The sequence below is a fragment of the Mangifera indica genome, chromosome 4 (assembly GCF_011075055.1).
Source record: "Mangifera indica cultivar Alphonso chromosome 4, CATAS_Mindica_2.1, whole genome shotgun sequence".
Lineage (NCBI taxonomy): Eukaryota > Viridiplantae > Streptophyta > Magnoliopsida > Sapindales > Anacardiaceae > Mangifera > Mangifera indica.
Genome location: NC_058140.1, coordinates 10,352,736 through 10,424,824, shown reverse-complemented (window position 1 = coordinate 10,424,824; position 72,089 = coordinate 10,352,736). Strand labels below are relative to the sequence as shown.

Sequence of the window (72,089 nt, the reverse complement as noted above, 5' to 3'; positions counted from 1 at the left end):
CATGACCTCTTTTTCCTTATTGCAGTTGCACAATTGCACTGTAATTGTTTCTTTATTGCGATACTTCTCTGTTGAGGATTAGGATAATTGACTCCTTAAATTTTATTAATAATCTTAAAATGTTATATAATATAAAACAAGTTGTCTTAGCATCCCTAACTTTTTCGACATTTCTTACTCTTATCCATGAATGTAGTTATTTTATAACATTCCCTTTTATGATAACTGACTGCGTTAAACAAAGGAGGCCAACTTGTTAGTACACCTTTTCCTACTTGCAAATTTAAAAGTAATCCCTCCGACTCTAGTCTGCGCTGGGTGTGGTTTAAGCACGTGAAGACTCGTACCTTCTAAATATGTAGATTTGGGAGATAAATTTCAGAGCCATCTTATTCCTACCTCCCGAAAATGGCAATCCCCAGCGCGAAGAGGTCTTTTCTATTTCATTTCTTCGCGATCATCATCTTATTATTCGTAAAAATTAGAGTGTTGAGTGCTTTATCTTTCAACTTCTCCAGTTTCAGTTCTAATCGGGAAAACATGACATACGAGAGAGCTTACCCACAAAACCAAGCAATTCTGCTTGCCTCAGGAACTGGCATGTTTGGTCGGGCCACGTATTATAAACCTCTGCACCTTTGGGACAATTCCACTGGAAATCTCACAGACTTTACCACTCGTTTCACTTTTGTCATCGATTCTCAAAATAGGAGTTCTTATGGAGATGGGTTGGCCTTCTTTTTGGCGCCTCAGGGTTCAGTGATTCCTGTGAACGCAACGAGAGGTGGATCTTTTGGTCTTGCAAATGATGATGAGCGATTAAATTCAACATCCAATCCGTTTGTTGCAGTTGAGTTTGATATTTATGAAAATCACTATGATCCGCCCGGCGTCCCTGAACATGTAGGTATCGACATCGACTCTTTGCAATCTTTGAAAACTGTGGCATGGTGGACTGATGTCAAGGGTGGAAGAAGGAACGAGGCATGGATCAATTATAATTCTAGCACAAAGAATTTGACAGTTGAATTCACTGGTTTTAGAAATGGTACCATTGTGAAGCAGTACCTCGATTATAAAGTCGATTTGAGGCTTTATTTACCTGAGTTTGTAACTTTCGGTTTCTCAGGAGCAACTGGAAATGCAACTGCAACTCATACAATTAACTCGTGGGAGTTCAGATCAAGCTTAGAAGACCGTGATTCAACTAATACAGGAATAGCAGTAAACCCAAATCTTTCTGCCGGTAGGAAGAGAAGCAAAACAGGACTGGCAGTGGGATTGGGTATTGGTGGCGGTGTGTTAATTGCTGGGTTGATTTTGGTTGGGCTGGCTTGCTTTGGTAGGAACAAAGATGGGAAAGATGAAGAAGAAAATATGGATGATGAATTTCAGAGAGGAACTGGACCTAAGAAGTTTTCGTATAAGCAATTAGCAAGCGCTACAGATGATTTCAATGATGAAAACAAGTTAGGACAGGGAGGTTTCGGCGGGGTTTATAGAGGATTTATAGGGGACACAAACTCTTATATTGCAGTTAAGAAGGTTTCTAAAGAGTCTAAACAAGGGATAAGGGAGTATGCATCAGAAGTGAAAATCATTAGTAGATTGAGGCATAGAAATCTGGTGCAACTTCTGGGTTGGTGCCATGAGAAAAAGAATCTTCTTCTTGTTTATGAATTTATGCCTAATGGCAGCTTGGATTTCCTTCTTTTCAAAGGAGAATGCTTATTGCCATGGGAGCTGAGGTACAAAATTGTTGAAGATTTAGCTTCAGGATTACTGTATTTGCACGAAGAATGGGAACAATGTGTACTGCATAGGGATATCAAATCGAGCAACATTATGTTAGATTCAAATTTCAATGCTAAGCTTGGGGATTTCGGGTTAGCTACATTTATTGACCATGAAAAAGGGTCACATGCTACCGGTTTAGCTGGAACTCAGGGCTACATGGCTCCTGAATGCCTCAAAACAAGAAAGACCAGCAAGGAATCAGATGTTTTCAGTTTCGGTGTAGTTGCACTGGAAATTGCATGCGGAAGAAAATCAATAGAGCACCAGTATGAGGAGGATCAAGTTTCATTGGTACCTTGGGTTTGGGAGTCATATAGAACTAAAAGACTTCTGGATACAGCTGACAAGAAATTATGTATGAATTTTGACAAGAAACAGATGGAGTGTCTGATCCTTGTGGGGCTGTTGTGTGCTCACCCAGACCGTAATCAGAGACCATCCATAAGGCAAGTTATTAAATTTCTTAATTTTGAGTTAGCATTGCCGGATCTTCAACCAAATATGCCTGCTTCCACTTATGTTCATACTCTATATACGGCTGCTCTAGTCGATTCAAGCCATGCGCCTTCTCAGTCTTTGACTATTCTACGTTAATCCAATTGTACATTTTATTAGTAAGATTAATGGCATATTCTGATGATTTTACTATATGATTCTTTTTTCTACTATAATAGTTGTTTCTATTTAGTTCCGTCGGAGGATTTCTTCCTGTCTTTGGATTGACTATATCCAAGTAATTTTGTCTACTTAATATAATGTGATGCTGATTTGTATTAAAAAAGAGGTGAAAACCATATAGTAATTCCTGTCTATAATAATTAGTAATGTTATTCATGCATACTTTTAATATATAGATGATATATCATCATGTGATTGAATAAAACTTTATTTTTAATTTAAAATTATTTAATATAAACTTAAATTATATATAAAAAAACATATGCTTATAGTTTTATTGTTAGTAAAAATCACTTTTTGTTATTGTGATAATTGATAAAAGATAGTACATAATTATTGTAATTATTTTATTAGACTATCTCGCCATTTTAGTAAAATAAATTGTTGAGTCTATTTATGGTAAATTTTTCCATATTAGAATGTTTCGTAATTATATGAAGTCAGCACTAATGTTTAGCATGTGTGGCTTACTTGTCAACAATATTAGTTTTAAGTATTACTTTATTTATGTTAAGCCACCATGTATAAGCTAAGCTAGGAAGCTTAGCTTATTGTTATTGAAGAATAATAAAAAATATAATTTTAAGCAAACTTTTGATTTCTTTTACGGTATTAGACCTGAAATTCTAACAACCAGGCACTTTCTTTTCAATAAAAGATTTATCTAGTCTTATTAAGATTCAAGATGATAATCAAACCCGTACAAAATATTTATACATATTGGAGGTCACTGATGCTATGGACGAATTTTCTCGTTTGAGGCATTTTGAAAAAAATGGGGTTCATTGTGGATTTAAGATGTGCATAAATATCTCCAGTACATAAGCAAAGCTAAGAAACACAATTTATTGTTACTAAAGAATAACCACGATGGAAAATTTCTGGAAACTTTCTGTTTCCTCACGGGGGCAATTATATATTTCATTGTGTCAACATTAAAGAAAACAGAAATTACTCTCACGAGAAACAATTTACCTTGCATAGACGGCTAGCTGACGTGTTGAAATCAATATAAAAATTGCAACTTGCATTAGTGGGCAGGCCCCCATGCTGCTTGCACATGACAACAATAATTTAATAATTCATCCTTTTCGGTGTTTCCTTTTAAATTCCTTTCTTTTGACTTTTACTAACTCACGGACTCTATTTTATATAAGAGAAGAGAGCTGCCACTAAAATTGGTATGATGCCTTCATGGCCTATAAATGCTATATAATGGACTTTAGTCAAGAAAGGCTGCTGCGCCATTTGAAAATATACTTCAAGCGTTCGAAACTCAATGGAAGCCCGAACGAAAGTTTTGAAGAAGACCAACCTTATACCCAAAATGTCAATCTACAACAACAACATGGCTGGTTATAATTTTTTTGTGATAATAATTTTTTCGTCTTAAAAATACCCATTGCCAATTGGTATATCCTTTTACATTTCCAGTTTTAGTTTTTTGACAGTAACTTAAAATAAGAGACAGGTTTTCCTCGATATAAAGTTATCTAAATATCCTAGAAACTGTTAAGTCAAGTCAAGCCACATATCTATTCTAAACCGCTACACCTTTAGGATGAAGCTTTAAGAGATCTCACAAATTTTACAACTTATTTCTCTTTTGTGATAAATTCTCAAAACATAAGTCAATATGGAGATGGGTTGGCCTTCTTCCTCATACCTCAAGGTTCAAGGATTCTTTTGATCAGCACTTAATTTCTCAACATCATGACAAGACTACTTCTATGTGCCTCAAATCCTAAAATGTGACTCAATTCTCCATGATTTTTCAATGTAGATGTCATATTTAATGTAGAAGCAAGATCTTGAATGAAAGAAGAATTTGCACTTGTCAATAGTATATCATCTACATAGAATAAATCCTTTTCAAACTTGAGAAAGAATAGACTGGAGTCATCCATAAAATTTAAGAAACCTTTGGCTATAAGGGCATCTCTAAGTTTTTTATATCAAATCCTAGGTGCCTATTTAAAGACATAAAGAGCCTTTTTTAGTTCATACACATAATCAAGTTTTGAAGAATCAATAAAACCTTGTGGTTAAGACATAAAAGGCAATAATGGGTTTTAAGAGCAAATAATTGTGTTGCCTGCGAACACATGTTGATATGTTTAAGGAATAACCGTCTAAAGTTTTCACTTTCTCTAAAACTTCAGAAAGAATTTCTCATTTAGAGCTATAGTATAACATGTGGGAGGCAAATATGTTCTTCCAAAATCTTCTTGTTATGGCCATAACTCTTTTCTTATATTAATGTTTTCCAAGTCATGACGAGCATTTATGTTATCCTTTGACTTCTTCTCAATACTAAGTTTAGTATTCCTCACACTATAACAAACATTCTTCTCTATATGCATCACATCAATGTTAAATCATATTAAATTATACTTTCAGTAAGGTAATTTGAAAAAAAAAAAACTTTTTTTTCCTTTTGTTTGGTTTAACCCTTGTAACTTCCTTGTTCATCTTCCCACAGGTAAAGTTGATATCTTTTAATTAATCCAAAATTTTTAATTGAAAGGGTAGAACATAAGTATATTTCAATTCAGTAATCCCATCAAATGATCTTGCATCAAATAGAAATTTATGGCTCATATGCAAGAAACATTGATGACTACAAAGCAAAATTTTTTTACTACTTCTTAATTGCCTAGAACAAGTATCTATACTACAGGAAGCGTATGCAAAACAATTATAAATGTTTCAACCAATACGATTACCATAAGCTATAAAATCATTTATTATGCATACAATAAAACTATATGTATCTACTTTGAGTATACAAATAGATACACACTTGATATATATCATTATGTGATTGAATGATTTTGAATTAAAAATAAAGTAACATTCAATTATATAATGACACACATAAGTGTGTATAAATTCGTTTACTCAAAATAGGTACTCATAATATCTTTTATTGTCTATATAATAGCTGCATGCAACTGAAAACTTTCCTTGGATGATTGGAGCATTATAGGCATCCGCCCTTACCTCTCATAATTTATTCAACTCCTCCATAAGGGTTGCAAGTAAACATCAATATCATTTTTAGGACTAAATAGACTAAGATTTAACAATGAAAGCATAAAGAATTGTTTTATACACAATTATGGTGGTAAGTTACAAGGAATTAAGATAACCAGTCATGTGCTATATAAGTAGTTCGCATTATACAAAAAGATTGAATCCATCACCTGCTAAACACAATCTTACATTACGAAGGTCCCTAGCAAATTCAGGGCATCTAGAGTCATAACTTTTCTATGCTTTTGAGTTAGCTAGATGTCTCAAAATACCATCCTTAATGCGGTCTTTGTCATGCCATATCATCAAATTAGAAGTTTTTGAAGACATGACTAATGCTTGAAGTCTAGGATTTAAAAGAATATACCTTAACACCTTTGATGTAATTTTCTTTTTTGTCACAAAATTCAAATTTGATGCATTATTACAAGAATTATTCTCACTAATTTTCCAATTTGAAGGCCCACAAATTGAACACATATCATCAATAAACTTTTCTTTCCAAAATAAGCATACAATCATTAGGATAAACATCAATTTTATCATATTTAAGACTTAACACATCAATAATCTTGTTTGTTTCAAGGAAAGAATTTGGAAATGTCAAACTCTCAAGGAAAGCATATTCTATAAGCTTAATCAATGCATCAAGTGATTCTTTGGACTAACCAAAATGACAATTTAAATTATGGAGATTGTTCTATATTTTCTTGTGGTGGAATACAACATTAGGCTTCATCCCTTCTATCAATATCTATATCAACATTTTGTCCTAAAACCCCAAAAACATTATATAACATTCTTATCATGGTAGTATCTCTAGGTATTTCTTGTTTTACTTGGACATATTTATGAGAACACTACGCATGCATCGGTTCACCATGGCAAAACCAAGTATCATACCCTAGCATAATACCATGAACCATAAGATGATCATATATTTTTACCCGATCTCTATGGTGATAAAGTAAACATTTTTTTGCAAGGACACGAAACTTTTTCATTAATTGTTTTATTTCTAAATGTTGTATTTATAAAGCTATTCACTTTCTCAAGGTATTCGTTCGTTATTTAGTGCATCAAAATTCATCCATCTCTTATGCTTGCAATTATCCATTAAAGATCACTAATAAAATAAGTATTAATTTGAATTATGCATTTATCCCTATAATAAAGAAAGTAAAATAATCACATTTTCCTATATATAAAGTAACATGTATAACTATAATCAAGTGTCATAATTTTTTGTCTAGCGCTAAATGAAAACATCCTTACTAACAAATCATCAAACATGTTATTTACAATTATAACCATAACATAGTTCATACCGTCAAAATTAAAACTATAAAACACACCTAGATTGTAGGTTCAACATAAATATATATCAAAACAACCACTCTTTTTTCTTGTTTAACGAACCGTAAAACAAGATCCCACATATAACGATTAAATGAGTTTAAGGATAAGACATAAAAGTCAATACATATAAAAAAATATTAATTTTAACAATTAAAAATTATCTAATAATCAGACACATTAGTGTTTTAACTTGCAACCATATGTAATCACTAGTTTACAAAATAAAAGTATGGGATAAGCTAACAAGAAAACTCAAATATACACATGAATCATCACTTTTATGCCCACTGAGTTGAAATTTCTTAACTTTCATGTATTATTTTATTATCACATTTATCTTGTAGTCCCACTTATTAAAATAATCAAACATCGTAATGATCATACATTGTATTAAAACTTAAAGATCAACCACATCTTTAATTAAATATACAATACTTGATCCATCAAAAGTATCCAACTGAGATGAAATTACTATTGTAATCTTAAAAAAAGAGAGCCATTAAAAGCATGGAGCACAATATGCATGTTGAAGGATGAAACTGAGTGGCAACTAATTGAAATGGAAGTACAAAAATAGAGATAATGGTTGTCAAAAAGGATTGAAATAAAATAATTAAAATTAATATGAATTTTATATATAATGTACAACAATGCTTTCAAGTGTAGATATTGTGGTCTAATGCATGTGTTGCAAAGAAGAAATTTGAAATACATGAAGCAATAAATTTATAGTTTGTTGGAGTGAGTTGTATTGTAATATGACCATAGATCAAGCCAAAAATCTTTCTTGTCAAGGAGATGAAAATCAACACATCAATCATGAGATTAATTACTCATGGCATCGGTTTATCATTTTAAGACATATATATATCTACTTGAGTGTGCAAGCTTTATATAAAAGGAAGATACAAGGTACTTTAGAAAGAAAACAAAACATATGTCATGACGAGAGCAAATCACTGAAGGTGTTTTTAAGAGAAAACGAAAGTGGTTTTGAAAGAGAAATTATATAATCAAGAATTATATCAAAAGTTGTTGATTCATTCACATGCGGAAACAAACATTGATATTATAAAAAAATCAAAATCTAATTAACTACATAAATAATTGTAAATAAGAAAACTTTATGAAATTAAGTATGTCCATTTTTTTTAATCAAAATCACCTACAATTGTTCATTACCAGTTTCCTAACACAATGCATACCAAACAAAGAATGAAAAATATAGTATAAAAGGAAGGATGATATGCACTTGAGAGAATAAAAGGAAAAAACCTTGAAAGATGAGTGAAAATTATTGAGTCCTTGATGAGTCATGAGTGTGGCAAAGGAAAACTAAAAGGGAGTTTAAAAATATTGGATAAATATAAATTGATGGTTGTATTTTTTATTAGAAAATAGAATGAATGGATGTTTACTTTTGACTGGTAATAACTATGTTGGAAAATACAACCACAGTTCATTCTAGTTGACACACAAATATTTCCTTTAACTTGTATCCACAAAAGTGATGTTTACTTTGGTTGTATCTTTCGATTGGAAAATATATCAAATCAATGATAATGTTGCCTTCTTGAATGGTAAGTTACAAGAAGTGTATATAATAAAGTCACAAGGTTTTGTTGATAATGAAAAGCCATAGTATGTTTGCAAGCTAACTAAGGCATTATATGGCTTAAAATAGGCTTTAAAGCTTGGTATGACAAGCTTTTAAAAATTAGAGGTGAAAATGATGATGGAAATGGACGTGCATGCTTGGTGAAAGCAAGAATCAATAGCATTCAAAAGATACAAGAGAAAGGTTAGAGTTTTACCTTCTTCAAGCTAATTCTTTTGGTGGGGATGATGGAGTGGAACACCTCACTTGTGATAACTCTAAAATTTACACCAAACCCAGCTCAAAATGCTCTTGGCCAAAACTTAGAGAGAGAAATTAGTGACATAATGTGTTTTATGCAAAATGAGTTCATGTATTTAAAATTAACAAATTATTCACTTTTATAATGGCAGGCTTAATTAGCAAATCCTTAATTCTTGCATGATAGCTTGCAAAGTTCTCAATTTACATAATAGATATACATTACCCACCTTAATTTTATCTCATGAACATCTTAATTCTTAAAAATGTTATTTCACACCCATACAACACTTTATATGATATTACGTTTATTACCCTTGGTAGGTGTTAGCCATCCTCAGATAATCAATTCTCTATCTCTCTGAAAACTTAGTTTATTGATGTGACTATTTAGGTTTACTGTAACATAACTATGAATCCTTTTTAGATGATCTAAAAAATATATTCGAATACTTAACAACTATGGTAAATATCTAACAATGTGTCATAATCTCTAAACCATGATGAAGACACATTCCATTAAACCTATTTTCTGATTATACATTTCGTATAGATAAGATCCTTCTGTTATCAAATTCTAATTGAGTACTAGTTCATGGTTTATTAAAACTCTAATCTTGATATTCTATTGAATCATTGATTGATACATTTGAAATGTGTCATCGCTAATGTCCTTCGTATGACTTACATTATATTTTGGTCAGAGATTTTGTTTCCAATATTTATCGACATTCGTATAAAAACTCATAACCAAATAATTACTGAGTTAGCAAATACTCTGGATCCTATAACTCCGAGTTAACTAATCCCTTTCCAATCATCATTTATCTTTGTATATGAACAAAACATGACCAAAATGGTTTATCTTACAAGACGTGACTAGCTCTGTATTTATGTACCATATGAATCATACGTATTCATATCAGATTTGATCATGATATTTTGGGTTAAAGGATTACTTTGTACACTAGTATAATCATACAATAAGTTATTGCTCACATTGCAATGTCCATATGATTTATTGGTAATTAGTCACATTCAAAAAAAAGTTCATTAACTGTTAATCCATATTATTACCATAGTAATATGACCATCATTATTATTCGTACTAATATCAACTCATAATATTCAACATAAGTATTAAATATGCCTACTGTATGATAGTATTGTCTAATCAATATCACGTCTGTAGGGAACAATTTGATAATCCTATTTTACTGATTAAATGAATTATCTAGACAGTTTATATACATACTTTATATTTAAAACTAATAAAGAAAGCAGTTTATGTATATGAACAAAATAACATATTCTTTTTTTAATAAATCATAATTACATATATACAAGATGAAATGCCTTGAAACCAACACCATAAATGGTTCTTAGGGCATACACTAACAACTTAAAAAAGCCTTGATCAATAAGGGTTTTATTAATTCAGTTGTAGACTCAAGTCTCTTCATTCTTAAAGCAAAAAAGGGTTCAAATTTTGTACTCATTTATGTGAATGATATACTACTTACTAGTCTTGATTTAATGTATATAAAAGCAATAGTTTCATATTTAAATAATCAATTTGCTCTGAAGAACTTGGGTGAATTAAGTTATTCTTTTGGCTTGGAAACCCATAGAACATTAGAAGAAATTTATGTATGCTAGCCAAAATAGTTGATTAAGACTCACATGCAAGATTCAAACCCATGTGCTATAATGTTTTTTTCGTGACAATGATTAGTATAACAATTCAACCCAATATAGGAGCATAATAGAGGCACTGCAATATTTAACACTAACTAGACTTGATATTTCTTTTGTTGTAAATAAACTGAGTCAAGTTCTTAAGGATCCTTATCAATTACAAGGGCAAGCTATGAAGAGAGCCGTGTGATATGTCGAGGGAACATTACAACATGGCATTCTATTTAAACCAACTTCTTTAGTAACTTTAGAAGCCTATTATGCAAATTAGGTTGGGAGTCTATGAGATAGAAAGTCCACTAGTGAATACTATGTTTATTTGAAATATAATTTGATCCTATGGAGTTCTAAAAGACAAAAGGTAATGATAGTCATTTTTATTAAACCAGAATATAGGACACTTAGTTAGATATCCATAAAAATTGCTTTGCTGAGAAGTTGTTTTAAAGAGATAAATGTCCTAGTATCTGATACTATTGTTATTTGGTGTTACAATATGAGTGTTGTTTTTCAACATAATATATTCATACTTAATGTGATAAGGCCAAAGGACTATTTCCCACTCAAACTATGTTAAATTCTCAAAGTTCCTCTCATTAACTATAAAAATACTATTTACCCACCCATGATCAGTTTAATTTAACAGAACCCTAACCCCTGAAAATTTAATCTCGTTTTTCCCCTTAAAAGTTTAAAAACTAACATCTTTTCCCTAAGCCAAGTTTGAAAAGATCGTATTTCCCCCCCTAGGGTTTAGTTTCAAAACCCATTCACTTTCTCCAACCCCATCGCCTGCCGTCTCTCCCTCTCGACGGTTTCTTTTCCACTGACGGTCTATCTCAACTCTACCCCAACCCATTCGACCCTAAGAGACGTCGTCTGAGAAGAGAAATCGTCTTCCCAAATGATAAAGATGAGATCGATCGATCTTGTCTTTATTGTCTGGGAAAACAATCATCTTCCCAGATGAAGATGACTCATCTTCCTAGAGGATGACGAGTCATCTTGTCTTCGTCTGAGAAGACGATTGTCTTCCCAGACGACAAAGACGAGATCAATCGATCTCATCTTCATCATCTAGGAAGATGATTTTCCTTCTTAAACGACATCTCTCGGTGTTAAATGGGTTGGGGTGGAGTTAAAGTGGGCCATCAGTGGAAGAGAAACCGTTAGGAGGGAGAGACGGTTAGCGATAGCACCGGAGAAAGTGAAAGGGTTTGGAAACTAAACCCTAGGGGGGGAAATGTGATCTTTTCAAACTTGGCTTAGAGGAGAAAAGTTAGTTTTTTAAATTTGGGGGGAAATGAAATCATATTTAAGTTTATTTTTAATATTAAATATAAAATGATGATTTTACCCTTATTACTGTTAATTTTAACCGTTCATGGGTGAATAAATGATATTTCCATAGTTAACAGGAGGAACTTTGAGAATTCAGCATAGTTTGGATGGGAAATAGTCCTTTAGCCTTGTACTAATAAGGAAAAGTATAACCTAATTTTAGGTTGTTAGATCCACCTTATATGGATTTGTATACATTGAATAGATTGAAAATTCTATTCATTTAAAAACTCTTGATGTAGAGTTTGTTTGCAAAAGCATAATCAATGTTTATCCAAATTTGACCTCTTGATAACATAGAAGTTTTCTGGACTAAATCGGCAAATGGAAGCCTAATGTTGAATCAATTTAAAGTTAATGTAGATTTTATCTGAAGTATCTTAGTAGAAATGTGAGTTCTTTACACATAAATTCTCCAATTATAGTATTTTAACACATGCATTATCTTGAGTATTACTAATGCAACGCGATAGAAGTCTTTTATCCTTTTTATCAAACTTTGTGTCACTTTCATATGATATTTGTAATGACAATAGAAGTCTTTATTGCTTGTGAATGATCAACTCTTTAGTGCCTAATTTAGGCAAAAATAAGAATGCATTTGTAAAATAGATTTGTGAATTTGAACCTTACAATATTTGTAGATTGTAGACCATTTATTGGTCATATCTAATGATGTACCCCGTTAGTCAAGATGATGAGGCATCAATAGACAACTATGATATTGTTATATGAGAAGCTAAAATGCCCTCCAAAATTAACTTTAGCCGCCTAGACGTTGAATGCCAACACCACCAATACTTAGCAGCTGCTTTTAGGGTTCTTCCTTCTATTTTTCATTCCTTTTGACTCATTCATTCTTACAAGGCCAAAGGACTTATTCCTATCCAAGGTTTGGTGTATTTCCACATTCCTACCCACAAGATATCAAAAACTCAAATACTCACTTTTCTATTAAAATTTTTCATTAAAGTTAAAGGTAAAACCATTATTTAAATAAAAATATTTTAAAAACTAAAATTTTATCTCATTTTTTCAATTTAAAAAACTAACAATTTTTCCCCATTCAAAGTTTAAAGAGTTGCATTTTCTCCCTAGGGTTTAATTTTTGCTAGTCACCACTTTCTGACGACCACTCCATTTTGATCGTTGATTCGTTTTCTCACCATCTTTGTCCCTAGTGCTTTCCTGGCGTGGAAACCACCCAAAATTCAGTTGAAATAGTAGGACAATATCGCATAAATTTGTGTAACGTTGCACAGAGTTGTGTATCGTCTAGCCATCTGTGCGTCAATAGGATGATGCACAAACAACGATGTATGTGTTTGTATGTCGTTTGGTCGATGTATAGATTACGTGATATCACACAAATCTATGCAACATTGTCCGACTATTTCGGTCAGATTTTGAGTGGTTTGCATGTTAGGAAACCACGAGGGAGACAGATGGTAAGAAGGCTAGCCGATGATCGAAATGAAGTGATTGTCTAAAAGTGGTGACTAGAAAAAATAAACCATGGGGGAAAATGTAACTTTTTAAAATTTGGTGAGAGAAATTGTTAATTTTTTAAATTAAGAGGAAAATGAAATAAAAATTTTAGTTTTTTTAAATTTTTTATTAAATAACGATTTTATGCTTGTGGGTGGGTATTTGATGTTAAATAATGATTTTAGAATTTTAACAAAAAAATGAGTATTTAGGTTTTTGATACTTTGCGGGTGGTAGTTTCGGAGTACACCAAACCTTGGGTGGGATTAAGTCTTTTGGCCGTTTTATAATTAGCTAGGTATGCTGCCGCCACCGGTTATTAGCCCTAATTATAGTTTAATAAATTGTCCAGCTCTTGTCTTAGCTTTGAAAATGATAAGAATATATTTTAATTAATGAATCCCACAAACATGAAAAAACCTAGTAATTCTACTTGCCTCAGGAACTGGCATGTTTGGTCGGGCCACGTATTATAAACCTCTGCACCTTTGGGACAATGACACCGTAAATCTCACAGACGTTACCACTCATTTCTCATTTGTCATCTATTCTCAAAATAGAAGTTCTTATGGAGATGGGTTGGCCTTTTTTTTGGCTCCTCAGGGTTCAGTAATTCTGGTGAACGCAACGAGAGGAGGATCTTTTGGTCTTGCAAATGGTGACGAGCCATTAAATTCAACATCCGATCCGTTTGTTGCAGTTGAGTTTGATATTTATGAAAATCACTGTGATCCGCCCGGCGTCCCTGAACATGTAGGTATTGACATCAACTCTTTGGAATCCGTAGAACAGTGATATGGTGGAGTGATGTCAAGGGTGGAAGAAGGAACGAGGCATGGATCAGTTATAACTCTAGTACAAAGAATTTGACAGTTGAATTTACTGGTTTTATAAAGTCGATTTGAGGCTTTATTTACCTGAGTTTGTAACTTTTGGTTTCTCTGGGGCAACTGGAAATGCAACTGCAACTCATACAATTAACTCGTGGGAGTTCAGTTCAAGCTGAGAAGACCGTGATTCAACTAACATAGGAATACCAGTGAGCCTAAATCTTTCTGCCGTCAGGAGGAGCAGCAAAACGAGACGGGCAGTGGGATTGGGTATTGGTGGCGGTTTGTTAATTGCTGGGTTTATTTTGGTTCAGATGTCTTGCATTGGTAGGAAGAGAGATGGGAATGACGAAGCAAATATGGATGATGAATTTCAAAGAGGAACTGGACCTAAGAAGTTTTCTTCTGAACAATTAGCAAGCGCTACAGATAATTTCAATGATGAAAACAAGTTAGGGCAGGGAGGTTTTAGCGGGGTTTATAGAGGATTTATGAGGGACACAAACTCTTATATTGCAGTTAAGAAGGTTTCCAAAGAGTCTAAACGAGGGATGAGGGAGTATGCAGCAGAGGTGAAAATCATTAGTAGACTGAGGCATAGAAATCTGGTGCAACTTCTGGGTTGGCGCCTTGAGAAAAGGAATATTCTTCTTGTTTATGAATTTATGCCTAACGGCAGCTTGGATTTCCTTCTTTTCAAAGGAGAAAGCTTATTGCCATGGGAGCTGAGGTACAAAATAGTTCAAGATTTAACTTCCGGATTACTGAATTTGCACGAAGAATGGGAAAAATGTGTATTGCATAGGGATATCAAATCGCAGCATTATGTTATATTCAAATTTCAATGCTAAGCTTGGAGATTTCGGGTTAGCTACATTTATTGACCATGAAAAAGGGTCAGATGCTACCGGTTTAGCTGGAACTAAGGATTATATGGCTCCTGAATGTCTTAAAAGAGAGAAGTATAGGAAGGAATCAGATGTTTTCAGCTTCGGTGTAGTTGCACTGGAAATTGCATGCGGAAGAAAATCAATAGAGAACCAGCATGAGGAGGATCAAGTTTCATTGGTGCATTGGATTTGGGAGTCATACAGAGATAAAAGACTTCTGGATACTGCTGATAAGAAATTATGTATGAATTTTGACAGTAAACAAATGGAGTGTTTGATTATTGTGGGGCTGTAGTGTGCTCATCCGGATCGTAATCAGAGGCCATCCATAAGACAAGTTATTAACTTTCTTAATTTTGTGTTAGCATTGCCAGATGTTCCACCAAATATCCCTGCTCCCACTTTTGTTTCTATGCTATATACGGGTGCAGGTTTAGGTTCAAGTCATGAGCCTTCTCAGTCTTTGACTATTCTACGTTAATCCATTTGTCATGATTTTACTAAATGTATCATTTTTTTTTTTACTATTCTAAGTTCCTACGGACGTTTTCATCCTTTCTTTGGATTGACTATACCCAGGTAATTTTGTCCACTTAATAAAATGTAATGCTGATTTAATATTCTTATTTGTATAGAAAAAAAAATAAAAGAGGTGAAAACCATATAATAATTTCTGTCTATAATAATTAGTAAAATTAATGCACAGTTATCACCATTATTTTATTAGACGGTCTCACCATTTCAGTAAAGTGAACTGGTGAGCCTGTTTAAAGTAAATGTTTCCATGATTTTAGATTGTTGCATAATTATGCTAAGTCAGCACTAATGTTTAGCAATGTGTGGCTTACTAGTAAACAATATTTGTTTTAGCTTTTAAGTTTTGCTTACATAACTTTATGTTAAGCCACTACATAATAAGCTAAGCCAAGGAACTTAGCTTATTATTATTGAATGAAATCATAATTTTAAGCAAACCTTAGTTTTCTTTTGCGGTATTAGAGCTACGGAAATTTTGTCAGCCAAGAGACTTATTCCCACCCAAGTTATAGTAAAAATCTCAAATACATAACAACTAACTTTTAAAAACTCAAATGCCTACCCATTATTCAACTTCTATTAGAATTTTTTGTTAAGGTTAAGGATAAAACCATCATTTTATCAGTAATATTAAAAAAATTATAATTTTATCATTTTTTCTCTCAAATTTTGAAAACTAATAATTTCACCCCATTTTCAAAACTTTTCAAATTTTTTAAAAGTAGTTTTTTTACTCCCAAATCCCTAGGTTTCTTTCCTTCCTCTTCGGTGACCATCTGGCAAGGGGGCAACTGAGAGGAGATGGCGATAGACGTCTTTTCATCTTTGTCAATGAAGAGACACTTCATCTTCATCGACGAAAAGATGTTTTCATTGACATCTCTTTATCGATGAAGATGAAAAAATGTCTATCGTCGTCTCTTCTCCACTGTTGCTATCGTAGGAGAGGAGGGGAAGAAACCTAGGGATTTTGGGGGGGGGGGGGTGGAGCTACTTTTCATAATTAGAAAAATTTTAAAAATTAAGTGAAATTGTTAGTTTTTAAAATTTGGGGGAATAGAATAAAATTATAATTTTGTTAATATTACTAGTAAAATAATGGTACTCTTGACTCTAATAAAAAATTATAATAGAAGTTTAGTAATAGGTGGATGTTTACGTTTTTTAAAGTTAATGGATGTGTGTTTTGAACTTCACTGTACGTTGGGTGGGAATAAGTCTTTTGGCCAAATTTTTTCTGCAAATTCTGAGCAACCAAACACTTTCTTTTCCATAGAAGATTTATCTAGTCTTATCAAGACTCAAGATGAGTGGCTCTATGAATATTCTCAACTATCCTTTGCTGCTAGATCTGCTGAGTACTTCCACACTTTCTCTGTTAGCAATCCAACTCTTACAAAATAATTATGCTTATTGGAGGTCACTGGCGCTATTAACGAATTTGATTTTTTGTTAACGCTTTTGAAAAATTGGGGTTCAGCGTGGATTTAAGAAAGCATTGGGGTTTTGTGTGAAAATCTCCTGTACATAAGCAAAGCTAAGAAACTCAATTTATCATTATTGAGAATAATCACGACAGAAATATTCTGGAAACTGTGTCTTTCCTCGCAGATGCCATAAAGGGCAATTATTTCTCTGGGTAACATTAAAGAAAATAGATATTCCTCCCATGAGAAACAATTCATTGATCTTTCGTTGATGGCCAGCTGAAGTGGTGAAATCAATATATAAATGGGAAAAGGACTATTTCCCACCCAAGTTTTAGTTCAAAATCAAAAGTATACCTACGATAGATGAAAAACCTAAACACTTATCCATCCCTAAACAACCGTTAAGTTTTTTGTTAAATATAGAAGTAAAACCATTATTTTACTCTTTATATTAAAGTTATATAATTTTATCGGATTTTTCCCTCCAATTTTAAAAATTAACATTTTATCTTCAAACCTAAACTTTGAAAAGTGACTTTCACCTAGCCAAATCCCTATTTTTTTTTTTACTGTCCCTTCGGCCACCAATGACGACATGGGTGAAGAGAGAGTGACGAGCATCGTCCAGATCTGGATAATGTTCATCGACCTTCACTAGACAATAGAGACGACACTCATTATCTATTATGGATGACCCTCATCGTCCTGTGAGGATGACGCTTGTTGTCCAGAATGGATGACAAAGTGTCATCTAAAATAGACGATTCTTTGTTGTCCAGAGATCTGGATGACCAAGCGTCATCCAGATCTAGATGACACTCATCATCCTTGGACAACGATTATCGTTCAGAGGTTGACCTTTGAATGAAAACTCACCTATCATTAGTCGACCATCGCCGAAGAAAGTGGTTGGATTTCAAGAGAGAAAAGTGAATTTTTTAAAACTTAATTCAGAGGAAAAATGTTAGTTTTTTAAATTAAAGGGAGAAAATAAGATAAAATTATAATTATTTTAATATTATTGATAAAATAACGAATTTGACCCTTAACCCTAACAAAAAATATGTAGTGTGTTCTAACAAATTAAACTATAAGTGGGTATTTAGAATTTTCTTTGTCGTGAGTATACTTTTATGATTAGACTAATACTGAGGTGAGAATTTGTCCTTTTTCCTATATAAATTTGCAAAATGCAGGCGAGTATTTGGATTTTCTACGTGAACGCATTAGCGGGCATGCCCCGGGCAGTCATACGGCTCGTACATTACAATAATAATTCAATGATTCATCCTCTTGGGTTTTTCCTTTTAAATTCCTTTCTTTTGACTTTGACTAACTCACGGGCTCTACTTTGTATAAGAGAAGAGAGCTGCCACTAAATTTGGTATAATGCCTTGATGGCCTATTTATACTATATAGTCGACTTTAGTCAAGAAAGGCTGCTGCACCATTTGAAAATATGCTTTAAGCATTCGACACTTAATTAAAGCCCAAGCTTCGGAGAAAACCAATCTTATACCCTAAATGTCAATCTACAGCAACAACATGCCTCATTATAATTTTTTTGTGATAATAATTTTGTTGTGTCAAAAATTCCCATTGGCAATTGGTATAACTTATAACATTTCCAGTTTCAGTTTTAACGATAATAACATAAGATAAGAGACAGGTTTTCCCCAAAATAAAGTTATATAAATACCCTAGGAACTGCTAAGTCAGGCCACATATATACTTTAAACTGTTATGCCCTTGGGATGAAGCTTTAAGAGATCTCACAGATTTTATGAATTATTTCTTTTTTGTTTTTTATTCTCAAAACATAAGTCAATATGGAGATGAGATGGCCTTCTTCCTTATGCCTCAACGTTCAAGGATTCCTTTTATCACCACTTTTTTTCTCAACATCATGACAAGACCAACTAGTGTGGAGAACATATGAGATTGTGTAGTTTTTCGAAACATTCAAGTACGGTATAACAATTGAGATGTGAGGTGTAATTGTAAATATAAAGAGTTAAACCCAACAATATGTTTGGTTCAATTGTGAAACATTAGATTTGAGGCTTGGAGACCTAACATTTTGGTTATCACACCATACAACAACATTTGTAACATAAATGAGTAGACTTTTGAACCAAGCTAACTCATGGTCAATGGAAACTTAACTCATTGCTCTATATTCTAACTCAATTGAAGAAAGAGTGACCACTTTTTTCTTCTTAGAACTCCACTTAATTAAGTTGTTGCCCTAAAAGCACAATAACCACTTATGGATCATGTATCACTTAGATTTTTGCCTAATTAGCATCAATAGAAACATTTATACTCATTAAGGCAAATAGTTTAAACGATAACTCATAATGCATTGTTCCTTTCTAATACCTCAACACCTTTATACATGTTTGTCATTGTTGTTAAGTTGGGGACTTAAAAAACTGGCTCAACTTATTCACAACATAGACATATAAGATCTTATCATTGTTAGATACTGAAGTGCTTCTATAGTTTTTTCATATAGTCTAGGGTTTTCATATAAGTCACTATCCTTAGAAGAAAAATGTTTCACACCAACAAACATATGAGTAGTACTAGAATTGGATGTTTACATTGAGTTTTAAGCACCAAATCATAAACATAATTTGACTGGCAAAGATGCAGACCTTTATTACTTCTATGTGCCTCAAATCCTAGAAAGTAACTCAATTCTCCATGAGTTTTCAATATAGATGTCATATTCAATTCAAAAGCAAGATCCTAAAAAAAGGAAGAATTTGCACTTGTCAGTGGTATGTCATCTACATAGACTAAAACAAAAACAATAACCTATTCAAACTTGAGAAAAAATAGACTAAATTCATCCTTGGAATTTGAGAAACCTTTGGCTATAAAGACATCTCTAAGTTTTTCATATTGAAACCTAGGAACCTATTTAAAGACATAAAAAGTCTTTTTCAGCTTGTACACATATTTAGGTTTTTAAGAATCAATAAAACCTTGTGGTTAAGACATGAAAGGCAATAATGGGTTTTGAGACTAGAAAAAATTGTGTTGTTTATGAACACATCTTTATATGTTTAAAGAATAACACATTCTCCAAAACTTTAAAAAGAATTTCTCATTTGGAGCCATAGTATAACATGAGAGAGGCAAATATGTTCTTCTAAAATCTGGTTGTTAAGGCCATAAATATTTTCTTATATTCATCTCTTCTAAGTCATGACGAGCTTTTATGTTATCCTTTGGTTCCTTATCAGTATTGAGTATAGTATTCATCACATTATCACAAGCATTCTTCTCTATATGCATCACATTAATGTTACATCATCTTAAATTATATTTTCAATAAGACAATTAAAAAAAAAAAACTCTTCTTTTCCCTGTAACTTCCTTGTTCATCTTCCCACAAGCAAAGTCGATATGTTTAATACTAATCCAAAATTTCTAACTCAAAGGGTGGAACATGAGTATATCTCAATTCAGTAGTCTCATCAAGTGATCCTGCATTAAATTGAAACTTATGGCCTATATGCAAACATTGATGACTCATAAAGAAAACCTTTTTACTACTTCTTAATCTCCTAGACCAAGTATTTATATTACAAGAAAGACATGCAAAACAACTTTAAGTGTTCCAACAAGAAAGATTACCATAAGCTAGAAAATCATTTATTGTCTTTAAGTTGTCACAATCGAACCTGAAGAATTATGCTGGCGGATTTTGTTTGCTGTATTTCATTTTTCATTTAAAACAACAATAAGGCTAAACTCGTTTACAATATGAATATTTCTAAATGAATTGTATTATCATTAATATTTTGCCTTTTTATAGCCTACTCCTTTTTTTTTTTTCTGGTAATTATTTTTTTTATAGTCTACTTATGAAGAAAGGTACGTGTTGACTATTCTTTAATATAGAGAGATAGGAAGAGTCTAATATCCAAATGTGAAAACATCACACGACGAAACTGAAATCTATGGGCTAAATATTTAATAAAATAAAAGCTGTTTCAAAGTCACGGGTGGTCCCACGAAATCTGGGATAACTTTATGATAAGATTGAATCTATTTAGTGAAACACCTTACTCGCAAAGTCCTGCCGCGTGGAGTGAAATGTCGCTTTATTTAACTCTTAATCATGCATTATGGTCATAAAACATATAACAACGCAAAAATTGCTTAAATATCTCAATAGTTTAATCGTGGAAACATCCATAAGAAGCATCATAAAGTGTTTGTATAAGTCAAACATCAAAAGAACTAACAAGTTTGATAAATCTAAAATAAAACATTAAATCAAACTACAAATCCAAAAAAGTCCACCCATCATTGTGCTTCATCGCTAATTAGTCATTTTGTCATTATCATATCATCTCTCACCTATAAAACCAAAGAGAAAAAGTGAATGAAGAAAAAGGGTGAATGATAAAATACTTAATAATGATAAGTATTTATCTTACAATATTTAAATTAGATTATTACTCTTCTTATATTCTTATCTGGCATTCCATAATTAATCTCTCTTGCTATTTAGGGTTCATTTTTACCTTAATTTAAATGACTTAGAATACTAATATATACACATTTTATATCACATCTAGGGTGAAAATGGACTCATCTATTATTTTTTTCTACCATCATCTCATAACAATTGAACTATGGTGAGACATTTAGCAGCCTGCCATGTGACTCATTTTTTTGGTATCTACATCCTAGTCGTCCTACTATGGGTGACAATCGATGGACTCTCGGTCCTGATGTATCATACCACATACATCAATTGATAGACTTTCTTTTCATTGACATTGAAGAAACTATACAAATATGTTTTTATTCAACAAGAATAGGCATATAGCATTTGCAGCCTTTGATTTAAAACAGAAAATACAAATTCACCTTTAGATCTTGCAAGTTGAGCAACTTGTGGAGAATCGATCTCATTAGAAATGGACAAAAGAAAAGCGTGGGTTTGATGTAGATATTTTTCAAGACAGCAAATGGATATGGTTCTTTCAAATATTTTGTTCTTCCGATAAGCAAAACTGTGCCGTTTCACTCCTTTTTTCCTCAACACCACCGGTCAAGAACAACTCTAGGAATTGATAGTTCGTTTAAGATCTTCTTAATCAAGATCAAAACTGAGTATTACTAAATACATAACAAATTTGATAATACAATAAACTACACATGTTTATACATGTATGTCTTATATAAAATTTTAACCTTATAAATAAATATAAGTTAAACTTTGTTCCAATCTTTTATATATCTGTAATTTGATTGTTGCTTCATTTTTTTAATTTATATTTTCATGGGATATTTTTAGCAAAGGGCAACAACTGGACGGAATTTCTCAAAAAATTAACGTAACTATATTTTTTCGTTAATTAACTATATTTTTATTGAAGTCAATAATGCTACAGACGCAATTTTTAGACCTGTAAATAGTTAGAAACATAACTGATTAATAGTAGTAAAAATATGATGTTAACTAGTGATTATTTACTCTACACAATTAATCTTATAATCAATAAGGGAAACAATAAATATACAAATAAATTATATAAATTTATTTATGCAATTGATATTTTACATTTATAATCCAACATCAATAACCAGTGTTTTTAAAATTGGATCAAACTAAATCGGTTGGCTCGATTGGTTAAACTATGAACCAATGTCAATCTGATCTAGTTTCACAATTTGATTTGGTCTGTATATAAATATTAATTTATTTGAAACTCAGTTAAATTCAATAAACCCATTGAACAGAAAAAATTATTTACAACCAACAGTTTATAATTTTTTTTTATCTATATAACAAAGTGTCAATTGTTTAATTAACATATTTGAAATTATGTTTTGTATATTTAATACATTTTATGTTTAAAGAATGTAGTGAATGTTTAATACTATTTAAGAAATACACGATAATTTAACAATAAGTTAAATCAATTAGTTGTTTAATTGAACAAATCGAATCACAAATTAATGAGATAACTGATTCAATTACTGGTCCAATTTTAAAAACAATGATACTAACTAGTGATAGTCATCATTTACATATAAGTGGGAGAGAAGACGAACAAAAGTTTTCCTACCCTCTAAGAATAAGAATTGATGTTTCGATGTAAAGTATTGAATTGATTAACTTCAGCCCTCTAAACGCTGAATGCCAACACAACCAATACATGGTTGGTGCATTTAGGTTTCTTCCTTCTATTTTTCATTCCTGTTAACTAATTAATGACTCATTCAATATTATAATTTAGCTAGTTATGCTGCTGCCATTGATTACTAGCCCTATTATAGTTCACAGGAATGTCCAGCTCATCTCAAACACACATGATCTCTTTTTCCTTATTGCAGCTGCACAATTGCAGTGTAATTGTTTCTTTATTACGATACTTCTCTGTTGAGGATTAGGATAATTGACTCCTTAAATTTTATTAATAATCTTAAAATGTTATATAATATAAAACAAGTTGTCTTAAAATCCCTAACTTTTTCGACATTTATTACTCTTATGCATGAATGTAGTTATTTTATAACATTCCCTTTTATGATAACTGGCTGCGTCAAACAAAGGCGGCCAACTTGTTAGTACACCTTCTCCTACTTGCAAATTTAAAAGTAATCCCTCCAACTCTAGTCTGCGCTGGGTGGGGTTTAAGCACGTGAAGACTCGTACCTTCTAAATGTGTAGATTTGAGAGATAAATTTCAGAGCCATCTTATTCCTACCTCCCAAAAATGGCAATCCCCAGCCTGAAGAGGTCTTTTCTATTTCATTTCTTCGTGATCATCATCTTATTATTGCTAAAAATTAGAGTGTTGAGTGCTTTATCTTTCAACTTCTCCAGTTTCCGTTCTAATAGGGAAAACATGACATACGAGAGAGCTTACCCACAAAACCAAGTAATTCTGCTTGCCTCAGGAACTGGCATGTTTGGTCGGGCCACGTATTATAAACCTCTGCACCTTTGGGACAATGCCACTGGAAATCTCACAGACTTTACAACTCGTTTCACTTTTGTCATCGATTCTCAAAATAGAAGTTCTTATGGAGATGGGTTGGCCTTCTTTTTGGCGCCTCAGGGTTCAATGATTCCGGTGAACGCAACGAGAGGAGGATCTTTTGGTCTTGCAAATGATGATGAGCGATTAAATTCAACATCCAATCCGTTTGTTGCAGTTGAGTTTGATATTTATGAAAATCACTATGATCCGCCCGGCGTCCCTGAACATGTAGGTATCGACATCGACTCTTTGCAATCTTTGAAAACTGTGGCATGGTGGACTGATGTCAAGGGTGGAAGAAGGAACGAGGCATGGATCAATTATAATTCTAGCACAAAGAATTTGACAGTTGAATTCACTGGTTTTAGAAATGGTACCGTTGTGAAGCAGTACCTCGATTATAAAGTCGATTTGAGGCTTTATTTACCTGAGTTTGTAACTTTCGGTTTCTCAGGAGCAACTGGAAATGCAACTGCAACTCATACAATTAACTCGTGGGAGTTCAGATCAAGCTTAGAAGACCGTGATTCAACTAATACAGGAATAGCAGTAAACCCAAATCTTTCTGCCGGTAGGAAGAGCAGCAAAACAGGACTGGCAGTGGGATTGGGTATTAGTGGCGGTGTGTTAATTGCTGGGTTGATTTTGGTTGGGATGGCTTGCTTTGGTAGGAACAAAGATGGGAAAGATGAAGAAGAAAATATGGATGATGAATTTCAGAGAGGAACTGGACCTAAGAAGTTTTCGTATAAGCAATTAGCAAGCGCTACAGATAATTTCAATGACGAAAACAAGTTAGGACAGGGAGGTTTCGGCGGGGTTTATAGAGGATTTATAAGGGACACAAACTCTTATATTGCAGTTAAGAAGGTTTCCAAAGAGTCTAAACAAGGGATAAGGGAGTATGCATCAGAAGTGAAAATCATTAGTAGATTGAGGCATAGAAATCTGGTGAAACTTCTGGGTTGGTGCCATGAGAAAAAGAATCTTCTTCTTGTTTATGAATTTATGCCTAATGGCAGCTTGGATTTCCTTCTTTTCAAAGGAGAATGCTTATTGCCATGGGAGCTGAGGTACAAAATTGTTGAAGATTTAGCTTCAGGATTACTGTATTTGCACGAAGAATGGGAACAATGTGTACTGCATAGGGATATCAAATCGAGCAACATTATGTTAGATTCAAATTTCAATGCTAAGCTTGGGGATTTCGGGTTAGCTACATTTATTGACCATGAAAAAGGGTCACATGCTACCGGTTTAGCTGGAACTCAGGGCTACATGGCTCCTGAATGCCTCAAAACAAGAAAGACCAGCAAGGAATCAGATGTTTTCAGTTTCGGTGTAGTTGCACTGGAAATTGCATGCGGAAGAAAATCAATAGAGCACCAGTATGAGGAGGATCAAGTTTCATTGGTACCTTGGGTTTGGGAGTCATATAGAACTAAAAGACTTCTGGATACAGCTGACAAGAAATTATGTATGAATTTTTACAAGAAACAGATGGAGTGTCTGATCCTTGTGGGGCTGTTGTGTGCTCACCCAGACCGTAATCAGAGACCATCCATAAGGCAAGTTATTAAATTTCTTAATTTTGAGTTAGCATTGCCGGATCTTCAACCAAATATGCCTGCTTCCACTTATGTTCATACTCTATATACGGCTGCTCTAGTCGATTCAAGCCATGCGCCTTCTCAGTCTTTGACTATTCTACGTTAATCCAATTGTACATTTTATTAGTAAGATTAATGGCATATTCTGATGATTTTACTATATGATTCTTTTTTCTACTATAATAGTTGTTTCTATTTAGTTCCGTCGGAGGATTTCTTCCTGTCTTTGGATTGACTATATGCAAGTAATTTTGACTACATAATATAATGTGATGCTGATTTGTATTAAAAAAGAGGTGAAAACCATATAGTAATTCCTGTCTATAATAATTAGTAAAAGAGTAATGTTATCCATGCATACTTTTAATATATAGATGATATATCATCATGTGATTAAATAAAATTTTATTTTTAATTTAAAATTATTTAATATAAACTTAAATTATATATAAAAAAACATATATTTATAGTTTTATTGTTAGTAAAAATCACTTTTTGTTATTGTGATAGTTGATAAAAGATAGTACATAATTATTGCAATTATTTTATTAGATTATCTCACCATTTTTGTAAAGTGAATTGTTGAGTCTGTTCATAGTAAATTTTTCCATATTAGAATGTTTCGTAATTATATGAAGTCAGCACTAATGTTTAGCATGTGTGGCTTACTTGTCAACAATATTAGTTTTAAGTATTACTTTATTTATGTTAAGCCACCATGTATAAGCTAAGCTAGGAAGCTTAGCTTATTGTTATTGAAGAATAATCAAAAATATAATTTTAAGCAAACTTTGATTTCTTTTACGGCATTAGACCTGAAATTCTAACAACCAGGCACTTTCTTTTCAATAAAAGATTTATCTAGTCTTATCAAGATTCAAGATGATAATCAAACCCGTACAAAATATTTATGCATATTGACGAATTTTCTCGTTTGAGGCATTTTGAAACACAATTTATGTTACTAAAGAATAACCACGATAGAAAATTTCTGGAAACTTTCTCTTTCCTCACGGGGGCAATTATATATTTCTTTGTGTCAACATTAAAGAAAACAGAAATTACTCTCACGAGAAACAATCAACCTTGCACAGACGGCTAGCTGACGTGTTGAAATCAATATAAAAATTGCAACTTGCATTAGTGGGCGGGCCCCCATCCGGCTTGCACATGACAACAATAATTTAATAATTCATCCTTTTCGGTGTTTCCTTTTAAAATCCTTTCTTTTGACTTTTACTAACTCACGGACTCTATTTTATATAAGAGAAGAGAGCTGCCCCTAAAATTGGTATGATGCCTTCATGGCCTATAAATGCTATATAATGGACTTTAGTCAAGAAAGGCTGCTGCGCCATTTGAAAATATACTTCAATCCTTCGAAACTCAATGGAAGCCCGAACGAAAGTTTTGAAGAAGACCAATCTTATAACCAAAATGTCAATCTACAACAACAACATGGCTGGTTATTGTTATAAAGCCAGGTGGCTTTCCACCAAAGCAAGTAAAAAAAGGGAGTGGGAATTCATTTATTAGAGCAAGAAGAAAATGGCAAAGTGACGCAGAAGAAGCAAATAAAATGGGTTTTAGTCAATGTATTAGGTAAAAGGAGAGGCGGCAAACTACTATATAAACCCCCCCTTTCTCTATTATTTAACAGACAATTCTTCTTTCTTTCTTTCTGCTTCTTCTTGTTTCTTTATTCCTTCTGCCGTGCTTTGGCTTAATAATTTTATTTGGTAGTCAATTACTTTATTATTTTTATAACACGTTATTAACACGATTAGCTCAAGTATATTATATCTTTATATTATATCGTTATGCTACTTAAATATTATAAATACAGATATCCCAGTTATAATGTCCCAGTTGACTTTTAATTTATGTTATATTTTTGTTTAATTTTCTTTATAATTATACAATATTTGCAACCCGAAGTTTACAAAATTATAAATTTAGACCTGAAGTTCTAAAACTCTTGAATCTAGACCTAAAGTCTAGAATATCATAAATCTGGACCCAAAGTTCTGAATATTATTTATAACCTGAAGTTTACAATATTATGAATCTAAACCTGAAGTCTGGACTATTATAAATATGGATCCAAAGTTCTGAATCATATTTGTAACTTGAAGTTTACAAAATTATAAATCTGGACCTGCAGTCCTGATATCATGAATCTGGATCTAAAATCGTGAATATCATTCGTAACTCGAAATTTACAAAATTATAAATTTGTGACCTGAAGTCATAAATATTATTTGTAACCTGAAGCTTACAAAACCAAGAATCTGGACCGGAAGTCTTGATATTATTTAAATATTTATTTTTATTGTATTCCATTTATTTGAATATTTATTTATTCGTATCTTTATTTATTTGAATCTTTATTTTTATTTATATCCGATTTACAACTTGAAGTTTGTAAAATCATGAGAAAATCATATATATGGGCCCGAAGTCCCGAGTTTTACGATTTACAACTTGAAGTTTGTAAAATCATGAGAATACATGTTTATAGGCCGGAAGTCCCCAGTCTCATCAAAGTCTTTATTTTAATAATGATATCACCTTTGCAACCTGAAGTTTGCATAAAGTGTGAAAAATATGGACTTGAAGTCCAAAATATAATCAGAATACGTATTATAATATTCTGAAAACTAATTACAAAATTAGAAGTTTTGTATATATGGGATAATACATGAACCTGAAGCTTCCAAAATTAATCCTAATATTTGTCCTACAAAATCAGCTGTTTTGTAAATATGAAATAATATTTGAACCTAAAGTTTCAAAGATTAATTCATATATATTGTTTATAAAACCAGAAGTTTTGTAAATATGACAATAATTGAACCTGAAGTTCCTAAAATTAGATGGATAATATTAAATGAGCTTTTTTTACATAAGTCTCCACCTAGAATTTGTGAGCCTTGAAAAACTAACTAAATAAAATATCCCAGAAGGACAAATACAAGGCTATTATCTTTCGGCATCATATCCCTGAAGGATTACAAGCCAAAATATGAATACAATGACTCTATATTTAGTATAACTCTGTAATATTCAGAATCTTTTCTTGAATGTGGAAGATAAAATATTTTCCACATTTTATTTTATGCTCTTTTAGTAGCAATATCAGAAAAGAAATTTTGAATTACTATTTTCTTGTTATATATCGTTCCCTGAAGTGAACGCAACTACCAGAAGTAGTTATTATGAGGATGAAATGCCCAAAATTTTTATAATTAAATCCATCATATATATTTATTTTGGAGTCATGCATATTATTTTATATTTTATTGTCATGTTCTCTTCCTTTCAATATTTTGTATACGTTATAACTAACGTAATTTTTAAATGAAAGGAAATGGACTCCAAAATTGAAGCGTTGACTTCAAAAGCTGATGTGAGAGACATATGTTTGGTGGATAGTGCAACAACGCACACAATTCTTAAAGAAAAGAAATTTTTCTTATCTTTAGCATTAATTGAAGCTAAAGTAACCACCATATCAGGATCAATTGATCTGATAGAAGGCTCTGGAAGAGCCACAATTATTTTAAACAATGAGACCAAATTAAGCATCAATGATGCATTATTTTCAAGTAGATCCAGAAGAAATCTACTAAGTTTTAAAAATATAAGAAAAAATGGTTATCATCTTGAAACCATGAGTGAAAATGGTGTAGAATTCATCTGTATAACTAGTAATACCTCCGGAAGAAGGCTTATACTAGAAAAATTGCCTGCTTTATCATTTGGATTGTATTATATAACCATAAAAGCAATTGAGACCTACACAGTATCGAACTAGAAGTTCGTTGATCCAAAAGCATTTATGCTTTGGCATGATCGTTTAAGCCACCCAGGATCTACAATGATGCGTAGGATTGTTGAAAATTCACATGGACATACATTACAAAATCATAAAATTTTATTGTCTAGTGAACAATTCTGCACCGCCTGTTCTCAAGGCAAATTAGTAATAAGACCATCCCCCTCCAAAATTGAAGCTGAATCCTCATCGTTTCTACAAAGATTTCAAGGGGATGTATGCGGAACCATTCACCCACCAAGTGGGCTATTTTGTTATTTTATGGTCTTAATTGATGCATCTGCACAATGGTCTCATGTTTGTTTATTGCCTACTCAAAATGTTGCATTTTCTAAACTGTTAGCACAAATTATCAAATTAAAGGCACATTTCGCAGATTATTCGATCAAGTCAATACGGCTAGATAATGCTGGTGAATTTACATCCAAAACATTTGATGATTATTGCATGTCTATGGGGATTGAGGTTGAACATCCAGTCCCGCATATCCACACACAGAATGGAATAGCTGAGTCTCTTATCAAACGACTCCAGGTAATTGCACGTACTTTATTATTAAAAAGTCAATTACCTACTTCTATATGGGAACATGATATATTACATGCTGCAACGTTAATTCGCTTGCGACCTTCTTCTTATCATCAATATTCTCCCCTACAATTGGTTCTTGGTTACCAACCTAATGTATCTAATTTGAGAATATTTGGTTGTGCTGTATATGTCCCTATTGCGTCCTCTCAATGCACAAAAATGGGATCCCAACGTCGTTTGGGAATATATGTTGGATATAATTCACCATCCATTATCAGGTACCTGGAACTATTAACAAGTGATCTTTTTACTGCACAATTTGCAGATTGTTACTTTGATGAGACAACTTTCCCATTTTTAGGGGAAAAGAAAATGCCTCCTGAAGTTAGGCATGAACTTACTTGGTATGTACCTATTATGTCTCATTTAGATCCTCGCACATCTCAAAGTGAAACTGAAGTGCAAAGGATAGTGCGATTACAAATTATTGCCAACCAAATGCCTGATGCATTTGTTGATATAGCAAAAGTGACAAGATCACATGTTCCAGCTGCTAATACACCAGCAAGAATCAATGTGACTGCTGAACAGTCCATTCGAGCCGTGGCTGATCCATCTACCTCACGCCAGAAGCGTGGTAGACCTGTTGGATCGAAGGACACTATTCCTCGAAAAAGAAAGGCAAATAATCAAACAAATATTCCTCCAGAAGAGGTTATGGTCCCTGAAGAGACACAAACCCCTAAAGTGCTACAAACCCATGAAGTGGTACAAAATCCTGAAGAACAGGAAAATGAGAATATTGAAATATCTTTAAATTATGTTCATACACAAGAAATGTGGAATCGTGAAACAATTATAATTGATGACATATTCTCATTTGTAATAGCTACTGAAATTCTGAATGATGATGATTTTGAGCCACGTACTGTGGCTGAGTGCAAACAAAGACATGATTGGCCTAAATGGGAAGAAGCAATTCAAACAGAATTAGCTTCTCTAGCAAAACATCAAGTGTTTGGGCCTGTAGTTCCAACACCTGAAGACGTACAACCTGTTGGATATAAATGGGTTTTTGTGAGAAAAAGAAATGAGAAAAATGAAATTGCTAGATATAAAGCCAGACTTGTAGCCCAAGGCTTTTCCCAAAGGCCCGGTATAGACTTTGATGAAACATATGCACCTGTAATGGATATAATCACATTCAGATATTTAATCAGTTTAACAGTCTCTGAAGGACTGGATATGCGTCTAATGGATGTAGTTACTACTTATTTGTATGGAAATTTAGACGCTGAAATTTATATGAAACTCCCTGAAGGATACAAATTGCCTGAAGCAAAAAGGGTCAATTCAAGAGGCTTGTACTCAATTAAATTACAACAATCATTGTACGGATTAAAACAATCCGGACGTATGTGGTACAATTGCCTCAGTGAATATTTGAAAAAAGAGGGCTATGTGAATGACCCTATATGCCCATGTGTCTTTATCAAAAGGTCAGAATCGGGATTTGCTATTACAGCAGTTTATGTTGATGACATGAATTTAATTGGGACTTCTGAAGAGCTCTCAAAAACTATTGAATATCTGAAAAAAGAATTTGAAATGAAGGATTTGGGGAAAACAAAATATTGTCTTGGCCTGTAGATCGAGCACAATTCAAATGAAATATTTATCCATCAATCAACGTATATTGAAAAATTATTAAAACGCTTTAATATGGATAAGGCTTATCCTTTGAGCACCCCAATGGTTGTTTGGTCTCTTGATCCAAAAAAGGACCCATTTCGTCCTAAAGAAGAAGATGAAAAGATACTTGGTCCTAAAGTACCATATCTTAATGTCATTGGAGCCTTATTATATTTAGCCCAATGCACAAGACCGGATATATCCTTCGTAGTTAATTTATTGGCCCGATTTAGCTCTGCACCAACCCGTCGCCATTGGAACGGAATCAAACATATACTCCATTACCTTTGTGGAACTAGAGATTTGAGATTATTATATTCTGCAAATCCCCTAAAAATCCTAGTTTGGTTGGATATACAGATGCTGGTTATCTTTCTGACCCCCATAAGGCCCGTTCACAAACGGGATATGTTTTCACTTATAATGACACAGCTATATCATGACGCTTCACCAAGCAGACCTTGGTTGCAACTTCTTCAAATCATTCAGAAATTTTAGCTCTCCATGAAGCCAGCCGTGAATATATATGGTTACGGTCTGTCATCCATCATATTCAGAATGCATACAGTCTTCCTTCTACAACAAACACTTCTTCCATATTATATGAAGACAATACAGCATGTATAGCCCAAATTAGAGGTGGGTACATCAAAGGAGACAGAACCAAACATATCTCACCGAAGTTCTTTTACACTCATGAGCTCCAGCTGAGTAAAAAGATTGATGTCAAGCAAATCAGATCCAGTGAGAATCTTGCAGATTTGTTCACTAAAACACTACCGACATCAACATTTGAGAAGTTAGTGTATAACATCGGTATGCGGCGGCTCAACAAGCAACCAAGTTAATCCTACTACAAAGAGGGGGAGCGTTCATCAGTGGGAGCATTCATCAGGCAAAATTTTGAAGTTTATCAAATATTGGACAAAAGGTGCACTGTACTCTTTTTCCCTTCACTAGGTTTTGTCCCACTGGGTTTTCCTAGTAAGGTTTTTAACGAGGCAGTTTAAGCACGTCCAATGCCAACTTACAGGATATTTAATAATTATGTTCCTTTGCTTTGGTTTTTATCCCACTGAGTTTTTCTTTAGCAAGGTTAATATAATTATCTATAAGTGGTGGAAATCCAAGGGGGAGTGTTATAAAGCCAGGTGGCTTTCCACCAAAGCAAGTCAAAAAAGGGAGTGGGAATTCATTTATTAGAGCAAGAAGAAAATGGCAAGGTGACACAGGAGAAGCAAATAAAATGGGTTTTAGTCAATGTATTAGGTGAAAGGGGAGGCGACAAACTGCTATATAAACCCCCCATTTCTCTATTATTTTACAGACAATTCTTCTTTCTTTCTTTCTGCTTCTTCTTGTTTCTTTATTCCTTCTGTCGTGCTTTGGCTTAATAATTTTATTTGGCAGTCAATTACTTTATTATTTTTATAACAGTTATAATTTTTTTGTGATAATAATTTTTTCGTCTTAAAAATACCTATTGGCAATTGGTATATCCTTTTACATTTCCAGTTTCAGTTTTTTGACAGTAACTTAAAAAAAGAGACAGGTTTTCCCCGATATAAAGTTATCTAAATATCCTAGAAACTGCTAAGTCAAGTCAAGCCACATATCTATTCTAAACCGCTACGCCTTTAGGATGAAACTTTAAGAGATATCACAGATTTTACAACTTATTTCTCTTTTGTGATAAATTCTCAAAACATAAGTCAATATGGAGATGGGTTGGCCTTCTTCCTCATACCTCAAGGTTCAAGGATTCTTTTGATCAGCACTTAATTTCTCAACATCATGACAAGACTAAGTAGTATGGAGAACATACGACGTTGTGTGGTTTTTTTAAACATTCAAGTACAGTGTAACAATTGAGATGTGATGTGTAAATATAAAGTGTTAAACTCAACAGTATGTTTGATTCAATTGTGAAACATTTGAGTTTTACACAACAATTCATAAGCATAATTTATTTGGCAAAGATGCAGACCTTTACTACTTCTATGTGCCTCAAATCCTAAAATGTGACTCAATTCTCCATGATTTTTCAATGTAGATGTCATATTTAATGTAGAAGCAAGATCTTGAATGAAAGAAGAATTTGCACTTGTCAATAGTATATCATCTACATAGAATAAATAAAAGCAATCACCTTTTCAAACTTGAGAAAGAATAGACTGGAGTCATCCATAAAATTTAAGAAACCTTTGGCTATAAGGGCATCTCTAAGTTTTTTATATCAAAACCTAGGTGCCTATTTAAAGACATAAAGAGCCTTTTTTAGTTCATACACATATTCAAGTTTTGAAGAATCAATAAAACCTTGTGGTTAAGACATAAAAGGCAATAATGGGTTTTAAGAGCAGATAATTGTGTTGCCTGCGAACACATGTTGATATGTTTAAGGAATAACCATCTAAAGTTTTCACTTTCTCTAAAACTTCAAAAAGAATTTCTCATTCAGAGTTATAGTATAACATGTGGGAGGCAAATATGTTCTTCCAAAATCTTCTTGTTATGGCCATAACTCTTTTCTTATATTCATGTTTTCCAAGTCATGACGAGCATTTATGTTATCCTTTGACTTCTTCTCAATACTAAGTTTAGTATTCCTCACACTATAACAAACATTCTTCTCTATATGCATCACATCAATGTTAAATCATATTAAATTATACTTTCAGTAAGGTAATTTGAAAAAAAAAAAAAAACTTTTTTTTCCTTTTGTTTGGTTTAACCTTTGTAACTTCCTTGTTCATCTTCCCACAGGTAAAGTTGATATCTTTTAATTAATCCAAAATTTTTAATTGAAAGGGCAGAACATAAGTATATTTCAATTCAGTAATCCCATCAAATGATCTTGCATCAAATAGAAATTTATGGCTCATATGCAAGAGACATTGGTGACTACAAAGCAAAAATTTTTTACTACTTCTTAATTGCCTAGAACAAGTATCTATATTACAAGAAGCGTATGCAAAACAATTATAAATGTTCCAACCAGTACGATTACCATAAGCTATAAAATCATTTATTATGCATACAATAAAACTATATGTATCTACTTTGAGTATACAAATAGATACACACTTGATATATATCATTATGTGATTGGATGATTTTGAATTAAAAATAAAGTAACATTCAATTATATAATGACACACATAAGTGTGTATAAATTCGTTTACTCAAAGCAGGTACTCATAATATCTTTTATTGTCTATATAATAGCTGCATGCAACTGAAAACTTTCTTTGGATGATTGGAGCATTATAGGCATCCGCCCTTACCTCTCATAATTTATTCAACTCCTCCATAAGGGTTCCAAGTAAATATCCATATCATTTCTAGGACTAAATAGACTAAGATTTAACAATGAAAGCATAAAGAATTGTTTTATACACAATTATGGTGGTAAGTTACAAGGAATTAAGATAACTAGTCATGTGTTATATAAGTAGTTTGCATTGTATAAAAAGATTGAATCCATCACCTGCTAAACACAATCTTACATTACGAAGGTCCCTGGCAAATTCAGGGCATCTAGAGTCATAACTTTTCTATGCTTTTGAGTTAGCCAGATGTCTCAAAATACCATCCTTAATGCGGTCTTTGTCATGCCATATCATCAAATTAGAAGTTTACGAAGACATGACTAATGCTTGAAGTCTATGATTTAAAAGAATATACCTTAACACCTTTGATGTAATTTTCTTTTTTGTCACAAAATTCAAATTTGATGCATTATTACAAGAATTATTCTCACTAATTTTCCAATTTGAAGGCCCACAAATTGAACACATATCATTAACAAACTTTTCTTTCCAAAAAAAGCATACAATCATTAGGACAAACATCAATTTTATCATATTTAAGACTTAACACATCAATAATCTTGTTTGTTTCAAGGAAAGAATTTGGAAATGTCAAACTCTCAAGGAAAGCATATTCTATAAGCTTAATCAATGCATCAAGTGATTCTTTGGACTAACCAAAATGACAATTTAAATTATGGAGATTGTTCTATATTTTCTTGTGGTGGAATACAATATTAGGCTTCATCCCTTCTATCAATATCTATATCAACATTTTGTCCTAAAACCCCAAAAACATTATATAACATTCTTATCATGGTAGTATCTCTAGGTATTTCTTGTTTTACTTGGACATATTTATGAGAACACTACACATACATCGGTTCACCATGGCAAAACCAAGTATCATACCCTAGCATAATATCATGAAGCATAAGATGATCATATATTTGTACCCGATCTCTATGGTGATAAAGTACACATTTTTTTGCAAGGACACGAAACTTTTTCATTAATTGTTTTATTTCTAAATGTTGTATTTATAAAGCTATTCACTTTCTCAAGGTATTCGTTCGTTATTTAGTGCATCAAAATTCATCCATCTCTTATGATTGCAATTATCCATTAAAGATCAATAATAAAATAAGTATTAATTTGAATTATGCATTTATCCCGATAATAAAGAAAGTAAAATAATCACATTTTCCTATATATAAAGTAACATGTATAACTATAATCAAGTGTCATAATTTTTTGTCTAGCGCTAAATGAAAACATCCTTACTAACAAATCATCAAACATGTTATTTACAATTATAACCATAACATAGTTCATACCATCAAAAATAAAACTATAAAACACACCTGGATTGTAGGTTCAATATAAATATATATCAAAACAACCACTCTTTTTTCTTGTTTAACGAACCGTAAAACAAGATCCCACATATAACGATTAAATGAGTTGAAGGATAAGACATAAAAGTCAATACATATAAAAAAAAATTAATTTTAACAATTAAAAATTATCTAATAATCAGACACATTAGTGTTTTAACTTGCAACCATATGTAATCACTAGTTTACAAAATAAAAGTATGGGATAAGCTAACAAGAAAACTCAAATATACACATGAATCATCACTTTTATGCCCACTGAGTTCAAATTTCTTAACTTTCATGTATTATTTTATTATCACATTTATCTTGTAGTCCCACTTATTAAAATAATCAAACATCGTAATGATCATACATTGTATTAAAACTTAAAGATCAACCACATCTTTAATTAAATATACAATACTTGATCCATCAAAAGTATCCAACTGAGATGAAATTACTATTGTAATCTTAAAAAAAGAGAGCCATTAAAAGTATGGAGCACAATATGCATGTAGAAGGATGAAACTGAGTGGCAACTAATTCAAATGGAAGTACAAAAATAGAGATAATGGTTGTCAAAAAGGATTGAAATAAAATAATTAAAATTAATATGAATTTTATATATAATGTACAACAATGCTTTCATGTGTAGATATTGTGGTCTAATGCATGTGTTGTGAAGAAGAAATTTGAAACACATGAAGCAATAAATTTATAGTTTGTTGGAGTGAGCTGTATTGTAATATGACCATAGATCAAGCCAAAAATCTTTCTTGTCAAGGAGATGAAAATCAACACATCAATCATGAGATTAATTACTCATGGCATCGGTTTATCATTTTAAGACATATATATATCTACTTGAGTGCAAGCTTTATATAAAAGGAAGATACAAGGTACTTTAGAAAGAAAACAAAACATATGTCATGACGAGAGCAAATCACTTAAGGTGTTTTTAAGAGAAAACGAAAGTGCTTTTGAAAGAGACATTATATAATCAAGAATTATATCAAAAGTTGTCGATTCATTCACATGCGGAAACAAACATTTATATTATAAAAAAATCAAAATCTAATTAACTACATAAATAATTGTAAAAAAGAAAACATTATGAAAGTAAGTATGTCCATTTTTTTTAATCAAAATCACCTACAATTGTTCATTACCAGTTTCCTAACACAATGCATACAAAACAAAGAATGAAAAATATAATATAAAAGGAAGGATGATATGCACTTGAGAGAAAAAAAAGGAAAAAACCTTGAAAGATAAGTGCAAATTATTGAGTCCTTGATGAGTCATGAGTGTGGCAAAGGAAAACTAAAAGGGAGTTTAAAAATATTGGATAAATATAAATTGATGGTTGTATTTTTTATTAGAAAATAGATTGAATGGATGTTTACTTTTGACTGGTAATAACTATGTTGGAAAATACAACCAGAGTTCATTCTAGTTGACACACAAATATTTCCTTTAACTTGTATCCACAAAAGTGATGTTTACTTTGGTTGTATCTTTAGATTGGAAAATATATCAAATCAATGATAATGTTGCCTTCTTGAATGGTAAGTTACAAGAAGTGTATATAATAAAGTCACAAGGTTTTGTTGATAATGAAAAGCCATAGTATGTTTGCAAGCTAACTAAGGCATTATATGGCTTAAAATAGGCTTTAAAGCTTGGTATGACAAGCTTTTAAAAATTAGAGGTGAAAATGATGATGGAAATGGATGTGCATGCTTGGTGAAAGCAAGAATCAATAGCATTCAAAAGATACAAGAGAAAGGTTAGAGTTTTACCTTCTTCAAGCTAATTCTTTTGGTGGGGATGATGGAGTGGAACACCTCACTTGTGATAACTCTAAAATTTACACCAAACCCAGCTCAAAATGCTCTTGGCCAAAACTTAGAGAGAGAAATTAGTGACATAATGTGTTTTATGCAAAATGAGTTCATGTATTTAAAATTAACAAATTATTCCCTTTTATAATGGCAGACTTAATTAGCAAATCCTTAATTCTTGCATGATAGCTTGCAAAGTTCTCAATTTACATAATAGATATACATTACCCACCTTAATTTTATCTCATGAACATCTTAATTCTTAAAAATGTTATTTCACACCCATACAACACTTTATATGATATTACGTTTATTACCCTTGGTAGGTGTTAGCCATCCTCAGATAATCAATTCTCTATCTCTCTGAAAACTTAGTTTATTGATGTGACTATTTAGGTTTACTGTAACATAGTTTTGAATCCTTTTTAGATGATCTAAAAAATATGTTTGAATACTTAACAACTATAGTAAATATCTAACAATGTGTCATAATCTCTAAACCATGATGAAGACACATTTCATTAAACCTATTTTCTGATTATACATTCTGTATAGATAAGATCCTTCCGTTATCAAATTCTAATTGAGTACTAGTTCATGGTTTATTAAAACTCTAATCTTGATATTCTATTGAATCATTGATTGATACATTTGAAATGGGTCATCGCTAATGTCCTTCGTATGACTTACAATATATTTTGGTCAGAGATTTTGTTTCCAATATTTATTGACATTCATATAAAAACTCATAACCAAATAATTACTGAGTTAGCAAATACTCTGGATCCTATAACTCCGAGTTAACTAATCCTTTTCCAATCATCATTTATCTTTGTATATGAACAAAACATGACCGAAATGGTTTATCTTACAAGACGTGACTAGCTCTGTATTTATGTACCATATGAATCATACGTATTCATATCAGATTTGATCATGATATTTTGGGTTAAAGGATTACTTTGTACACTAGAATAATCATACAATAAGTTATTGCTCACATTGCAATGTCCATATGATTTATTGGTAATTAGTCACATTCAAAAAACAGTTCATTAACTGTTAATCCATACTATTACCATAGTAATATGACCATCATTATTATTCGTACTAATATCAACTTATAATATTCAACAGAAGTATAAAATATGCCTACTGTATGATATTATTGTCTAATCAATATCACGTTTGTAGGGAACAATTTGATAATCCTGTTTTGCTGATTAAATGAATTATCTAGACAGTTTATATACATACTTTATATTTAAAACTAATAAAGAAAGCAAATTATGTATATGAACAAAATAACATATTCTTTTTTTAATAAATCATAATTACATATATACAAGATGAAATGCCTTGAAACCAACACCATAAATGGTTCTTAGGACATACACTAACAACTAAAAAAAGCCTTGATCAATAAGGGTTTTATTAATTCAGTTGTAGACTCAAGTCTCTTCATTCTTAAAGCAAAAAAGGGTTCAAATTTTGTACTCATTTATGTGAATGATATATTACTTACTAGTCTTGATTTAATGTATATAAAAGCAATAGTTTCATATTTAAATAATCAATTTGCTCTGAAGAACTTGGGTGAATTAAGTTATTCTCTTGGCTTGGAAACCCATAGAACATTAGAAGAAATTTATGTATGCTAGCCAAAATAGTTGATTAAGACTCACATGCAAGATTCAAACCCATGTGCTATAATGTTATTTTCGTGACAATGATTAGTATAACAATCCAACCCAATATAGGAGCATAATAGAGGCACTACAATATTTAACACTAACTAGACTTGATATTTCTTTTGTTGTAAATAAATTGAGTCAAGTTCTTAAGGATCCTTATCAATTACAAGGGCAAGCTATGAAGAGAGCCTTATGATATGTCGAGGGAACATTACAACATGGCATTCTATTTAAACCAACTTCTTTAGTAACTTTAGAAGCCTATTATGCAAATTAGGTTGGGAGTCTATGAGATAGAAAGTCCACTAGTGAATACTATGTTTATTTGGAATATAATTTGATCCTATGGAGTTCTAAAAGACAAAAGGTAATGATAGTCATTTTTATTAAATCAGAATATAGGACACTTAGTTAGATATCCATAAAAATTGCTTTGTTGAGAAGTTGTTTTAAAGAAATAAATGTCCTAGTATCTGGTACTATTGTTATTTGGTGTTACAATATGAGTGTTGTTTTTCAACATAATATATTCATACTTAATGTGATAAGGCCAAAGGACTATTTCCCACTCAAACCATGTTAAATTCTCAAAGTTCCTCCTATTAACTATAGAAATACTATTTACCCACCCATGATCGGTTTAATTTAATGGAACCCTAACCCCTGAAAATTTAATCTCATTTTTCCTCTTAAAAGTTTAAAAACTAACATATTTTCCCTAAGCCAAGTTTGAAAAGATCGTATTTTCCCCCATAGAGTTTAGTTTCAAAACCCGTTCACTTTCTCCGACCCCATCACCTGTCGTCTCTCCTTCTTGACGGTCTACCTCAACTCTTCCCCAACCCATTCGACCCCAAGAGACGTCGTCTGAGAAGAGAAATTGTCTTCCCAAATGACAAAGATGAGATCGATCGATCTTGTCTTTATTGTCTGGGAAAACAATTGTCTTCCCAGATGAAGATGACTCATCTTCCCAGAAGACGACGAGTCATCTTGTCTTCGTCTGAGAAGACGATCATTTTTCCAGATGACAAAGACAAGATCAATCAATCTCATCTTCGTCATCTAGGAAGATGATTTTCCTTCTTAAACGACATCTCTTGGTGTTAGATAGGTTGGGGTGGAGTTAAAGTGGGTCATCAATGGAAGAGAAACCGTTAGGTGGGAGAGACGGTTAGCGATGGCACCGGAGAAAGTGAAAGGGTTTGGAAACTAAACCCTAGGGGGGGAAATGTGATCTTTTCAAACTTGGCTTAGGGGAGAAAAGGTAGTTTTTTTAAATTTGGGGGGAAATGAAATCATATTTAAGTTTACTTTTAATATTAAATATAAAATGATAATTTTACCCTTATTACTATTAATTTTAACTATTCATGGGTGAATAAATAGTATTTCCATAGTTAACAGGAGGAACTTTGAGAATTCAATATAGTTTGAGTAGGAAATAGTCCTTTAGCCTTGTACTAATAAAGAAAAGTATAACCTAATTTTAGGTTGTTAGATCCATCTTATATGGATTTGTATACATTGAATAGATTGAAAATTCTATTCATTTAAAAACTCTTGATGTAGAGTTTGTTTGCAAAAGCATAATCAATGTTTATCCAAATTTGACCTCTTGATAACATAGAAGTTTTCTGGACTAAATCGGCAAATGGAAGCCTAATGTTGAATCAATTTAAAGTCAATGTAGATTCTATCTAAAGTATCTTAGTAGAAATGTGAGCTCTTTACACATAAATTCTCCAATTAGAGTATTTTAACACATGCATTATCTTGAGTATTACTAATGCAACGCGATAGAAGTCTTTTATCCTTTTTATCAAACTTTGTGTCACTTTCATATGATATTTGTAATGACAATGGAAGTCTTATTGCTTGTGAATGATCAACTCTTTAGTGCCTAACATAGGCAAAAATAAGAATGCATTTGTAAAATAGATTTGTGAATTTGAACCTTACAATATTTGTAGATTGTAGACCATTTATTGGTCATATCTAATGATGTACCCCGTTAGTCAAGATGATGAGGCATCAATAGACAACTATGATATTGTTATATGAGAAGCTAAAATGCCCTCCAAAATTAACTTTAGCCTCCTAGACGTTGAATGCCAACGCCACCAATACTTAGTAGCTGCTTTTAGGTTTCTTCCTTCTATTTTTCATTCTTTTTGACTCATTCAATCTTACAAGGCCAAAGGACTTATTCCTATCCAAGATTTAGTGTATTTCCACATTCCTACCCATAAGATATCAAAAACTCAAATACTCACTTTTTTATTAAAATTTTTCATAAAGTTAAAGGTAAAACCATCATTTAAATAAAAATATTTTAAAAACTAAAATTTTATCTCATTTTTTCAACTTAAAAAACTAACAATTTTTCCCCATTCAAAGTTTAAAGAGTTGCATTTTCTCCCTAAGGTTTAATTTTTGCTAGTCACCACTTTCTGACGACCACTCCATTTTGATCGTTGATTCGTTTTCTCGCCATCTTTATCCCTAGTTCTTTCCTGGCGTGGAAACCACCCAAAATTTAGTTGAAATAGTAGGACAATATCACATAAATTTGTGTAACGTTGCACAGAGTTGTGTATCGTCTAGCCATCTGTGCGTCAATAGGATGATGTACAAACAACGATGTATGTGTTTGTATGTTGTTCGGTTGATGTAGAGATTGTGTGATATCATACAAATCTATGCAACATTGTCCGACTATTTCGATCAGATTTTGAGTGGTTTGCATGTTAGGAAACCACGAGGGAGACAGATGGTGAGAAGGCTAGCCGATGACCGAAATGAAGTGATTGTCTAAAAGTGGTGACTAGAAAAAATAAACCATGGGGGAAAATGTAACTTTTTAAAATTTGGTGAGGGAAATTGTTAATTTTTTAAATTAAGAGGAAAATGAAATAAAAATTTTAGTCTTTTTAAATTTTTTGTTAAATAACGATTTTATGCTTGTGGGTGGGTATTTGATGTTAAATAATGATTTTAGAATTTTAACAAGAAAATGAGTATTTAGGTTTTTGATACTTTGCGGGTGGTAGTTGGAGTACACCAAACCTTGGGTGGGATTAAGTCTTTTGGCCGTTTTATTATTAGCTAGGTATGCTGCCGCCACTGGTTATTAGCCCTAATTATAGTTTAATAAATTGTCCAGCTCTTGTCTTAGCTTTGAAAATTATAAGAATATATTTTAATTAATGAATCCCACAAACATGACAAAACCTAGTAATTCTACTTGCCTCAGGAACTGGCATGTTTGGTCGGGCCACGTATTATAAACCTCTGCACCTTTGGGACAATGACACCGTAAATCTCACAGACGTTACCACTCATTTCTCATTTGTCATCTATTCTCAAAATAGAAGTTCTTATGGAGATGGGTTGGCCTTCTTTTTGGCTCCTCAGGGTTCAGTAATTCTGATGAACGCAACGAGAGGAGGATCTTTTGGTCTTGCAAATGGTGACGAGCCATTAAATTCAACATCCGATCCGTTTGTTGCAGTTGAGTTTGATATTTATGAAAATCACTGTGATCCGCCCGGCGTCCCTGAACATGTAGGTATTGACATCAACTCTTTGGAATCCGTAGAACAGTGATATGGTGGAGTGATGTCAAGGGTGGAAGAAGGAACGAGGCATGGATCAGTTATAACTCTAGTACAAAGAATTTGACAGTTGAATTTACTGGTTTTATAAAGTCGATTTGAGGCTTTATTTACCTGAGTTTGTAACTTTTGGTTTCTCTGGGGCAACTGGAAATGCAACTGCAACTCATACAATTAACTCGTGGGAGTTCAGTTCAAGCTGAGAAGACCGTGATTCAACTAACATAGGAATACCAGTGAGCCTAAATCTTTCTGCCGTCAGGAGGAGCAGCAAAACGAGACGGGCAGTGGGATTGGGTATTGGTGGCGGTTTGTTAATTGCTGGGTTTATTTTGGTTCAGATGTCTTGCATTGGTAGGAAGAGAGATGGGAATGACGAAGCAAATATGGATGATGAATTTCAAAGAGGAACTGGACCTAAGAAGTTTTCTTCTGAACAATTAGCAAGCGCTACAGATAATTTCAATGATGAAAACAAGTTAGGGCAGGGAGGTTTTAGCGGGGTTTATAGAGGATTTATGAGGGACACAAACTCTTATATTGCAGTTAAGAAGGTTTCCAAAGAGTCTAAACGAGGGATGAGGGAGTATGCAGCAGAGGTGAAAATCATTAGTAGACTGAGGCATAGAAATCTGGTGCAACTTCTGGGTTGGCGCCTTGAGAAAAGGAATATTCTTCTTGTTTATGAATTTATGCCTAATGGCAGCTTGGATTTCCTTCTTTTCAAAGGAGAAAGCTTATTGCCATGGGAGCTGAGGTACAAAATAGTTCAAGATTTAACTTCCGGATTACTGAATTTGCACGAAGAATGGGAAAAATGTGTATTGCATAGGGATATCAAATCGCAGCATTATGTTATATTCAAATTTCAATGCTAAGCTTGGAGATTTCGGGTTAGCTACATTTATTGACCATGAAAAAGGGTCAGATGCTACCGGTTTAGCTGGAACTAAGGATTATATGGCTCCTGAATGTCTTAAAAGAGAGAAGTATAGGAAGGAATCAGATGTTTTCAGCTTCGGTGTAGTTGCACTGGAAATTGCATGCGGAAGAAAATCAATAGAGAACCAGCATGAGGAGGATCAAGTTTCATTGGTGCATTGGATTTGGGAGTCATACAGAGATAAAAGACTTCTGGATACTGCTGATAAGAAATTATGTATGAATTTTGACAGTAAACAAATGGAGTGTTTGATTATTGTGGGGCTGTAGTGTGCTCATCCGGATCGTAATCAGAGGCCATCCATAAGACAAGTTATTAACTTTCTTAATTTTGTGTTAGCATTGCCAGATGTTCCACCAAATATCCCTGCTCCCACTTTTGTTTCTATGCTATATACGGGTGCAGGTTTAGGTTCAAGCCATGAGCCTTCTCAGTCTTTGACTATTCTACGTTAATCCATTTGTCATGATTTTACTAAATGTATCATTTTTTTTTTACTATTCTAAGTTCCTACGGACGTTTTCATCCTTTCTTTGGATTGACTATACCCAGGTAATTTTGTCCACTTAATAAAATGTAATGCTGATTTAATATTCTTATTTGTATAGAAAAAAAAATAAAAGAGGTGAAAACCATATAATAATTTCTGTCTATAATAATTAGTAAAATTAATGCACAGTTATCACCATTATTTTATTAGACGGTCTCACCATTTCAGTAAAGTGAACTGGTGAGCCTGTTTAAAGTAAATGTTTCCATGATTTTAGATTGTTGCATAATTATGCTAAGTCAGCACTAATGTTTAGCAATGTGTGGCTTACTAGTAAACAATATTTGTTTTAGCTTTTAAGTTTTGCTTACATAACTTTATGTTAAGCCACTACATAATAAGCTAAGCCAAGGAACTTAGCTTATTATTATTGAATGAAATCATAATTTTAAGCAAACCTTAGTTTTCTTTTGCGGTATTAGAGCTACGGAAATTTTGTCAGCCAAGAGACTTATTCCCACCCAAGTTATAGTAAAAATCTCAAATACATAACAACTAACTTTTAAAAACTCAAATGCCTACCCATTATTCAACTTCTATTAGAATTTTTTGTTAAGGTTAAGGATAAAACCATCATTTTATCAGTAATATTAAAAAAATTATAATTTTATCATTTTTTCTCTCAAATTTTGAAAACTAATAATTTCATCCCATTTTCAAAACTTTTCAAATTTTTGAAAAGTAGATTTTTTACTCCCAAATCCCTAGGTTTCTTTCCTTCCTCTTCGGTGACCATCTGGCAAGGGGGCAACTGAGAGGAGATGGCGATAGACGTCTTTTCATCTTTGTCAATGAAGAGACACTTCATCTTCATCGACGAAAAGATGTTTTCATTGACATCTCTTTATCGATGAAGACAAAAAGATGTCTATCGTCGTCTCTTCTCCACTATTGCTATCGTAGTAGAGGAGGGGAAGAAACCTAGGGATTTTTGGGGGGCGGGGGAGCTACTTTTCATAATTAGAAAAATTTTTAAAATTGGGTGAAATTGTTAGTTTTTAAAATTTTGGGGAATAGAATAAAATTATAATTTTGTTAATATTACTAGTAAAATAACGGTACTCTTGACTCTAAAAAAAAATTATAATAGAAGTTTAGTAATAGGTGGATGTTTGAGTTTTTTAAAGTTAATGGATGTGTGTTTTGAACTTCACTGTACGTTGGGTGGGAATAAGTCTTTTGGCCAAATTTTTTCTGCAAATTCTAAGCAACCAAACACTTTCTTTTCCATAGAAGATTTATCTAGTCTTATCAAGACTCAAGATAAGTGGCTCTATGAATATTCTCAACTATCCTTTGCTGCTAGATCTGCTAACTACTTCCACACTTTCTCTGTTAGCAATCCAACTCTTACAAAATAATTATGCTTATTGGAGGTCACTGGCGCTATTAACGAATTTGATTTTCTGTTAACGCTTTTGAAAAATTGGGGTTCAGCGTGGATTTAAGAAAGCATTGGGGTTTCGTGTGAAAATATCCTGTACATAAGCAAAGCTAAGAAACTCAATTTATCATTGTTGAGAATAATCACGACAGAAATATTCTGGAAACCGTGTCTTTCCTCGCAGATGCCATAAAGGGCAATTATTTCTCTGGGTAACATTAAAGAAAATAGATATTCCTCCTATGAGAAACAATTCATTGATCTTTCGTTGATGGCCAGCTGAAGTGGTGAAATCAATATATAAATGGGAAAAGGACTATTTCCCACCCAAGTTTTAGTCCAAAATCAAAAGTATACCCACGATAGATGAAAAACCTAAACACTTATCCATCCCTAAACGGCCGTTAAGTTTTTTGTTATATATAGAAGTAAAACCATTATTTTACTCTTTACATTAAAGTTATATAATTTTATCGGATTTTTTCCTCCAATTTTAAAAATTAACATTTTATCCTCAAGTCTAAACTTTGAAAAGTGACTTTCACCTAGCCAAATCCCTAATTTTTTTTACTGTCCCTTCGGCCACCAACGACGACATGGGTGAAGAGAGAGTGATGAGCATCGTCCAGATCTGGATAATGCTCATCAACCTTCACTAGACAATAGAGACGACACTCATTATCCATTATGGACGACCCTCATCGTCCTATGAGGACGACGCTTGTTGTCCAGAATGGATGACAAAGTGTCATCTAAAATAGACGATTCTCTGTCATCCAGAGATCTGGATGACCAAGCATCGTCCAGATCTAGATGACACTCATCATCCTTGGACGACGATTATCGTTCAAAGGTCGACCTCTGAATGAAAACTCACCTATCATCAGTCGACCATCACCGAAGAAAGTGGCTGGATTTCAAGAGAGAAAAGTGAATTTTTTAAAACTTAATTCAGGGGGAAAATGTTAATTTTTTAAATTAAAGGGAGAAAATAAGATAAAATTATAATTATTTTAATATTATTGATAAAATAACGAATTTAACCCTTAACCCTAACAAAAAATATGTGGTGTGTTCTAACAAATTAAACTATAGGTGGGTATTTAGAATTTTCTTTGTCGTGAGTATACTTTTATGATTAGACTAATACTGAGGTGAGAATTTGTCCTTTTTCCTATATAAATTTGCAAAATGCAGGCCAGTATTTGGATTTTCTACGTGAACGCATTAGTAGGCATGCCCCGGGCAGTCATACGACTCGTACATTACAATTATAATTCAATGATTCATCCTCTTGGGTTTTTCCTTTTAAATTCCTTTCTTTTGACTTTGACTAACTCACGAGCTCTACTTTGTATAAGAGAAGAGAGCTGCCACTAAATTTGGTATAATGCCTTGATGGCCTATTTATACTATATAATCGACTTTAGTCAAGAAAGACTGCTGCACCATTTGAAAATATGCTTTAAGCATTCGACACTTAAATTAAAGCCCAAGCTTTGGAGAAAACCAATCTTATACCCTAAATGTCAATTTACAGCAACAACATGCCTCGTTATAATTTTTTTGTGATAATAATTTTGTTGTGTCAAAAATTCCCATTGGCAATTGGTATAACTTATAACATTTCCAGTTTCTGTTTTAACGATAATAAGAGACAGGTTTTCCCCAAAATAAAGTTATACAAATATCCTAGGAACTGTTAAGTTAGGTCATATATATACTTTAAACTGTTATGCCCTTGGGATGAAGCTTTAAGAGATCTCACAGATTTTATGAATTATTTCTCTTTTGTTTTTTATTCTCAAAACATAAGTCAATATGGAGATGAGATGGCCTTCTTCCTTATGCCTCAACGTTCAAGGATTCCTTTTATCACCACTTTTTTTCTCAACATCATGACAAGACCAACTAGTGTGGAGAACATATGAGATTGTGTAGTTTTTCGAAACATTCAAGTACGGTATAGCAATTGAGATGTGAGGTGTAATTGTAAATATAAAGAGTTAAACCCAACAATATGTTTGGTTCAATTATGAAACATTAGATTTGAGGCTGGAGACCTAACATTTTGGTTATCACACCATACAACAACATTTGTAACATAAATGAGCAGACTTTTGAACCAAGCTAACTCATGGTCAATGGAAACTTAACTCATTGCTCTATATTCTACCTCAATTGAAGAAAGAGTGACCACTTTTTTCTTCTTAGAACTCCACTTAATTAAGTTGTTGCCCTAAAAGCACAATAACCACTGATGGATCATGTATCACTTAGATTTTTGCCTAATTAGCATCAATAGAAACATTTATACTCATTAAGGCAAATAGTTTAAACGATAACTCATAATGCATTGTTCTTCTAATACCTCAACACCTTTATACATGTTTGTCATTGTTGTTAAGTTGGGGACTTAAAAAACTGGCTCAACTTATTCACAACATAAGACATATAAGATCTTATCATTGTTAGATACTGAAGTGCTTCTATAGTTTTTTCATATAGTCTAGGGTTTTCATATAAGTCACTATCCTTAGAAGAAAAATGTTTCACACCAACAAACATATGAGTAGTACTAGAATTGGATGTTTACATTGAGTTTTAAGCACCAAATCATAAACATAATTTGACTGGCAAAGATGCAGACCTTTATTACTTCTATGTGCCTCAAATCCTAAAAAGTAACTCAATTCTCCATGAGTTTTCAATATAGATGTCATATTCAATTCAAAAGCAAGATCCTAAAAAAAGGAAGAATTTGCACTTGTCAGTGGTATGTCATCTACATAGACTAAAACAAAAACAATAACCTGTTCAAACTTGAGAAAAAATAGACTAAATTCATCCTTGGAATTTGAGAAACCTTTGGCTATAAAGACATCTCTAAGTTTTTCATATTGAAACCTAGGAACCTATTTAAAGACATAAAAAGTCTTTTTCAGCTTGTACACATATTTAGGTTTTTAAGAATCAATAAAACCTTGTGGTTAAGACATGAAAGGCAATAATGGGTTTTGAGACTAGAAAAAATTGTGTTGTTTATGAACACATCTTTATATGTTTAAAGAATAACACATTCTCCAAAACTTTAAAAAGAATTTCTCATTTGGAGCCATAGTATAACATGAGAGAGGCAAATATGTTCTTCTAAAATCTGGTTGTTAAGGCCATAAATATTTTCTTATATTCATCTCTTCTAAGTCATGACGAGCTTTTATGTTATCCTTTGGTTCCTTATCAGTATTGAGTATAGTATTCATCACATTATCACAAGCATTCTTCTCTATATGCATCACATTCTTCTCCAAAACTTTATGATAAGATTGAATCTATTTAGTGTAACACCTTACTCGCAAAGTTCTACCGCGTGGAATGAAATGTCGCTTTATTTAACTCTTAATCATGCATTATGGTCATAAAACATATAACAACGCAAAAATTGCTGAAATATCTCAATAGTTTAATCGCGGAAACATCCATAAGAAACATCATAAAGCGTTTGTATAAGTCAAACATCAAAAGAAGTAACAAGTTTGACAAATCCAAAATAAAATATTAAATCAAACTACGAATCCAAAAGAGTCCACCCATTATTGTGCTTCATCGCTAATTAGTCACTTTATCATTATCATATCATCTCTCACCTGTAAAACGAAAGAGAAAAGAGTGAATGAGAAAAAATGGTGAATAATAAAATACTTAATAATGATAAGTATCTATTTTACATTATTCAAATTAGATTATTACTCTTCTTATATTCTTATCTGACATTCTATAATTAATCTCTCTTGCTATCTAGGGTCCGTTTTTACCTTAATTTAAATGACCTAGAAAACTAACATATACATATTTTATATCACATCTAGGATGAAAACGGACTAATCTATTATTTTTTTCTACCATCATCTCATAACAATTGAACTATGGTGAGACATTTAGCAGTGTGCCATGTGACTCATTTTTTTGATATCTACATCCAAGTCGTCCTACTATGGGTGACAATCGATAGACTCTCGGTCCTGATGTATCATACCACATACATCAATTGATAGACTTTCTTTTCATTGACATTGAAGAAACTATACAATTATGCTTTTATTCAACAAGAATAGGCATATAGCATTTGCAGCCTTTGATTTAAAACAGAAAATACAAATTCACCTTTAGATCTTGCAAGTTGAGCAACTTGTGGAGAATCGATCTCATTAGAAATGAACAAAAGAAAAGTGTGGGTTTGATGAAGATATTTTTCAAGACAACAAATGGATATGGTTCTTTCAAATATTTTGTTCTTCTGGCAAGCAAAACTGTGCCGTTTCACTCCTTTTTTCCTCAACACCACCGGTTAATAATAACTTTAGGAATTGATAGTTCGTTTAAGATCTTCTTAATCAAAATCAAAATTGAGTATTACTAAATACTTAACAAATTTAATAATATAATAAACTACACATGTTTATACATGTATGTCTTATATATAAATAAATATAAGTTAAACTTTGTTCCAAGCTTTTATATATCTGTAATTTGATTGTTGCTTCATTTTTTTAATTTATATTTTCTTGGGATATTTTAAAAAAAGGGCAATAACTCAAAAAACTGGGATATAAAACAAGTCGTTTTAACATCCCTAACTTTTTCGACATCTGTTACTCTTATCCATGAAAGTAGTTATTTTATAAAACAAGATAATGATAACTGACTGCGTTAAACAAAGGCTGCCGACTTGTCAGTACACCGTTTCCTACTTGCAAATTTAAAATTAATTCTTATCACTCTAGTCTGCACTGGGTGGGGTTTAAGCACGTGAAGACTTGTACCTTCTAAATATGTAGATTTGAGAGATAAATTTCAGAGCCATCTTATTCCTACCTCCCAAAAATGGCAATCCCCAGCACGAAAAGGTCTTTTCTATTTCAATTCTTCGTGATCATCATCTTATTATTGGTAAAAATTAGAGTGTTGAGGGCTTTATCTTTCAACTTCTCCAGTTTCCGTTCTAATGGGGAAAACATGTCATACCAGAGAGCTTACCCACAAAACCAAGTAATTCTGCTTGCCTCAGGAACTGGCATGTTTGGCCGGGCCACGTATTATAAACCTCTGCACCTTTGGGACAATGCCACTGGAAATCTCACAGACTTCACCACCCGTTTCACTTTTGTCATCGATTCTCAAAATAGAAGTTCTTATGGAGATGGGTTGGCCTTCTTTTTGGCGCCTCAGGGTTCAATGATTCCGGTGAACGCAACGAGAGGAGGATCTTTTGGTCTTGCAAATGATGATGAGCGATTAAATTCAACATCCAATCCGTTTGTTGCAGTTGAGTTTGATATTTATGAAAATCACTATGATCCGCCCGGCGTCCCTGAACATGTAGGTATCGACATCAACTCTTTGCAATCTTTGAAAACTGTGACATGGTGGAGTGATGTCAAGGGTGGAAGAAGGAACGAGGCATGGATCAATTATAATTCTAGTACAAAGAATTTGACAGTTGAATTCACTGGTTTTAGAAATGGTACCATTGTGAAGCAGTACCTCGATTATAAAGTCGATTTGAGGCTTTATTTACCTGAGTTTGTAACTTTCGGTTTCTCAGGAGCAACTGGAAATGCAACTGCAACTCATACAATTAACTCGTGGGAGTTCAGATCAAGCTTAGAAGACAGTGATTCAACTAATACAGGAATAGCAGTAAACCCAAATCTTTCTGCCGGTAGGAAGAGCAGCAAAACAGGACTAGCAGTGGGATTGGGTATTGGTGGCGGTGTGTTAATTGCTGGGTCGATTTTGGTTGGGCTGGCTTGCTTTGGTAGGAACAAAGATGGGAAAGATGAAGAAGAAAATATGGATGATGAATTTCAGAGAGGAACTGGACCTAAGAAGTTTTCGTATAAGCAATTAGCAAGCGCTACAGATAATTTCAATGATGAAAACAAGTTAGGACAGGGAGGTTTCGGCGGGGTTTATAAAGGATTTATAAGGGATACAAACTCTTATATTGCAGTTAAGAAGGTTTCCAAAGAGTCTAAACAAGGGATAAGGGAGTATGCATCAGAAGTCAAAATCATTAGTAGATTGAGGCATAGAAATCTGGTGCAACTTCTGGGTTGGTGCCATGAGAAAAAGAATCTTCTACTTGTTTATGAATTTATGCCTAATGGCAGCTTGGATTTCCTTCTTTTCAAAGGAGAAAGCTTATTGCCATGGGAGCTGAGGTACAAAATTGTTGAAGATTTAGCTTCAGGATTACTGTATTTGCACGAAGAATGGGAACAATGTGTATTGCATAGGGATATCAAATCGAGCAACATTATGTTAGATTCAAATTTCAATGCTAAGCTTGGGGATTTCGGGTTAGCTACATTTATTGACCATGAAAAAGGGTCAGATGCTACCGGTTTAGCTGGAACTCAGGGCTACATGGCTCCTGAATGCCTCAAAACAAGAAAGACCAGCAAGGAATCAGATGTTTTCAGTTTCGGTGTAGTTGCACTGGAAATTGCATGCGGAAGAAAATCAATAGAGCACCAGTATGAGGAGGATCAAGTTTCATTGGTACCTTGGGTTTGGGAGTCATATAGAACTAAAAGACTTCTGGATACAGCTGACAAGAAATTATGTATGAATTTTGACAAGAAACAGATGGAGTGTCTGATCCTTGTGGGGCTGTTGTGTGCTCACCCAGACCGTAATCAGAGACCATCCTTAAGGCAAGTTATTAAATTTCTTAATTTTGAGTTAGCATTGCCGGATCTTCAACCAAATATGCCTGCTTCCACTTATGTTCATACGCTATATACGGCTGCACTTGTCGATTCAAGCCATGCGCCTTCTCAGTCTTTGACTATTCTACGTTAATCCAATTGTACATTTTATTTGTAAGATTAATGGCATATTCTGATGATTTTACTATATGATTCTTTTTTCTACTATAATAGTTGTTTCTATTTAGTTCCGTCGGAGGATTTCTTCCTGTCTTTGGATTGCCTATATCCAAGTAATTTTGTCTACTTAATAAAATGTGATGCTGATTTGTATTAAAAAAGAGGTGAAAACCATATAGTAATTTCTGTCAATAATAATTAGTAAAAGAGCAATGTTATCCATAATATATCATCATGTGATTGAATAAACTTCAATTATATATAAAAAAACATATACTTATAGTTTTATTGTTAGTAAAAACCACTTTTTGTTATTGTGATAGTTGATAAAGGATAGTACATAGTTATTACAATTATTTTATTAGACCATCTTACCATTTTAGTAAAGTGAATTGTTGAGTCTGTCTATAATAAATTTTTTCATATTAGAATGTTTTGTAATTATACGAAGTCAGCACTAATGTTTAGCTTGTGTGGCTTTCTTGTCAACAATATTAGTTTTAAGTTTTGCTTTATTTATGTTAAGCCACCATGTATAAGCTATGCTAGGAAGCTTAGCTTATTGTTATTGAAGAATAATAAAAAATATAATTTTAAGCAAACTTTGATTTCTTTTACGGTATTAGACCTGAAATTCTAACAACCAGACACTTTCTTTTCAATAAAAGATTTATCTAGTCTTATCAAGATTCAAGATGATAATCAAACCCGTGCAAAATATTTATGCATATTGGAGGTCACTGATGCTATGGACGAATTTTCTCGTTTGAGGCATTTTGAAAAAATGGGGGCAATTATATATATTGTTACTGAAGAATAACCACGATAGAAAATTTCTGGAAACTTTCTCTTTCCTCACGGGGGCAATTATATATTTCTTTGTGTCAACATTAAAGAAAACAGAAATTACTCTCACGAGAAACAATTTACCTTGCATAGACGGCTGGCTGACGTGTTGAAATCAATATAAAAATTGCAACTTGCATTAGTGGGCAGGCCCCCATGCGGCTTGCACATGACAACAATAATTTAATAATTCATCCTTTTCGGTGTTTGCTTTTAAATTCCTTTCTTTTGACTTTTACTAACTCACGGACTCTATTTTATATAAGAGAAGAGAGCTGCCACTAAAATTGGTATAATGCCTTCGTGGCCTATAAATGCTATATAATGGACTTTAGTCAAGAAAGGCTGCTGCGCCATTTGAAAATATACTTCAAGCGTTCGAAACTCAATGGAAGCCCGAACGAAAGTTTTGAAGAAGACCAATCTTATACTGAAAATGTCAATCTACAACAACAACATGCCTGGTTATAATTTTTTTTGTGATAGTAACTTTTTCGTCTTAAAAATACCCATTGGTAATTGGTATATCCTTTTACATTTCCGGTTTCAGTTTTTGACAATAACATAACATAAAGAGACAGGTTTTCCCCGATATAAAGTTATCCAAATACCTTAGAAACTGTTAAGTTAAGTCAAGCCATATATCTACTCTAAGCCACTATGTCTTTGGGATGAAACTTTAAGGGATCTCACAAATTTGACGACTTATGTCTCTTTTGTGATTAATTCTCAAAACTTAAGTCAATATGGAGATGGGATGGCCTTCTTCCTCATACCTCAAGGTTCAAGGATTCTTTCAATCACCACTTAATTTCTCAACATCACGACAAGACAAGTAGTGTGGAGAACATACGACATTGTGTGGTTTTTCGAAACATTCAAGTACAGTGTAACAATTGAGATGTGAGGTGTAAATATAAAGTGTTAAACTCAACAATATGTTTGATTCAATTGTGAAACATTTGAGTTTTACATAGCAATTCATAAGCATAATTTATTTGGCAAAGATGCAGACCTTTACTACTTTTATTTGCCTCAAATCCTAAAAGTGACTCTATTCTTCAAGATTTTTCAATGTAGATATCATATTCAATTTAGAAGCAAGATCTTGAATGAAAGAAGAATATGCACTTGTCAATAGTATGTCATCTACATAGAAGAAAAAGAACAATCATTTTTTCAAACTTGAGAAAGAGTCATCCTTGGAATTTAAGAAATCTTTGGCTATAAGGGCATCTCTAAGTTTTTTATATCAAAACCAAGGTGCCTATTTAAAGATATAAAGAGGCTTTTTCAGTTTGTACACATATTCAAGCTTTGAAGAATCAATAAAACCTTGTGGTTAAGACATAAAAGGCAATAATGGGTTTTAAGACCAGATAATTGCGTTGCCTACGAACACATCTTGATATGTTTAAGGAATAACCATCTAAAAATTTCACTTTTTCCAGAACTTCAAAAAGAATTTCTCATTTGGAGCTATAGTATAACAGTGGGAGGCAAATATGTTCTTCCAAAATCTTCTTGTTATGGCCATAACTCTTTTTTCATATTCATGTTTTCCAAGTCATGATCAACATTTAAGTTATCCTTTGACTTCTTCTCAATACTGAGTTTAGTATTCCTCATATTATAACAAACATTCTTCTCTATATGCATCACATTAATGTTAAATCATATTAAATTATACTTTCAGTAAGGTAATTTGAAAAGAAAATACTTTTTTTTTTGGTTTAACCCTTGTAACTTCCTTGTTCATCTTCCCCCAGGTAAAGTTGATATCTTTTAATTGATCCAAAATTTTTAAATGAAAGGGTAGAACATGAGTCTATTTCAATTCAGTAATCCCATCAAATAGAAATTTATGGCTCATATGCAAGAAACTTCGATGACTACAAAGAAAAATTTTTTTACTACTTCTTAATTGCCTAGACCAAGTATCTATATTATAGGAAGCGTACGCAAAACAAGTAATAATGTTCCAGCCAGTACAATTACCATAAGCTAACAAATCATTTATTATGCATACAATAAAACATGTATACCTACTTTGAGTACATCAATGGATACATACTTGATGTATATCATCATGTGATTGGATAATTTTGAATTAAAGATAAAGTAACATTCAATCACATAATGACACACATAAGTGTATATCAATTTGTGTATTCAAAGCGGGTACTCATAGTGTTGCTTACTTTCCATATAATAGATACATGCAACTGAAAACTTTCCTTGGATAATCAAAGCATTATAGGTATCCACACTTACCTCCCATAATTTATTCAACTCCTCTATAAAGGTTGCAAGTAAACATCGATATTATTTCTAGGACTAAATAGACTAGAATTTAACAATGAAAGCATAAAGAATTGTTTCATACACAATTATGGTGGTAAGTTAAAGGGAATTAAGATAACTAGTCATGTGCTATATAAGTACTTTGCATTGTACAAAGAGATTGAATCCATCACTTGCTAAACCCAATCTTACATTATGAAAGTCCCTGGAAAATTCAGGGCATCTAGAGTCATAACTTTTCCAGGCTTCTGAGTTAGTCAAAAGTCTCAAAATACCATCCTTAATGTGGTCTTTGTCATGCCATATCATCAAATTAGAAGTTTTCGATGACATGAATAATGTTTGAAGTCTAGGATTTAAAAGAATATACCTTAACACCTTTGATGCAATTTTCTTTTATTATCACAAAGTTCAAATTTGATGCATTATTGCAAGAATTATTCCACTAATTTTCCAATGAGAAGGCCCACAAATTGAACACATATCATCAAAAAACTTTTCTTTGCCAAAAAAGCATACAGTCATTAGGACAAACATCAATTTTATCACATTTAAGACTTAACACATCAATAATCTTATTTGTTTTAAGGAAAGATTTTGGTAATATCTAACCCTCTCGGAAAGCATATTTTATAAGCTTAATCAATGCATCAAGTGATTCATTGGACTAACCAAGACCACAATTTAAATTATGGATATTGTTCTCTATTTTCTTGTGGTGGAATACACTCAACATTAGGCTCCATCCCTTCTATTGATATCTATATCAACATTTTGTCCTAAAACCCCAAAAATATTATATAACATTCTTGTCGTGGTAATATCTTCAGGTATTTCCTGTTTTACTTGGACATATTTATGAGAACTCTATGCATGCATTGGTTCACCATGGCAAAACCAAGTATCATACCCTAGCATAATACCATGAACCATAAGATGATTATATATTTTTACCCAATCTCTATGGTGGTAAAGTACACATTTTTTGTAAGGACATGAAACTTTTTCTTCAATTATTTTATTTCTAAATGTAATATTTATAAAACTATTCACTTTAACAAGGTATTCGTAATTTAGTACATCAAAATTCATCCATCTCATATGCTTGCAATTATCCATTAAAGATCACTAATAAAATAAATATTAATTTGAATTATGCATTTATCCCTATAAGAAAGAAAGAAAAATAATCACATTTTCCTATATATAAAGCAACATGTATAACTATAATCAAGTGTCATAATTTTTTGTCTAGTGCTAAATGAAAACATCCTTACTAACAAATCATCAAACATGTTATTTACAATTATAACCACAACATAGTTCATACCGTCAAAATTAAAACTATAAAACACACTTGGATTGTAGGTTCAACATAAATATATGTCAAAACAACCACTATTTTTTCTTGTTTAATGCACCATAAAACAATATCCCACATATAATGATTAAATGAGTTGAAGGATAAGACATAAAAGTCAATACATATAAAAAAATATTAATTTTAACAATTAAAAATTATCCAATAATTAGACACGTTAGTGTTTTAACTTGCAACCATATGTAATCACTAGTTTAAAAAATAAAAGTATGGGACAAGCTAACAAGAAAACTCAAATATACACATGAATCATCACTTTTATGTCCACTGAGTTGAAATTTCTTAACTTACGTGTATTATTTTATTATCACATTTATCTTGCAGTCCCACTTATTAAAATAATCAAACATCGTAATCATCATACATTGTATTAAAACTTAAAGATCAACCACGTCTTTAATTTAATATACAATACTTGGTCCATCAAAAGTATCCAACTAAGATGAAATTACTATTGTAATTTTAAAAAAGACAGACATAAAAAGCATGCAGCACAATATGCATGTAAAAGGATGAAACTGAGTGGCAACTAACTGAGATGGAAGTACAAAAATAGAGAAAATGGTTGTCGAAAGGATTGAAATAAAATAATTAAAATTAATATGAATTTTATATATAATGTACAACAATGCTTTCATGTATAGATATTGTGGTCTATTGCATGTGTTGCAAAGAAGAAATTTGAAATACATGAAGCAATAAATTTGTAGTTTGTTGGAGTGAGTTGTATTGTAATATAACCATAGATCAAGCCAAAAATCTTTCATGTCAAGGAGGTGAAAATCTACACATTAATCATGAGATTAATTACTCATGACATCGGTTTATCATTTTAAGACATATATATATCTACTTGAGTGCAAGCTTTATATAAAAGGAAGATACAAGGTACTTTAGAAAGAAAATAAAACATATGTCATGACGAGAGCAAATCATTGAAGGTGTTTTTAAGAGAAAACAAAAGTGCTTTTGAAAGAGACAAATTATATAATCAAGAATTATATCAAAAGTTGTCGATTCATTCACATGCGGAAATAAACATTGATATTATAAAAAAATCAAAATCTAATTAACTACATAAATAATTGTAAATAAGAAAACATTATTGTGAGCTGCTGACTTAAACTTATTGGGTTTTTAGTAATTTAGCAGAGTTTTGGGGAGATTTTAGACATTATGCATGGGAAGGGCAGTAGAGTCATTTTTTGGAAATCTGTTTTAATTAAAACAGATTATAAAACCTTTATTTTTGGCTTTAGACGAATATGGAAGTTCTCCTCTTTTATTTCCCTTTGGTCTCTCTGCTAGGGTTTATAAGAAATGCATGAATCCACTATATTTTCTTAGATCTAGTTGTCTAAACACTTGAGTTAGTGTACAAGGCCATTGTGGTACTCGGGTTTAGGAAGGATTCGAGATGACAAGGCTGGATTCGTTTCTATTTGTGTCGTAATGCTAGATTGGCTTCTGAATCTATAATTTGTACTATTTTTCTTACTAATTAATGGATTTGCTAGAGGATTCCTCTACCTTAGATGTAGGGTTCTAATCTTTTGAACCCGAACCAAATAAATTTGGTGTGTTGATTTGTATATGGTTTATTTTATGATTTTTGTGCAATTCTTGACTGAAAATCGATTAGAATCTCTGATTGATATTCAAACTCGATAAAATAAAACATTAACAAGTGGTATTAGAGTACTCTTGAGTTGGATATTGCTATTCTTGTTTGAGGAAAATCATTTGGAGTGTTTCTTGTTTCTAGATTTATTTATCTTGTTGTTTTTTACATTTTGTGATTGTCGTTTTGAAAGAGTTGAAATTATTTGGCTTGCTATTTGTTCTCTATTTGCCGATTGTGACTATACTGTTCATGTGTTTGATATTTTGTCATTGTGGCTTAAAGAAATTAAAAAAAAAATTAGCTTGCTCTGTTCTCTTTCTATTATTGTGGCTTGTAAAGAACTGGATTAGTAAATACTTGATTAACAATGGCTCAAACAAAAATTGATGTTGAGAGATTTGATGGGAAGGATGATTTTAATATGTGGACAAAGAAAATATATGTTGTTCTTGTTCATCAAAAATGTGCTAAGGCATTAGGTGGTGAATCTACTCTCCCTGACAATATGGACCTTGCTATGAAATCTGAAATTTTAAAAACTGCATATAGTCTTCTTATCTTGCATTTATCTGATAATGTCTTAAGACAGGTTGATAATGAAAACACTGCTGTAAAGATTTGGTTGAAATTAGAGTCACTGTATATGACTAAGTCTCTAACTAACAAAATCTATTTGAAGGAACAATTATTTGGTTCTAAAATAGATTCTAATAAATCTCTTTATAATAATCTAGATGAATTTAATAAAATTGTTATTAGTTTGGCTAATATAGAAGAAAAGATATCTAGTGAAAACCAAGCAATAATCATCTTGAACTCTTTACTTGATTATTTTAAAGATGTTAAAGCTACAATAAAATATGGTGGAGAGTCTTTGTCTTTAGATGATGTATTGGGTGCCTTAAAATCAAAAGATTAGAAATTAAATTTGAAAGGAAGGCAATCAATGAAAGGCTTCAGGTTAGAGGTAGGACTGAAAAGAGAAATAATCAGAAAAATAGGAAAACCTCTAGATCCAAATCTAAGAGTAAGAAAACTTGTTGGCAGTGTCATAAGGAGGGTTATTTTAAGAAGAATTGCCTAGATAAAAAGAAATTGTATAATAATAACAACAATTATGAAAACCATGACACAGTAAATTTTCTAGAAGGGTATGAGAGTGCTGAGGTTCTTACATTAACAAAGAAAATGTTTAGTGAGGAATGGGTTATGGATTTAGGCTACACTTTTTACATGACACCTAGGAAGGATTGGCTAACTGATATTAAATACTTGAATGGAGATAAAGTATTAATGGGAAATGATGAGTCATGTGATGTTATTGCTATTAGTAGTGTCAAATTGAAAATACATGATGGTTCTATTAAAATTCTTAAAAATATGAGGTTGGTGCCTAAACTAAAGAGGAATTTAATCTCTTTAGGTACTTTAGACTCAAATGGATATGTTTTTAAATATAAAAATGGTGTTCTTAACGTAATGAAAAGGTCCTTAGTGGTTATGAAAGGGAATGTAAATCAGGGACTGTATATCTTGAAAGGTTCTGTTGTGTCAAATTGTATGAATTTAAATCCTAAATTTGGTGAAACTATTTTGTGGCATAAAAAACTTAGACATATAAGTGTTGTTGGATTGCATGAGCTTTGTAAACAAGAATTGATTAATCTTGATAAGATTAGAAATTTAGATTTTTGTGAAAATTGTGTTTTGGGTAAGTCACATAAACTTATATTTGCTTCTGCTACTCAAAGAAGTAAGGATTTTTAGAGTATATACACTCTGATTTGTGGCAATCTCCACAGATCCCCAATTCTTTAGCTAATTCTCATTACTTTATAACCTTTATTGATGATTACTCTAGGAAGGTATGGGTGTATTTTTTAAAACATAAGGATCAAGCCTTTGATTGTTTTAAAGAATGGAAAACACTTGTTGAGAATCAAACTAACAAAAAAATGAAGGTTTTAAGAATAGATAATGGATTAGAATGTTGTAATAAACTTTTTTCAGATTTTTGTAAGAAAGCAAGATTATTTAGGCACAGAACATTTACTGAAACACCTCAACAAAATGGGTTGGCTGAAAGAATGAATAAAACCATTATGGATAAAGTTAGGTGTATAATGACAGATTTAGGTTTAAGCAAAAGATTTTGAGCAGAGGCAATTGCCATTGCATGTTATTTGATCAATAGATCACCTTCATTTGCATTGAATTTTAAAATACCTATGGAACTTTGGAATAAAAAACCATCATCATTAAGCCATTTGAAACCCTTTGAATGTCTTGCATATGTTCATGTAAATAAGGGAAAATTAAATCCTAGGGCTTTAAAAGTTGTTTTTTTGGGTTATCCTATAGGTACAAAAGGCTATAAATTGTGGTTGACTGATGATAAAAAATGTATGATAAGTAGGAATGTAGTCTTTAATTAATCAAAATTTTATAAAGACTTGTTTGTTAGTAGTCAGTTAGGATAGGTTCAAAATGAGGTGGAGACACCACAGTCTAGTTTTCATAGGCAATCTCAAAAGTCTAGTGGTGGACCTAAATTGGGTTTGGATTCAATTTGTGCTTCAAAGTATGAAATCTTATACTTGAATCAGCCACCACCACTACCGAGTCAGGAAGAAAGTCCTCAATCTAATAGTAGTCCTAATTTGTCTAATTATCAACTTGCTAGAGATAGGGTTAGAAAGGAAATTAGATTACCTTCTAGGTATGCATATGCAGATCTCATTTCATATGCAATACAGATAGGTGATGTGATAGAAATGGATGAACCTATTAATTTTAAGCAAGTGTGTAAATGTAAATACAAAAATGATTGGACAAAAGCTATGGAGACTGAGATAGCTTTTCTATAGAAAAATCACACATGGTCACTTGTAGATAGACCCAAGGGTAAAAAAGTAATTAGATGTAAATGGGTTTTCAAAAGAAAACCTAGTATACCTGGTGTTGAATATAATGAGGTATTCTCTCAAAGGGAATTAGAACATACATCTATTAGACTAATGTTATTTGTTGTTGTTCTATTTGATTTAGAATTAGAACAAATAGATGTTACTATTGCCTTTTTGCATGGAAAATTAGAAGAACAAATATACATGAAACAGCCTAAAGGGTTTGTGAAACCTGGTAAGGAAAATAAGATTTGTTTACTTCATAAATTTTTGTATGGTCTTAAACGGTCACCTAGACAATGGCATAAAAGATTTGATGATTTTGTTCTTTCAATTGGATTTTCTAGACACAGTTATGATCACTGTGTTTATTTTAAGAAAATTGAAAATAGCAGTTTTGTATATTTACTGATTTATGTGAATGATATGCTTATAGCTTCTAAGGATATGAATGTTTTACATGATTTGAAATGTATGCTGAATTTTGAATTTGAAAGGAAGGACTTAGGTCCTGCGAAGAGAATATTAGGTATTGATATAAATAGGAATAGATTGAAACATTGTTTGGCTTTGTCTCAATCTGCTTATATTAGAAAATTACTTGAACTATATCATATGATCAATGTAAAGTGTGTGAATGTTCTTAAAGGTGCTCATTTTAAATTGAAATTTGTTGGATTGTTGTCTTTTGTTGAATATGATTTCATGAAGAATATACCATATTCCAATGTGTAAAAAGTCTAATGTATACAATGATGAGTATTATACCTAATATAACATATGCAATTAGTCTTATTAGCAGATTTATGAGTAATCCAGGTAAAGAACATTGGAATGCAATAAAATGGTTATTAAGGTATTTGAAGGATACATTTGATTATGGCTTATGTTATATTGCTGATGCTACTAACTTATTTTCTATGAAAGCATTTTGTGATTTAGATTTTGCAGCTGATCTTGATAAAAGGAGATCCCTCACTGGTTATATTTTCACCTTTGGTGGAAATGTTGTAAGCTGGAAGTGTAATTTGCAACATATTATGACACTTTCAATAACTGAGGGTAAATATATAACATTAACTAAAGCAGTTAAAGAAGCACTACGGTTGAAGGGAATTATTTATGAGTTGGGGCTGAATATTAATGTTTCAAAAGTCTTCGATGATTCACAAAGTGTTATTCATTTGTCTAGAAATTCTGAATTTCATGAGAGGACTAAACACATTGATGTAAGGCTATATTTCATCAAAGATGTGCTGGCTACTGGTAAAGTTAATATGAAGAAAATATTGATAGATGTCAATCCAACTGATATCTTAACAAAGCATATGCCATTGAGTAAGTTTAAAGATGCCTTGAATTTGCTCAAAATTTGTCCAGTGTGAGTGTGTTGTGGTTTGTAGAGGAGTTTCTAGTGAGTTAGAATAAGTTGAAGTCAAGGTGGAGTTTTGTGAGCTGTTGACTTAAACTTATTGGGTTTTTAGTAATTTAATAGAGTTTTGAGAGATTTTAGACATTATGCATGAGAAGGGCAGTAGAGTCATTTTCTAGAAATCTGTTTTAATTAAAACAGATTATAAAACCTTTATTTTTGGTTTTAGACGAATTCGAAAGCTCCCATTTTCTATTTCCCTTTGTTCTCTTTGCTAAGGTTTATAAAAAATGCATGAATCTATTATATTTTCTTAGATCTAGCTGCCTAAACACTTGAGTCAGTGTACAAGGTCACTATGGTGCTTAGACTTAGGAAGGATTTGAGACGGTAAGGTTGGATTCGTTTCTATTTGTGTCTGTAATGCTAGATTAGCTTTTGAATCTGTAAGTTGTAATATTTTTCTTACTAATTAGTAGATTTGCTAAAGGATTCCTCTGCCTTGGATGTAGGGTTCTAATCTTATGAACCCAAACTAAGTAAATTTGGTGTGTTGATTTGTGTATGGTTTATTATATGATTCTAGTGCAATTCTTGACTGAAAATCAATCCGAATCTCTGATTAATATCCAAACTCGGTAAAACAAAACATTAACAATTATGAAAGTAAGTATGTCCATTTTCTTTTAATCAAAATCACCTACAATTATACATTACCAGTTTCTTAACACAATGCATACCAAACAAAAAATGAAAAATATAGTATAGAAGAAAGGATGATATACACTTGAGAGAAAAAAAAAAAAGAAAAAACCCTGAAAGATGAGTGCAAATTATTAAGTCTTGATGAGTCATGAGTGTGGCAAAGGAAAACTAAAAGAGACTTTGAAAATGTTAGATTAATATAAATTGATGGTTGTATTTCTTATTAGAAAATAGATCGAATGGATGTTTACTTTTGATTGGTAATAACTATATTGGAAAATACAACCAAAGTTCATACTAGTTGACATACAGATATTTCCTTTAACTTGCATCCACAAAAGTGATGTTTACTTTGGTTGTATCTTTTGATTGGAAAATACATCAAATCAATGATAATATTGCCTTCTTGAATGGTAAGTTACAAGAAGAAGTGTATATAATAAAGTCATAAGGTTTTGTTGATAGTGAAAAGCCATAGTATGTTTACAAGCTAACTAAGGCATTATATGGCTTAAAATAGGCTCTTAAAGCTTGGTATGACAAGCTTTTAAAAATTAGAGGTGAAGATGATGATGGAAATGGACGTGTGTGCTTGGTGAAAGCAAGAATCAATAGCATTCAAAAGATACAAGAGAAAGGTTAGAGTTTTACCTTCTCCAAAATAATTCTTTTGGTGGGGATGATGAAGTGGAACACCTCATTTGTGATACCTCTAAACTTTACACCAAACCCAGCTCAAAATGCTCTTGGCCAAAACTTAGAGAGAGAAATTAGTAACACAATGTGTTTTGTGCAAAATGAGTTCATGTATTTAAAATTAACTAATTATTCCCTTATATAATGGCAAACTTAATTAGCAAATTCTTACTTCTTGCATGACAGCTTGCAAAGTTCTCAATTTACATAATAGATATACATTACCCTCCTTAATTTTATCTCATGAACATCTTAATTCTTAAAAATGTTATTTCACATTCATATAACACTTTATATGATATTACGTTTATCAAAGTTCTCAATTTACATAATAGATATACATTACCCTCTTTAATTTTATCTCATGAACATCTTAATTCTTAAAAATGTTATTTCACATCCATATAACACTTTATATGATATTACATTTATTACCCTTGGTAGGTGTTAGCCATCCTCAGATAACCAATTCTCTATCTCTGTGAAAACTTAGTTTGTTGGTATGACTATTTAGGTTCACCATAACATAGCTATGAATCCTTTTCAGATGATCTAAAAAATATATTCAAATACTCAATAACTATGGTAAATATCTAGTAATGTGTCATAGTCTCTAAACCATGATGAAGACACATTCCATTAAACCTATTTTCTGATTATACATTCTATGTAGATAAGATCCTTTCGTTATCAAATTCTGATTGAGTACTAGTTCATGGTTTATTAAAACCCTAGTCTTGATATTTTACCAAATCATTGATTGATATATTTGAAATGTGTCATCACCAATGTCCTTCGAATTACTTACATTATACTTTGGTCAGAGATTTTGTTTCTAATATTTACTGAGTTAGCAAATAATTACTGAGTTAGCAAATACTCTGAATCCTATAACTCCTAGTTAACTAATCCCTTCCTAATCATCATTCGTCTTTGTATATGAACAAAACATGACCAAAATGGTTTTATCTTATAGGACATGACTAGCTTTGTATTTATGTATCACATGAACCATACGTATTTATATCAGATTTGATCATGCTATTTTGGGTTAAAGGATTACTTCGTACACTAGTATAATCATACAATAAGTCATTGCTCACATTGCAATGTCCACATGATTTATTGGTAATTAGTCACGTTCAAAAAATAGTTCATTAACTGTTAATCCATACTATTACCACATAGTAATATGACCACTATTATTATCCGTACTAATATCAACTCATAATATTCAACAAAAGTATTAAATATGCCTACTGTATGATATTATTGTCTAATCAATATCACGTCTATAGGGAACAATTTGTTAACCTTGTTTTACTGATTAAATGGTTATCTAAATAGTTTATATACATACTTTATATTTGAAACTAATAAAAAAAACAATTTACGTATATGAACAAAATAACATATTCTTTTATTTAATAAATCATAATTACATATATACAAGATAAAATGCCTTGAAACCAACAATAGAAATGGTTCTTAGTACATACACTAACAACTTAAAAAAGCCTTGATCAATAAGGGTTTTATTAATTCAGTTGTAGACTTAAGACTCAAGTCTCTTCATTCTCAAAAGAGAAAAGGGTTCAAAATTTGTACTTATTTATGTGAATGAGATACCACTTACTAGTCTTGATTTAATGTATATAAAAGCAATAGTTTCATATTTAAATAATCAATTTGCTTTGAAGGACTTGGGTGAATTAAGTTATTTTCTTGGCTTGGAAACCTATAGAACATTAGAAGAAATTTATGTATACTAGCCAAAATAGTTGATTAAGACTCACATGTAAGATTCAAACCCATGTGCTATAATGTTATTTTTGTGACAACGATTGGTATAACAATCCAACCCAATATAGGAGCATAATAAAGGCACTACAATATTTAACACTAACTAGACATGATATTTCTTTTGTTGTAAATAAATTGAGTCAAGTTCTTAAGGATCCTTATCAATTACAAGGGCAAGCTATGAAGAGAGTCTTGTGATATGTTAAGGGAACATTACAACATGGCATTCTATTTAAACCAACTTCTTTAGTAACTTTAGAAGCCTATTATGCAAATTAGGTTGGGAGTTTATGAGACAAAAAGTCCACCAGTGAATGCTATGTTTATTTGGAATATAATTTGATCCTATGGAGTTCTAAAAAACAAAAGGTAATGATAGTCATTTTTACTAAATCAGAACATAGGACACTTAGTTAGATATCCATAAAAATTGCTTTGTTGAGAAGTTGTTTTAAAGAGATAGATGTCCCAGTATCTGGTACTATTGTTATTTGGTGTTATAATATGACTACTGCTTTCAACATAATATATTCATACTTAATGTAATAATAAGGAAAAGTATAACCTAATTTTAGGTTGTTGGATCCACCTTATATGGATTTGTATACATTGAATAGATTGAAAATTCTATTTATTTTAAAACTCTTGAAAATTCTATTTATTTTAAAACTCTTGAAAATTCTATTTATTTTAAAACCTTGATGCAGAGTTTGTTTGCAAAAGCATAATCGATGTTTATCCAGATTTAACATCCTGATAACATAGAAGTTTTCTAGACTGAATCGGCAAATGAGAGCCTAATGTTGAATCAATTTAAAGTCACTGTAGATTCTATCTGAAGTATCTTAGTAGAAATGTGAGCTCTTTACACATAAATTCTCCAATTAGAGTATTTTAACACATGCATTATCTTGAGTATTACTAATGCAACGCAATAGAAGTCTTTTATCGTTTTTATCAAACTTTGTGTCACTTTCATATGATATTTGTAATGACAATAGAAGTCTTATTGCTTGTGAATGATCAAGTCTTTAGTGTCTAATATAGGCAAAAATAAGAATGCATTTGTAAAATAGATTTGTGAATTTGAATGTTACAATATTTGTCGATTGTAGACCACTTATTTGTAACATCTAATGATGTACCCCGTTAGTCAATATGATGAGGCACCAGTAGACAACCATGATATTGTTATATGAGAAGCTAAAATGCCCTCCAAAATTAACTTTAGCCTCCTAGACGTTGAATGCCAACACCACCAATACTTAGTAGCCGCTTTTAGGTTTTTCCCTTCTATTTTTCATTCCTTTTGACTCATTCAATCTTACAAGGCCAAAAGACTTATTCCCATCCAAGGTTTGGTATATTTCCACATTCCTACCCACAAGATATCAAAAACTCAAATACTCACTTTTCTATTAAAAGTTTTCATTAAGGTTAAAGGTAAAACCATCATTTAAATAAAAAGATTTAAAAAACTAAAATTTTATCTCATTTTCTCAATTCAAAAAACTAACAATTTTCCCCCATTCAAAGTTTGAAGAGTTGCATTTTCTCCTTATGGTTTAATTTTTTCTAGTCACCACTTTCTGACTGCCACTCCATTTTGATCGTTGATTGGTCTTCTCACCATCTCTGTCCCTAGTGCTAACCTGGCATGGAAACCACCCAAAATTCAATTGAAATAGTAGGACAACATCGCATAGATCTGGGTAATGTTGCACAAAGTTGTGTATTGTCTAGTTATCTATGCATCAATAGGATGATGCACAAACAATGATGTACATGTTTGAATGTCTCTTCATCGTCTCTTCTCCACTGTTTCTATCGCAAGAGAGGAGTGGAACAAACCTAGGGATTTTGGGGGGGGGGGGGGAGCTACTTTTCAAAACTAGAAAAATTTTGAAAATTGGGTGAAATTGTTAGTTTTTAAAATATAGGAAAATATAATAAAATTATAATTTTTTTAATATTACTAGTAAAATAACAGTCTTACTATTGATCTTAACAAAAAATTATAACAGAAGTTTAGTAATGTGTGGATGTTTGAGTTTTTTAAAGTTAATGGATGTGTGTTTTGAACTTCACTATACCTTGGGTGGGAATAAGTCTTTTAGCCAATTTTTTCCTGCAATTTCTAAGCAACCAAACACTTTCTTTTCCATAGAAGATTTATCTAGTCTTATCAAGATTCAAGATGAGTGGCTATATGAATATTCTCAACTATCCTTTGTTGCTAGATCTGCTAACTACTTCCACACTTTCTCTGTTAGCAATCAAACTCTTACAAAATAATTATGCTTACTGGAGGTCAATGGTGTTATTAACGAATTTGATTTTTTGATAATGCATTTTCAAAAATTGAGGTTCAGTGTGGATTTAAGAAAGCATTGGGGTTTTGTGTGAAAATCTCCTGTACATAAGCAAAGCTAAGAAACTCAATTTATCATTATTGAGAATAATCACGACAGAAACATTTTGGAAACTGTCTTTCCTCGCAGATGCCATAAAGGGCAATTATTTCTTTGTGTAACATTAAAGAAAATAGATATTCCTCCCATGAGAAACAATTCATTGATTTTTCATTGATGGCCATGAGAAGTGGTGAAATCAATATATAAATGGGAAAAGGACTATTTCCCACCCAAGTTTCAACCCAATCTCAAAAGTATACCCATGACAGATGAAAAACTCAAACACTCACCTATTTCTAAACGGTCGTTGAGTTTTTTGTTAAATATAGGGGTAAAACCACTATTTTACTGTTTATATTAAAGTTATATAATTTTATGACATTTTTCCCTCCGATTTTAAAAATTAATATTTTATTCCCATACCTGAACTTTGAAAAATGACTTTCACCTCCTCAAATCCCTAATTTTTTTTCACTCTCCCTCCGACCAACAACGACGACGTGGCTGAAGGGAGAGTGACGAGCATCATCCAGATAGAGTGTCAACCTTCACTGGACAATAGAGTGTCATCCATTCCCTGGACGACGCTTATCTTCCATTCTGGATGACCCTCATCGTCTAGTGAGGACAACGCTTGTTATTTAGAATAGATGACGAAACGTTATCTAGAATAGACGATTCTCCATCGTCTAGAGATCTGGATGATCAAGTGTTGTCTAAATTTAGATGACAGTCATCATCCTTGGATGACGATGGTCGTCCAGAGGTCGACCTTTGGATGAAAACTCCTCTGTCATCAGTTGGTCATCCTCGTAGAAAGTGGTTGGATTTCAAAGGGGAAAACTGAATTTTTTAAAACTTAATTTAGGGGAAAATGTTAATTTTTTAAATTAAAGAGGGAAAATGAGATAAAATTATAATTATTTTAATATTATTAATAAAATAACGAATTTGACCCTTAACCTAATAGAAAATATGTGGATGTGCTTTAACAAATTAAACTATAGGTGGGTATTTAGAATTTTCTTTGTACTGGGTATATTACGATTAGTTTAAAACTTAGGTGAAAGATTGTCTTTTTCCCTATATAAATTTGCAAAATGCAGGCCACTATTTGGATTTTCTACGTGAACGCATTAGTGGGTATGCCCCGGGCAGTATACGACTCGTACATTACAATTATAATTCAATGATTCATCCTCTTGGTTTTTCCTTTTAAATTCCTTTCTTTTGACTTTGACTAACTCACGGACTCTACTTTGTATAAGAGAAGAGAGCTGCCAATAAATTTGGTATAATGCCTCGATGGCCTATTTATACTATATAATCGACTTTAGTCAAGAAAGGTTGTTGCACCATTTGAAAATATGCTTTAAGCATTCGACACTTAAATTAAAGCCCAAGCTTTGGAGAAAACCAATCGTATACCCAAAATGTCAATCTACAGCAACAACATGCGTCGTTATAATTTTGTTGTGTCAAAAATTCCCATTGGCAATTGGTATAACTTATAACATTTCCAATTTCAGTTTTAACGATAATAACATAACATAAGAGGCAGGTTTTCCCCAAAATAAAGTTATACAAATACCCTAAGAACTCCTAAGTCGGGCCACGTATATACTTTAATCTGTTATAACCTTGGGATGAAGCTTTAAGAGATCTCATAGATTTTACGACTTATTTCTCTTTTGTTTTTTATTCTCAAAACAAAAGTCAATATGAAGATGAGATGGCCTTCTTCCTCATGCCTCAAGGTTCAAGGATTCATTTTATCATCGTTTTTTTTTTCAACATCATGACAAGGCCAACTAGTCTGGAGAACATATGAGATTGTGTAGTTTTTCGAAAGATTCAAATACGGTGTAACAATTGAGATGTGAGGTGTAATTGTAAATATGAAGAGTTAAACTCAACAATATGTTTGGTTCAACTATGAAACATTGGATTTGAGGCTAGAGACCTAACATTTTGGTTATCACACCATACAACAACATTTGTAACAAAAATGAGTAGATTCTTGAACCAAGCTAACTCATGATCAATGGAAACTTAACTCATTGCTCTGTATTCTACCTCAATTGAAGAAAGATCGACCACTTTTTTCTTTTTAGAACTCCACTAAATTAAGTTGTTGCCCTAAAAGCACAATAACCACTGATGAATCATTTATCACTTAGATTTTTGCCTAATTAGCATCAATAGAATCATTCATACTCAGTAAGGCAAACAATTTAAACGATAACACATAATAAATTGTTCCTTTCGAATACCTCAACACCTTTATACATGTTTGTCATTGTTTTTAAGTTGGGGACTTAAAAAGTTGGCTCAACTTATTCACAACATAAGACATATAAGATCTTATCATTGTTAGATACTGAAGTACTTCTATAGTTTTTTCGTATAGTCTAAGGTTTTCATATAAGCCACTATCCTCAAAAGAAAAATGTTTCACACCAACAAACATATGAGTAGTACTAGAATTAGGTGTTTACATAGAGTTTTAAGCAACAAATCATAAGCATAATTTGACTGGCAAAGATGCAGACCTTTACTACTTCTATATGGCTCAAATCCTAGAAAGTAACTCAGTTCTCCATGAGTTTTCAATATAGATGTCATATTCAATTCAAAAGCAAGATCCTAAATAAAGGAAGAATTTGCACTTGTCAGTAATATGTCATCTACATAGACTAAAACAAAAACCTTTTCAGACTTGAGAAAGAATAGACTAAATTCATCCTTGGAATTTGAGAAACCTTTGGCTATAAAGACATCTCTAAGTTTTCAT

The 72,089-nt window shown here is 32.2% G+C and overlaps 3 protein-coding genes and 2 pseudogenes across 3 annotated transcripts; all 5 read left to right on the top strand.

Moving 5' to 3' along the window:
- The first annotated feature begins 362 nt into the window (after positions 1–362).
- Positions 363–2,447, top strand: LOC123213164 (L-type lectin-domain containing receptor kinase IX.1-like). Its single transcript, XM_044632542.1, has one exon. It carries the CDS (start codon positions 409–411, stop codon positions 2,389–2,391), a length of 1,983 nt encoding a protein of 660 aa, XP_044488477.1. The 5' UTR covers positions 363–408; the 3' UTR covers positions 2,392–2,447.
- Positions 2,448–13,705: 11,258 nt separating this feature from the next.
- Positions 13,706–15,456, top strand: LOC123214268 (annotated as a pseudogene).
- Positions 15,457–23,603: 8,147 nt separating this feature from the next.
- On the top strand, positions 23,604–25,730 carry LOC123213107 (L-type lectin-domain containing receptor kinase IX.1-like). Its single transcript, XM_044632466.1, has one exon. The coding sequence runs from the start codon at positions 23,692–23,694 to the stop codon at positions 25,672–25,674; it is 1,983 nt and encodes a 660-aa protein (XP_044488401.1). The 5' UTR covers positions 23,604–23,691; the 3' UTR covers positions 25,675–25,730.
- A 17,391-nt stretch (positions 25,731–43,121) lies between these two features.
- LOC123214267 lies at positions 43,122–44,872 on the top strand (annotated as a pseudogene).
- Positions 44,873–51,203: 6,331 nt separating this feature from the next.
- Positions 51,204–53,307, top strand: LOC123213105 (L-type lectin-domain containing receptor kinase IX.1-like). The gene has a single exon (XM_044632462.1). The coding sequence runs from the start codon at positions 51,236–51,238 to the stop codon at positions 53,216–53,218; it is 1,983 nt and encodes a 660-aa protein (XP_044488397.1). The 5' UTR covers positions 51,204–51,235; the 3' UTR covers positions 53,219–53,307.
- Positions 53,308–72,089: the final 18,782 nt, after the last annotated feature.

Coding starts and splice junctions, on each gene's coding strand:
- LOC123213105 (XM_044632462.1), top strand. CDS start 51,236: ATGGCAATCCCCAGCACGAAAAGGTCTTTTCTATTTCAATTCTTCGTG.
- LOC123213164 (XM_044632542.1), top strand. CDS start 409: ATGGCAATCCCCAGCGCGAAGAGGTCTTTTCTATTTCATTTCTTCGCG.
- LOC123213107 (XM_044632466.1), top strand. CDS start 23,692: ATGGCAATCCCCAGCCTGAAGAGGTCTTTTCTATTTCATTTCTTCGTG.